Source organism: Cryptomeria japonica, chromosome 10, assembly GCF_030272615.1.
Source record: "Cryptomeria japonica chromosome 10, Sugi_1.0, whole genome shotgun sequence".
Taxonomy (NCBI): domain Eukaryota; kingdom Viridiplantae; phylum Streptophyta; class Pinopsida; order Cupressales; family Cupressaceae; genus Cryptomeria; species Cryptomeria japonica.
Window position 1 is genome coordinate 83,831,500 of NC_081414.1, and position 72,089 is coordinate 83,903,588.

The window sequence follows — 72,089 nt, forward strand, 5'->3', positions numbered from 1 at the left end:
TGATCGCGTTGATGATGAAGCTGTCTGGACACTTATTGATGGGCTAGCTAAAAATCAGAAGGAACACCCTGAGAATTATGGGCAGATCGAGCGTGAACTGGAGTGGGTTGATGTTACCCACTTCAAATCTCCACAAGGCTCGCCAAGTCAAGAAGAAAAATGGCTACACCGAACTGTTAGAGATCTTCAATCATCATCAAATGGGATTCCAGCAAAGACATATGTGATTCCCTTCAGAGTTTCACTTCTTGGTGAGGTGGTAAACTATAAAGGAAATCCTCCGGACGTGTATTTCATTCAGGTATATGGTGCTGAGCCCTACCCCATGAATTTCTTGCGGGATGAGCATATCCTTGCTCAATCTTATTATAGCTTAAAGCTTGCTGAGCGTCCAGATGCCAGAAGAGAGAATCTTCGCCTTAAACTTGAGAGTCGAATTGACGTAAATTCTAAACGACTTCTTGAAACTTTTGACAGTGAGCATCGCCGTCGACTTGAGAACAGCATTGGGTACTTGGAACGTAATCTAAAATTTCTGTACCCTTCACCTTAAAGAAGACAAGCTAATTATAATTATAGCTCATGTAGGACATTCTTGTTGCTAATCTTTTCTCTTCTTCTCATTAATCAGAAGGAAATGTTTATTAAGCTTTTCATTAAAGCGAGAAATGTGGTCTACAATTTTTAGAATGTTGAGGTATTCCGTGTTGCAAGAATTGTATGATTTGTAAGCCATGCATTGATTGTGCTAATGAAAGATAATTCTACCATGGGATATGCTTCTTTTCTTATTTGTGTACTCTCCAAAAGCTGTAAACCAGGAATTCTTCTGATCTGAATTGTTTTGTGCCACCTTCAGAGAATATGGTGTCTTTTTTCAATTAAGGGGAAGATCTTTAAAAAAACAAATTCGTGTCTTTTGAATTCATGGGAAAATGGTTTTGAAAAAACAAAACAACTGACCTACAGTAATTTAAGTATTCAATGGTCTGTCATAAATTGGACATGGTATGTAAAAAAGAGTTTTCAAGAAATGAATTTTTTAATATTTGTATGCAACATAATATTTATTGTTATTATTTTACTTTTTATTCTTTGTTACTGTAGTTCTGGTGACAATAACTCTTGCCTCCAACTGATTAACGAGTTTTACAAATGCTTTTACCAAAATTTCCTTGGTAATATGTATAATATTCATTTAAACTAAAAAAAATTGATTAGTACTTTAGGAATATTAATCAATTTCTTTTACCAATCAAAAGTAATTATCATTTTTATTTTCAATATAAACTTGATTTTTATACTAGCTTACATATATTTGATTTTAATCACATATATATATATAATATGCCGAGAGATATCTTTCTAGAGGCGCCTATTGGAATATTAATCAATTTCTTGTACCAATCAAAAGTAATTATCATTTTCATTTTCAATATAAACTTGATTTTTATACTAGCTTACATATATATATATATATATATATATATATATATATATATATATATATATATATATATATATATATATATATATATATATATATATATATATATATAATACGCCGAGAGATATCCTTATCGAGGCGCCTATTAAAGTTGAGGTACATGATAAAAATAGGTGCCTCTAGAAAGATATCTCTCGGCGTATTATATATAAATGTGATTAAAATCAAATATATGTAAGCTAGTAGCAGTCGCGGCGCAACATGGGAAACAATAAAAAAATTCAAAATAGAGCTATATAATATTATATTATTAATGTTTGTTGCAATAATATGTAATATTATTATTGCAATTATTATTATTATTATCCTCTATTTGTTTGTTCTAAAATAAATTATATTACAATATTATTATATTATTACGTAAAGACATGTGAAATTTTAAATATCTATTTAGACTATTTTATATAATATATATGTGTTGCAAGATCAAAGCAAATACTAAAATCTAAGATACATTAAACTTTATTTAATGATAATATAAAACTTTATTTAATTGCGAGTATTATGGTTATGGTTAGCATTAGGGTTAAGGTTAGTGTTATTGTTAGGGTTAAGGTTTACATCATTGTTCGGGTTAGATTTATGATTAGGGTTAGGGTTATGATAATGTTTAGGGTTTATATCATGGTTAGGGTTAGCATCAACGTTAGGGTTTGGTTTTGGTTTAAGATTATGGTTAGCATTAAGGTTTAGGATTATAGTTAGGATTATAGTTAGGGTTAGGGTTATGGTTACGGTTTAATATTAGAGTTAAATTTATGGTTAAGGTTAGGGTTTAGTATCAGGGTTACAATTATAACTGAGGGTATAGTTAGAATTAGGATTCGGTTTATGGTTATGTTTTGGATTAGGGTTAACGTTAGTATTATGGTCAGGGTTAAGGCTTATATCATGGTTAGGCTTAGGAATATGATAACAGTTAGGGTGTATATCATAGTTAGGGTTAGCATCAAGTTTTGGTTTTCGTATAGGATCATGGTTAGGGTTAGGGTTAGTATTGGGGTTAGTCTTAGTGATTACAATTAGGGTAACATTTAAAGATTATAATTAAAATTAGGATTAGGGTTAGGGTTAGGTCTAGAATTATAATTAGGATTAGGGTTAGGGTTAGGGTTAAGATTGCATTGTAACATAGTCTATGATGATAGCTATGAGAGTTAGGGTTTGGGTCAGGATTAGGGTTGTCAGGGTTAGGGTCTCGATTAGAGGGAGTTATAGTATTTTAAATAAAATAATAGTTTTAATTGGTTTTAGTTAACAATTAGAGTTATTATTGTAGGATAATGCTTGGGGTAAGGGTTCAGGTTCAATTAGAATCAGTATTAGGGTTAGGGATAGGGTTTAATTAGGATTAGGGTTAGCATTACAACTAAATTAAGGTTACAGTTAGTGTTATGACTCAGGAAGGGTTAGGATTTAAGGATAAAGCATGTTGTTAGGGTTATGGTTAGAATTAGGTTTTAGGGTTAAGACTAAGTATTATTGTTAGGGTTAGGGTTAGGGTTTAGTGTTATGGTTAGGGTTAGGGTTAGAATTAGGGTTAGGGTTAGGGTTATAATTATAATTAGCATTAGCGTTAAAGATTATAATTAAAATTAGAGTTAGGGTTAGGGTTAGAATTAAGGTTAGGATTGAATTAGGGTTAGGGTTAGGGTTATAATTATAATTAGTGTAAGGGTTATAATTAGGATTATAATTAGGGTTAGGTTTAGGGTTAGTATTAAGGTTAGTCTTAGTGATTATAATTAGGGTAAGGTTTAAAGATTATAAATAGTGATTATAATTTAAATTAGGGTTAGGGTTAGGGTTAGGGTTAGAATTAAGATTAGGATTAGGGTTAGGGTTAGGCTTAAGATTGCAATGAAAGATAGTATGTGACGATAGCTATAAGAGTTAGGGTTTGGGTTAGGATTAGGGTTGTTAGGGTTAGGGTTAGATATCAAGTTAGGTTTAGGGTCATTATCAGATTAGGGTTAGGGTTAGGGTCTAGATTAGAGGGTGTTATATTATTATAGATAAAATAATAGTTATAATTGGTTTGAGTAACAATTAGATCTATTATTGTAGGATAATGCTTGGTGTAAAGGTTCAGGTTCGATTAGAATCGGTATTAGGGTTAGGGATAGGGTTTAATTAGGATTAAGGTTAGTATTACAACTTAATTAATAGAGATTTGTTTGAAGGTTAGCATTATATTTCAATTAGGGTTATGGGTTATGTTAGCATAAAGATTGGGGATAATGTCAAGGTTGGATTTACAATTGAGGCTCCTTCAGGGTTATGGTTGACATTCAAAATAGGGTTTAAATAGTAATTATGGTTAAGGTTAATTTTAGGGTTAGGATTATGTTTAGGGTTAAGGATTATTGTTAAGGAACTTAAGTTTATGGTTAGGGTTTAGTGTCAGGGTTACAATTATGTTTAGGGTTTACATCAAAGTTAGGGTTAGAATTAGGGTTATGGTTCAATTACATTAAGGTTAGGGTTAAATTGGTATTAATGTTCTATTAGGATTAGGGTTTTGGCTAGGTTAAGGTTAGGAATAGATTATGATAAAATTTGAATTTGAATTAGGGTTACATTTAGTGCAGGATTGTTGTCAGGGTTAGGGTTTAGGATTATGGTTAGGTTAGAGTTAGGATTAGGGTTGGGGTTAGGATTATGATTAGGGTTATGGTTAAGTTTATTGTTTACATCATGTTTGGCATTAAGGTTAGGTTTAGGATGATGGTTAGGCTTAGGCTTAGGGTCATAGTTAGGATTATGGTTAGGGTTTACATCAAGCTAGGGTCAAGGTTAAGATTAGGGTTTGGATCAAGGTTAGGGTTAGGATTCAAGTTAGGGTCATTATTAATATCATGGTTTTAGTTAGGTTTAGACTTAGGGTAAGGGTGAGGATTAGGGTTAATGTTAGGGTTTAAGATTAAGGATAGGGTTAGAGTAATGGTTTGAGTTAGGGTTTAGGGTTAGGATTAGGATTATGGATAGGATTTACTCTTAGGATTAAGGATAGGTTTTGGGTTTTGGTTAGGATTAGGGTTAGGGTTTGGATTTGGGTTAGGGTTATGGTTAGGATTAGGTTTTATGGTTAAGACTAAGTATTATTGTTAGGGTTAGGGTTTAGGGTTGTGTTTAAGATTGTAGTTAGTTTTAGGGTTTAAATATAGCTCAAGTTATAGATCTGATAGAAGATCCACACTTGCATCTCTTAGGAGACAATAGATCGCTTTGCCATGGTTTTATCTTTCTTTGTTTTAAATTTTCTAACCATGCTTGTAATGATCTATTGAGTGTTTGTGTTGCAGCTACATGTATCACACTTCACAGGCATGACAATTCCTAGTCAGAATGAGGAGATAGAAAGACAAGTGCAATAACTTTTAGATAAGGGGTTGCTTAGGAATAGTTTGATCCCATGTGTTGTACCCACTGTGTTGGCATCAAAAAAAGATGGAACATGGAGGATGTGCACTAATTCTAGAGCCATGAACAAGATCACAATTAGGTATCGGTTTCCTATGCCTAGGATTGAAGACCTAAGGGACTATCTTGGAGGGTCATGCTATTTTTCAAAGATTGATTTGAATTCAGGTTATCATCAAATCATAATCAGACCTAGTGATGAGTGGAAGACAACCTTTAAAACCAATGAGGGCTTATATGATTGGATGGTGATGCCATTTGGCCTCACAAATGTACCTAGTACCTTTATGCACCTCATGAATGAGGTATTGGCAGAATTTATTGGAAAATTTTTTATTGTTTACCTTGATGACATCTTGGTGTTTAGCAAGTCCAAGGAGGAGCATTTGAAGCATTTGGATCAGGTTTTGAGGAAGCTTCATGAGGAGAAATTGGTAATCAATCTAGAGAAGTGTGAATTCATGAAAAATGAGTTGGTGTATCTAGTATTTGTAGTTTCTAATGGATGTTTAAAAATGGATCTTTCTAAGGTTGATTCTATTGTCAATTTTCCTACACCTAGGATAGTAGGTGATGTTAGGAGCTTTCATGGATTGGCTACTTTTTATAGAAAATTCATCAAGGGTTTTAGTCATGTTTGTACTCCTATACTTGACACCATAAAAGGAGGAATCAAATGCAGGTTTGAATGGACAAAGAAGGCATCCCAAAGCTTTGAGATTTTGAAGAGGAAGGTTGCAAAACTTCCCACCTTGAGACTCCCTAACTTTGATCAACTTTTTACAATTGAATGTGATGCAAGCAAGTAAGCAATAGGTGTAGTCCTTAGTCAAGAAGGACATCCGGTGCCATTCTTCTCAAAGAAGATGAATGAGGCTAAACAAAGGTATTCAACCTATGATTTGGATCTCTATGTCATGGTGCAAGAACTCAAAAAGTGGCACCATTACCTTCTTCCAAAGGAGTTTATTGTTTATACTGACAACCATGCATTAAGTTTTCCTAATGGGCAAGAGAAGTTGAACCAAAGGCACATCAAGTGGGTTGAACAACTCCAACCTTACACCTTTACCATCAAGCATAAGAAGGGTGTGAATAATAAGGTTGCAGATTCTTTGAGAAGGAGAACCCTCACTATCCGAGAAATTCAATTACAAAGCATTTTTGTTGATTCTCTTAAAGCCATGTACAAGGAGGATAATGATTTCAAGGATGCATATGATGTATGTACTAAGTTTTCTAGCTTTTTTCATGTTGATTTTTATGATTTTATGTTGCAGGATTGATTTCTCTTCAAGAGGCATCAACTATGCATTCCTCATTGCTTTGTCAAGGAGAATATCATTAGAGAGAAACACAATGGTAGTCTTGGAGGTCATTTTGGTTTGGACAAAACCTTAGAGAAGGTATCAAGGTTTTACTTTTGGCCTAAGATGCAAGCAAAGGTAAGAAGATTTGTGGCAAATTGTCCTATTTGTCAAAGGGAAAACGGTGTTTCAACTAATGTTGGATTGTATCAGCCTTTACTAATTCCTACTAGACCTTGGGAAAGCCTTAGTATGGATTTTGTACTTGCATTGCCCAAAACTCCTAGGGGGTTTGATAGTGTCTTTGTAATTGTTTATAGGTTATATAGACACATAAATATGTCCACTTAATTAAATAAATATTTAATATTTATTTGATTAATTGGCTATCAATAATTAGTTAATTAAATTAATATTTAATTAATTCGTCCTCAACCTCTTCTTCTATTAACTAAATAAATTATTCAATTTATTTAAATTAATTCATTAAACCATACTCCAACAATCAATTAAATGAATAAAACATATTTATTTAATTTAACCCCTTTACTCCTTTAAATAAATAAATAAATATTTATTTAAAATCCCTAAACTATCCCCCCACTTGCATTTTCCTACAAATGCAAGTTGCACCTATTTTGTTGAAATAAAGTAATTTTATTTTAATTAAAATCCTATTTTCTCTCACCCACCAAACCCACTTGCTCTTCTAATCCCCTTCTAGACTCTTCTAACCCAGAAATGTTGTTTTTTCTCTAGGTTTAATAATATTTGTGCATTCAGATATTTATATATTATTTATTGCATACATATTTAGATCATTTATCTCATTTATTTCTTAAATCGTATTAGATTAATCTTGCATTCATCTATCTTAATCCATGCTCATATAGATTAAATATCCTTCGTTTAGGTGTTGTCTAGTCATTGGATAGCTTAGCAATCTGAGAGCAATCTAAACTCGCATCTACTAGAAGGCAATGGGTCAATTTGTTATGGTTTTATTATTCATGTTTATATATGTCTAACCATGCATGTAATGACTTAATTGAAGTGTTGTGTATTCTAGATACAGATACAGGTCCACTTTTCACACACACATTTTTGGCGCCCACCGTGGGGCAGAAGACTAATTTTTTGGCCTCAAAATCATTTTTTTTATCCTGCAGGTTTCGTCCATACAATCTCTATGAAATATCATACAAGTAGTTTTACTGCATCGTACGACATTATATTGAAGCCTATTATTTGTCGTACGAATCAGCAAATGGTGTCGTACGATATTTTGTTCTGAATATTTGATTTTGTCTCCTGCTGTCCTATGCTTATTTCTAACTCGTACGACAAAATCCTTTTGTCATTTCATTCTATGAGAATTGTTGTACGATTCTGTTTTCTGTTCGATTAAAGCAAGTTTCACTTTTTCAGGGTTTTTCTTGAATTAAATTTTCATTACGGTAACGCTAACCCTGAATTGTCTTCTATCTGCCTGGTATTTTTACAGCCTAACCAGTTTCTTGCAGGACGCTTATCAAAGAATTTATCAATCAAACATACGCTTGTCAAAGAATAAAAACAACATGACTACTAATACATTGTTTTTACAAGTTGCCTAAAGAGAATCAATCAAACATTGTGTGTTCTTTAATTTTTTAGGCACCTAACTTGCTATCTGGTTAATGAACAAATCTATCTTTTGTGTTTTTAGAAAATTCTGAGAGTTAGGAGAGTATGCTCTTGTCTTTTTTTAGACAATCAGAAATCTAAACCCTTGAGGCATTTTCTTTGTTTGAGATTTGTACATCTTTAGCAAGCCTGACCTCCCGAGGGGTTGAAAAACTCTTAAAGTCGTTACGACCAGTGTGAGGGGAATGACCTAAGTGGGAATGGCTAAACGCCAAGTACTCCAACCCACTATAAAATAAACGTGATTTGATGAAAATCAAGTCAACGGTAGTGCTCGAGAATAGCTCTCCTCAGTACCTTCGGGTATATTGAATTTTGGTTTTCAAGGTTGGGAGACCTCTTAATTGAGTTTATACCTCGACATGCCGAACGGAACCCTTACTAGATCCAATTAAAATTAGAAGCTACCCGATTCACCTCTGAAAGGTTGATAATATTTGTGCAAGAGAGATAGTAACTCTCCCAAGACACTTGCAATATCATGCCGCCATTAGTGTTTGGAGTCGACTAATACGGCATTGAGAATCCATTGCATGAGACTCAGTGGTCATATTCTGATTAGCTATTGGGTGTGTACCTAAGTCAGCAAGCAAAGGTTTTGTTCTCTAAGCCAACCTCCATAGGGTTTGCATGTTGTGATTGGAGTTACTATTCATACTGCATGTCTTCTGTGTTTTCATCCCTCAAACAAACTAAAATACTGAAACTAGAGAAAAAAATCAAACAAACCAACAACTCAGTTATAAAACTCCATCTGTGTCAAAACTAGCCTATCCTGGTCAAAAGTCAGTCCACCCCAGAATTGGTCATACTTAGTTGTCATACTCAGCTATTGAAAAACTCAGAATTTTTGTCTATGTCCTATTAACAGTCATACAAGCCTAATCATTTGTCATCCTACACCATATCCTGTGTCATACGAGTCCTCCAATTTGTCATCCGAGCTCAATCCTTTGTCATATGAGACCCAGCATCCTGTCATTTAAAGATAAATCCTGTGTTGTACGAGACAAAACTGCACTGAATCCTTTGTCATTCTGGACCTGCCCATTTGTCGTACGGTACTAGGTAGAAACTCGTACAAAACATAACTATTATCATCCTGAAACTGTTATACTGTCGTACAATCTCGGAAATCCTGTTGTACGAGTCTCTGATTTTGCCAGTCCAAAACAGTCAAACCTGTCTAAAACAATATACAACGAGCCTAAAACTGGTCATCATTCCTCTAAGCATAAACAACCTTGATAGTGTACCTCTATCGTTGTGTTTTACGATTTTTTTTATCATCTCTCAGCTAGTTCAAACAACATCTTATCAAACCTAAGTTAACTTAGATGATGTCTTACACAGGATAGATCATTCTTGAAACCAGACCAGATCTTAGTAACTTCTCTCAATCACTATGTTAAACGAACTACTAGCTACAATTTGATCTTAACTTCTGTAACACATTTAGCTCTCAGTCCTATCGGTGACAAATGCTTGTTCAAACTAGAAACTCTCGCGGCAAAATAGAGAAAGGAAAAGAAACACCCTTTTCGTCAAATGACAATCCATTCTTTGTAGAAAACCCCTTTCACAATAAACCATCCTCGTCACAAATACCAGTTTACGATCTACCAATCTTTGGTCAGCCCCTATCTACCACCATGTCTGGAGAAAGACAAGAAAGAGAAGCTAGTAAACGAGACACTTAGGACAACTTTAGCAATCATGCCACTGATAGTGATTCCTCATCAACTGAATCTGAGCTTCCTAAGCCTCCTGAGGCTGAAATACATAAATGTCAGAATGATAAAGAATTTCAAAAAATGATGAAGGTCATCATGGCTAGGGAAAAAGAAGACTATTTCCTAGAATTAGCAAAGAAAGGCGCCAAACTCCCTACTAGTTATAATGTGGAGGCCCTCGTCACTAAAGAGGAAGAGATACCATGGGGAAAGATAAGAAAAATAATGCAAACATTAGAAATAGAGGTCACAAAACTAAAAAACAAAGATAAAAGACCAAAACAATATTCTCTAGACACAATATGCCCATTCCCATTTGACAAAAACCTTTACATGCCTCCATTTCCCTCAAGAGTAGAAATACCTAAGTTTGAGAAATATGACATGAATACGGACCCCCAAGATCATATCAGAGAATTTTGTGCTTTATGTATGGATTTCATGCATAACCAAACGTATCTCATGCACCTATTCTCGAGAAGTTTAGGAGGGCAAGCTATGGAATGATTCTCAAGTCTACCCATGGGAATAAAAACGTTCAAAGAATTAATCCAACTATTCCTACAACAATACTCCTACAACATTTGTCACCCGGTCAACATGATAGAACTTTGCAATACTAGACAAAAGACAGGAGAACCCTTTCTCACTTTTCTCCAACGATGGAGAAAGATGTTTTCTAGGTATTCGCGGACTATTCCAGACCTTGAGAAAATGGATATCTTTGTCAACAACTTAATCCCTGAATTGAAGTACAGTATCCAAATGCAAGTACATCCTTCATTCAACAAAATGGTAGATAACACCCTCAGAATGGAAGATGTGTTTATAAAAAGGGAGATATATCACTTTGAAAAGAAACATCTCAAGGTTCTAGCTCTAAAGAAAAGAGCAAGTACTGGAAATATGGAAAAGATAACAATAGAAACGTTGTTAGTGATGGAGTGGTAGATACTGTCCAAGAAAAAACAAAATCCACAATATTTAACTTGGCCAGTGGCACACAAGCACTCAAGGCAGCTGAAAGTACGGCAGAAAATCCTCCAAAGAAAACAAGAGAATGGTTTAAAGAAAAGCCTTGGCTTTCAAAACCAAAGCATGATTTTACTTCTCTAGATGAGTCATGAATCATCTTTTAAAACTTTATTGGCAAATAATCTGATAACATTGCCAGACAATTCTAGACCATATGACCCAGAAATTAGACCCAAACTATGGAGAGAAAATGAAAATTGTGACTACCATCAAAACAAGGGACATAACATAAACAACTGCATGAAACTCTGACATGAAATCCAAGATCTCATTGACACAGGCAAGATTGTTGTTGGAAATTACACAACTAAAGTTGATCATAAGGCTTTTAAAGATCCCTTGCTGACTTATGAACAAGGAGATTCCTCAAAATCCAAGGGAGGAGCTAGAGTCAATTATACCTACACTAACAATGATAACATGATCAACATGATTGAATCTTCTCAACCTGAATATTGCAATGTGATCATAGTCCAGGATCACCAAATTCAAGCACAAACTGCTAATGTCGTGACTCGCGCCCAAAGGAAGATTACTCTCCTAGGAGCTAGTTCCTCAACTTTCGATCAAACAACATCAAATCTACCAAATAGACAAATAGATACAATCATGGCCAAATCAAAACAATTGGCTTTATCATCTTCTCCTAGTTATAGTATTGTTGAACAATTAAAGAGAACCAATGCTCAAATCTCCATTTTGGAACTGCTTAAGATCTCTTCTGCTCATAGAGAGGTCCTGGACAAGGCTCTACTTACCACCAATGTCCCTAAAGATTTAGATGTAGATTGGCTTCAATCTATGGTGGGTCACCTAACTTCACCTCATTATCTCACTTTCTCTGAAGAAGATGATAACTCACTGAGTCACCCACATAACCAGCCATGATCCACAAACATCGAGTTAAACATGTTTTGATAGATGGAGGCGCTGAGTTGAATATTTGTACATACAATCTATTGACACAACTCAGATTTTCTGCAAACATTATTGATCCAACAAAGAAAATAACAATCAAGGCTTATCATGAAGAAGAAAGAACCTCTAAGGGTCTTGTGTGATTATCGATCAGGGTAGGACCTATAGAAAGATATGTCATTTTTCAAGTTCTGGATCTTCATCTTTCATACAACATCTAACTGGGTAGGCCATGGATTCATGAAATGAAAGCAGTACCATCTACGTATCATCGATGCCTAAAATTTCCTTATAATGGAGTTGAAGTCAGTATTATTGCTGATACAGGTTATACCTGCAATGCATTAACACAAAGTGCTGATTCTTTTGTTCCTCATAATAGAGCAGCCTCTACAGCTAAAAATTTGGAATCTTTTCTGAAAGATTTAGAAAAGAAATTGAAAATCACAAACACGAACATAGATGGGTACAAGATAGAGCCTATACTCTCACTAATGTCTCTTCCTCCATCACCAAGATAGTCGGGAAAACCATCAAAGGTTATGAAGCTACAAACTTCAACTCCAAAAGTCTCGTATGATGGTCTCTTTATACAGTCCTCTACTTCTCTCGCAGGTGAAATAGAAGAGGATGATGTTCTCAAATCTCTTTTTAAAGAAGATAGTGAAAATAAAGAAATACGACATTGTGAGATTTCCCCGACGCAATATGGTCTAGGCTATAAGATGCTTCAACGCATGGGATATTTAGGTATTGGTCCTCTAGGAAAACATCAAAAAGGTATTGTTGAACCTATTGAGTTACAAACTAAGTCTGCCAATGATAAAGCTGGACTGGGATATGATCCAAGAAAGTCATCAAATCAGAAGCACACATCCCACCATCAACTTAAGTGGAGGAAAAAGGTACTACCTTTAACAACACGGGAAATTAATACTCAACAAACTCAAGAAGAGTGTGATGATGAACAAAAAGAATTGCTTACCTAGAGAGAGGAAATAGATGGTAATCAAGTTCTAGTTATATTAGCTAGAATACCACAGGAAGTAGAAGTATCAGAGGATATGAGAGATGAAGTATAAAGAATCGGAGAATTGTTTGCACCGTTGAACATTCTGGTCACATATACTGGCAGACAACAAGTAGATGATTCAGAAACTTATTCAAATGAGTATGAATGGGGTCCTGACCATCTCTCGGATACCTCTACTACAGAAACCCCTGAAGAATCTAGTGATATCATAGATGATGCACAAGAGCTAATACACCTAAAAATGCAAAAGGAAATGGAAGAAATCAGACTAAAAAGACAACAAGACTATGAACGAGAGTTGGAGGAAGAAAGGACACAAGCAATTTCTTCACCTACTAACTCTCCCTCTAATGAGATAGGACAAATCAAGTACGAAACTACAAAAGAAGAATTAGAAGCTATAGAAACAGAACCAGTCATCAGTCTAGAAGAAGCTGAATGGAACAGACGATAGAGATTAAAAAAACCATCAAGGTTATGTCTGTAAGTGTGTCAAATACAAGTACTCAATGAACCAAATCATGAAGGAACTTGCAACATCAAAGATGTGGGTATTGATACTATATATACTTTTACTAAGACACTTGAAGATGAGTCAGAAACTTCATCCTATGACTCTGATGACTCGGACAGGAGCTCTATTTATAACAACAATTATTCAACAACACATTATGACTACTTTCTCTTGAATGTTGAGATGTTGTCCGCTGACCCTATTACTGTCACACCATGGTATATAGTCCAGTCTGAAGTAGGTGATGACACTAGAAGTAGGTCGGTTGGGTTAGGTCCAATAAATACTAACATGAATTTTGATAATCATGTCATGACTCTTCCTGGTCTTGAGACACCTACACAAGATAGCCTTCTCGAACTCAACTGGTCGGTCTGAAGCCATGATGATAGTACCATGAACTCCCTTGAGCCTATTTCAACATTATCCTTAATACAGCCTGAATTGATTGATTGTACTCTTTATAACCAACCCTTGAATGTACCTACTTTTTCCAATGACTATACGTTAGACTATTATCTCAATGCAGTTGAACCCATGAACTCTTCCACCAGTGAACAGAGTGAAAACAAGACTGAAACAGATATCAAGTATCTTAGTCGTAAAAATAAGAAAAATAAAAATAAAAGACCTGATGGTGAAAACCACATTGTGGCAGTATCAAAATCTAAAAAAGAGAAAATAAAGGACGTACCTAAAGGTGAAAACCTCTCTGAGGCACCTGAAGGTGAGATACTTGATATATTGCCAAGTCACTTCTAGGTTAGATCTTCCATATTGATCGAGCCAACTCAGACAGTGAACATTGGGAGTCCAGAAATGCCACATATCATTCATTTAGCCTAATCATTATCAACAGAAGAGTTAAAAGATTTCAGCAACCTTTTTGTAGAAAAGAAGATCAACTTTGCATGGACGTACTCAGATATGGCAGGACTAGATCCTAATCTCATCATGCATCATCTCTTTATTACACCAGGAGTTAAACCAGTCAAGAAAAAACTCCGTAAGATGCATCCTCATGTGGCACTACTAGTCAAGGCTGAACTAGAAAAAATGCTAAAAGTTGGATTTATCAGAGCTATAGACTACGCAGAATGGATGTCAAATATAGTACCTGTATCAAAGGCAGACAAATCTATTAGAGTTTGCATAGACTTCAGGGATCTCAATAAGGCATGTCTGAAAGACGATTTTCCATTGCCCAACATTGACATGATAGTAGATATGACCACTGGATATGAGATGTATTCATTAATGGATGGATTCTCTGGTTACAATCAGATCAAAATAGCACTTGAAGATCAAGAAAAGGCAGCTTTCACATGTACATGGGGAACCTTCTGCTGGAATGTTATGTCATTTGGGCTAAAGAACGCAAGAGCAACTTACCAAAGAGCGATAACCACTATCTTCCACGATATGATGCATAAAAATATGGAAGATTATGTTGATGACACCCTGGTAAAAACCATGAAGAGATCTACGCATATTCAAGAACTTAGCCTCATACTAGATAGAATGGAAAGATTCAATCTCCAGTTAAATCCTAAAAAGTGCGCGTTTGGGGTAACATCTGGAAAATTGCTTGGTTACATAATTTCAAAAAAAGGAATTGAGGTTGATCCTGAAAAGGTCCAAGCTATAATGGAAATGTCTCTGCCCAAGAATATTAGTCAAATGAGAAGTTTACAAGGTCGTCTTCAATCAATAAGGCATTTTATATCTCAGCTAGCAGACAAAGCTCAACCATTCACAAAGGTATTAAGGAAAGGAATTCAATACAACTGGGATAAAGATTGTGAACAACATTTAAAACAAATCAAATAATATCTTTCTAATCCACCCATATTAATGCCACGGATTTAAGGTAAGCCACTGATCCTATACATATCAACTACAAGTACTTCACTGGGGGCACTTCTGGCACAACAAGATGACAATAAAAAGGAATGAGCTATCTATTACATCAGCAGAACATTGGTGTCGTATGAAATGAACTACACTATCATAGAGAAAGAATGCTTAGCATTGGTCTTTACATCACAAAAATTAAGGAACTATATCTTAGCACACTCTATTAAGTTGGTAGCTAAGATTGATCCACTCAAATATCTTCTCAGTAAAGCAATGCTTACAGGGAGACTAGCCAAATGGGTTATGGTTCTTATGGAATTTGATATTGAATATGTGGAACATAAAGCCATTAAAGGACATGTTATTGCAAACCAACTTGTTGATGCTCCACTTGAAGACAGCCAACCTCTGCATATAGAATTTCTGGATGAATCAATCATGCACCTTACTGAACAATCAGGAAGATGTTCTTTGATGGGTCTTTCACTCAACATGGTTCTAATGCCAGAATACTTTTTATTACTCCCCAAAAATATTCAATTCCGAAAGCTTACAAGATTCTCTTCCCTTGCACAAACAACATTGCAGAATATGAAGCTTTGGTAAATAGGATCAAGCTGGCCACAGAGTGGAAGATTGTTGAATTACACATCTATGGAGATTCTCAACTCATTATCAACCAAATCAATGACCTATATCAAACAAGAGATGAGAAACTGATGCCTTATAAGAGAATGGTGGATGATCTCAAGAAATACTTTACCTTCATATCATTTCAGCAGATCCCCAAAACAACAAATAGAGCAACGGATGCAATGGCCACCTTGGCATCTATACCACAACTATAGGAATCTAATTTTCACATTGAATTCCTCGTGGAAGAGTTACATTATCCTACCTATGATTCCCCCGATTCCCAGATGGTCTTTTCTATTATTGGACATGACTCATCTCGTTATAGCCACATTTACTCTTACCTGCATGACCAAGTTGTCCCTGCTAATCTTTCCTGAAATGAAAAAAGGAACCTAATCTAAAATGCATCACGGTACGTCATCATTGCTAATGACCTATTCAGGCGAGGTTTAGATAATACTTTGCTTAGATGTCTAGAAACTAAGGAGTCCCAATGCTCATTATCTGAGGTTCATGAAGGTGTTTGTGGATCCCATTCGAACGGTCTAACTTTAGCACGAAAACTACTAAAGGTTGGCTACTACAGGCCAGACATGGAGAAAGAAGCTATAAAATTTGCTAAAACTTGTGAAAAGTGACAACTGCATGGGCACCTTATCCATGCTCCAGCAAGGGATCTCATACCCTTTGTGACACACTGGCCCTTTCAACAATGGGTGTTTGATCTAATTGGTCAAATATATCCTGCATCATCTAACGAACACAAATTTATTATCACTACCACTGAGTACTTCACTAAGTGAGTAGAAGTGGTTCTGCTCATCAAAGCAACCAACAAACAAGTAGCTCTATTTATTCTTAATTATATCATCTGCAAGTATGGTATACCTTCATCCATTATAACTAACAATGGAGGACAGTTCAAGAACAAAGATCTAATGAACTCTGTGAGAAATTCAAAATAAAACAACACTGGTCATCAGTACATTACCCTCAAGGTAATGGACAAGAAAAGGAATCTAACAAAACCTATTGACTATCTTACACAGAACAGTGAACAAATTTGGGAAGGATTGGCATCTTCAGCTCAATCCTACACTGTGGGCTTATAGAACAAGTATTAGAACACCTACTGGGGCTACACCTTTTTCTTTGGTGTATGGGTCCGAAGCAGTATTACCTATTGAGGTGGAAATACCATCTCTAAGAGTTTCTTTGCAAGGTATTGTTACTGATGAAGAATATAGAATATCTAGATTGCAAGAGCTTGAATTGTTGGATGAGCATCGGCAAGTGGCGTTTGATCATCTCAGAGTGTATCAAAAGATAATGTCTAGGGGATATAACAAGAAGGTTCGACAAAGAGAATTTCAGGTTGGTGACTTAGTTCTAAGAGAAAATCCTAAAAATCAACAGTTTCGAGACAACAAAGGGAAGTTTGAACCCAACTGGATGGGTCCCTATATCGTTATTACAGCTTTTGGCTCTGGTGCCTATTAACTCTCAACATCAGAAGGAGAACAGCTCCGCAAACCGATCAACACCATCCATCTGAAGAAATTCTTTACTTAAATATTCTTTGCTCCAGCAACCTATACAGCTAAAAAGTCCTGAAGAAATCCTAAAAATCAAAAAAAGTCCTGAAGAAATCCTAAAAATGAGAAAAAGTCCTGAAAAAAATCCTAAAAATCAAAAAAAGTCCTGAAAAAAAAAAAAAAATGCCTTGGTGAAAACCTGGTAAACAAGCACCTTGGTAAAAAAAAAATGAATCTCTACCAAGCAGGTGAAAACCTTGTAAACAAGTTCCTCTTGTACTCAGGCGCTCCATCTATCAACGCAATGTTGGCATTCTTGCTTTCTTGCATATTTGCTTTCGCTTGTACATATTTCAGTCACTTTTCTGACATCCTGGTTCATTGGAACCCTCATGGCTTGAAACCAATCAATGTCCTAGTCTTAGGTAATCGAAAAGAGCACATTACATGTCCTCAGCAGTATCAACCAAGTCAACCTTATGTCAGTGAAACCTGGTCATCTACTCCGAGTCAGTTACCTATCTCCTGCCTACTAAAGAGTTTTTATCACTAAGTTAACAAGCAAAACAACATAACAGAAAATAATCACTAAACAGTTTGATCTATGCATAAAAATTTTCTTTGTGTGTTGTCTTTTATATTGGTTTTCAATTATTATCCCTCTGAGTAACTCGAGGAAGTCTATCTGACTAAGAGGAGCAAGGATTGGGGGCATAATATTTTATTGTTTTCTGCTTGTAGGAATGATCCCAATGATCTGGAAACATCTAAATTAGCTGGGTATCTGTGATAAGAGCCTTCACATCAAGGTGAAATTGCCTCACATACCTCGACTCCACCTATTTGAATGCTACAAGGAGGTTCCCATCATTTCTTTGTCTATTTTGAGGAAAAAATTTTATTGTGCAATCCAGGTCCCTCTGAAATCTATCCAAGGATATGAACAAAAAAAGGGGTCATTGCGGACAAGATAATTAATATTTCACATGAAAAGAAAGGAACTCTAATATGACTGTTGTGGTTGTAAAACACTCAATGATGAAAATTAAGCTTTTCAAAATCCAGTGACTAGGTTTAGGTCGCATTTTGCATATCATTTTGCATTTCATTCTGCATCTTGTGAATTTATAGTGATTTTGGTATAATAACAATGCTCTCTTTATTTTTTGCATGAGCGCTGGAAGCTTTGTCATTTCTTAGCTAAGTGCTCTCTTTTCATTATTTCTCCAATTGAGTACTTGTGTTTTGAGATGTTAGCTACATACATAAGCATCTTATATAGATTCATACATTTCACTATCACTCATTTGCATTCATCTTATTGCATAGAAAAATGAAAAAATTTCATTACTCATTACTCATTCACATTCATTTATTTGCATATGAAAACAAGAAAAATAGACATCCATAATCATTTGCATTACATACATTCATACTAAATCGGAAATGCATACATGTAGAATAAAGCATATAGAAGCATCTCAAAAATCGAATCAACACAACTATAATGAAGTCAAATTGGATCTTGTATATATATTGTATAAAGTCTCAGAGTACAAAATGATGTCAAATGACATATACAAACTCCCATCGGAGCAAGAATCATATAGGCTACAAAAAATGGGTATGTCTACAAAAAAATCACTGCTACACAAAGAAATGTCTAATTGCCGCCCTCCCCCTCATCGCCCAGTGTAGGAGGAGGAGCCTGATGACCGAGATCCTGACGAGGTGCCTGCACTCCCTTAGACTGTGCCATATACTGCGAATAAGGCACAGCCTATTGTGCAACTAGAACTGCCACGCTATATGTCGCAACATAGTAGGCTTCCCTGCTAGTCTGATGTACAACCTTCTACTAAAGGGTTTCTTGCTCTTCTCTCATCACCGTGACCTAATGATCGCACTCTGCTCTCAGCTTACCCAGCTGACGATCTCAGTCCACTCTAATCTCTATAAGCTAATGATCCCGCTCAGCCCTCACCTCTACAAGTTGTCGGTCTCGCTCTACCAACTGAGTCTGAGCCACTATCAACTGTGACTGTAGCTCCACTAAACATGCCCTCATCGACCATCCAACATCCGTCCCCTTCTCTCTCACAGGCTCTCCATCCCCCATCTCCACCTCTGACTCCACCCTTCTCCTCTCGCAGCTAACGGACCTATCTCGGAGCTGCTCGCTCCTCCTCAGCTCTGCCCAATCTCACGCCTATACCCCCAAGAGATCCACCCTCACCCCTTTGTTGTCCCACATCAACTGGAACACTACTACTACTACCACTAGGATCACCACCTTTCTACCTCGGAGCCTCAGCTCCCTATCCCTGTCTCTGGCCCTGCCTTTGACCCTATCCCTATCCCTACATGGGGGCATCATCCTCAACCTCCTCAATGCGAGGAGCCTACTCAGTTGGATCCATCAAACGAGGGAATGGATGTCACTGGAAAAAATATCTATATTGGGGCAATACCCCTACATTTGCAATATCACCCAAGTAATCCCATCTCAATCTCTGTAGACCAATCAGCTCCTGCATGGCCAAGGCATAGGACAACCTCGGTGACCACCCATGCCTCTCCTTATCAGCATATCGGGCATATGTTGTAAACTTTTATGATACCCCCTAAGGTCGACCATACTGGCTCATCACCCATGATACTACAAACCTCTCCACTATCGTCTGCGATCTGCCAATAAGAGGGCGAGTAACAAAAAGGTCCCTGCGTACTAGCCTCCAGTCATCCCATGGCTCTAAGCCCCTTTAAGGCCTCCATACCATGGCTATCAGGTCATCCAACTATCACCGCCAAAAATCCGTCTTGCCCAAATGGGGTTGTGTAACATAACCAACATGCCTATATACAACCGACTGCCCAGGCTCTCTACTATCATCAACAATAGGCCGACAAACTAGGAGGTGCTCCCAAGCCCAAACCTATAAGATAAAAACACCAGCGGCCATGCTCTTGCCCTCCCTATAGACTATCTCATGCACTCATGATACATGTGGGCCAAAATTCAAGAACCCCAGCCAAGCCTCTGGGGGTCTCCATCAATTTCTCCAATATCCAGCCCCATCCACACTGAAATCCTTGGTAACCTCTATCTAGCATCAAAAAACAGCTGATAAAACCTGCTAGGATGCAAGCCAGAGGAAACTCATCACTGTACCGGCTCATCATGATGTCCCAACTGATGGAATGTGTCAGGATATCAGGACCCCTGAAGACCTGCCTCACTGCCTGTAATCCGGGAAGGTGTCCTAAATCATAGTCCACCTTATCCCCAACAAAAGGGATATGGAGGATCCTGTATACATCCTTGGGAGTGATAGTCATCTCCCCAACTATTAAGTGAAAGGTATTATGCTCAGAATGAAATCTCTCTAACAATTTTGTGAGCATACCATGATTCACACGAATATTGGGTAATCTCAACAAATGTGTCAAGCCCCACAAGTCAATATGAGCCTGCTCAACCTCTAATAGCTGTTGAACTAAATAATGGTAGGTGGATAAATACACCTAAAGAGCACATGAGGCAATCGAACCTACAAAATCAAACAATGGAGTATCAGAATACATTCCAAATATGTCAATTGCAAAAACAAAATTTCAAGTTTAGACCTTCAAAAATGCTCATTGTTTTCCAAATGACAAAACACAGAAGATCAGAAACTCGTACGAGTCATGATTGAGCTTCGTACGACAAAAGACTCCCAAATGAAAAAAGATTAGACCCTTGACGATAAAATGGTCTTTCAAGAAGGTTGTCGTACGACACAAGGGTAGCCCTAGAATGACAAATCTAACGGTCTGAAATGACAAAATAAAATTTAGCAGTTTGTCATACTAGACAGGATCCTATCTTGCACAACAAAACAAGAAAACCCAACTCAACATGCCAAAAAAGTTGAAAAATCAACAAAAAAACTCAAATTTGGAATGAATAACAGGCTTACAATAGATCACTTACTGGTGGCTCATAGTGTCGTGGTCGATTATGTCATCTTTGGTGCTTGAATCGATGCTCACGAATAGGGACCACCATTTTTCTCATAGAAGGCTTTTTGAATTTTCAAACTTTGGAGGGTTAAAATGAATTGAAAATGACACTTTTGTCCCATATATAGCCAAAAACCTAATTTTTCAACTTGCTCTGATGGTCATGAAAATTGTACCCTTAGCTAATTTGCCCGTTCTGATTCCATTTTCGGGATCAAAATCAAAATTCAAAATCATTTTTCTAGTCAATTTCATAAAGTATGGACCACTTAGCACTTTTCATCAAAGGCTCATTCTCTCTTCTTTAATTGTGCTCAATTTCTCATGAATCAACGCTGAATCTCAATTTAATTTCTACAAAACAACTTTGCGCTCAATTTCTTATCAATCAACGCAAAATTTTCAAAAATTCCTCTGAATCAATTTGTGCTCAAAACAACTTATCATCGCTAAAAATTACCTATAATCATTATGTACCCTCGCTATCTTTCTATTTCACTCCCGAGGGGGCATACTCGTGACCTTATGACCTCACATCTTCAATGTCGAGAAAATTTTCAAATCTTCATCAAAAGTCGACCAAAAAAATCTTTTTCAACTAAAGAAAATCAATCAAATCCTTATTGCTAAGGGATATCTCATCTTCATCGCTTTATAAGTTGAGATCTCTGGATCATCTGAATCAAATCAATCTCTAGGGGCATATCAGTTTCATCGCTTCATATCAAGCTGATATTTGTCTTCATCTGAATCAATCTCTTAACGTTAATCAGTTTCATTTCTTTTCATCAAGTTGATTATTCGTTTAAACTCAATCAAGGGTTTAAAGAGTTTCTTTGATCACGTTCAATCTAAGCAGGTGTTCAGTTTCATTGCTTTGAATCAAGTTGGACAATTTATCTTCGCTCATCGTATCTTGATCAATCAAGTTCAAGATCGATTTTATCTTCACTCATTGTGTCTAGATCAATCAAGTTCTAGATCAGTAAGATCCGCTTCTTGATCAATCAAGTTCAAGTTCGGTATCTTTTATTTTTTATCATTCCTAAGTTCAATAAAGTTCGGGATCAATATCGCTTTAATCAGACTCCATTCACCTTCGTCGCTTCAAATCAAGCTAAACACCTTGCTCTTCATCTAGTTCGTGATCAATCAAGTTCAGAACTGGTATCTCCTAGACATCAAATTTTATTTGAACCAACGTGTTGCTCACACATTAATTCAAAGAGGGGCAAATGTAATACCCTAAAAATTGTCATCTAAACCATGAGCCCCTAATCTCGACAACATCACCAAGGTCCTAACCAAAGGCAATTAAATAAATCTTGAGCACATAATTAATTCTTTAATCATCAAATGTCACATGGCAAAATTAATCAACCAATATTAATTAAATATTTATTTAATTAATTAAATCATTCCAAGTAAATCATTGTAAACAATTGTCTTATTTATTTTATTAAATATCCTAGCATATTTAATTAAATAAATCAATTTTCCATAAATCTTCAAAAAAGGAAACAAATCAAGAAAGAGGAATTGGAAATTATGAGTATCGTATACGATGAAAATGAATAACAATAATAACATTGAAAGACTAAATAAATTCAACCACAAAACCCTAGCCTAACAACAACAAAGATCCACCATAACATATGAAGATAACCTAAGGCAATGCAAATCAAATGAAATCACAAAGATTATACCATCACATGTCCAATAGGGTTTGAATCTCCATTCTTCCTATCTCCATTGATCTTGCTTAATATATTTGCTCTCAAATTTTATATGTGCACAAGAGCTCAACAAAGAATGGAAATGTGGTTGCAAGTAGGCTTGATTGCATATGCAAGTTTGAAAGCATAGTGTATTTGAGTAATCATCGGGGGTTTGATAATGAAGGAAGCATCTTCTTATATAGAAGACACTATAAGAAATGGAGGGATAAGATTGAGAGGTGTAAAAGATAAATGGTCGGCTATGATTAGAGGGTAGGTAGAGGAAATAAGAAAATAATAAGAGGGTAGGTAGTGTAGGAATTAAGAGATGAATAACATGTGTCATAGGTAGAAAAGGTTAATGAATTAATTAAATAAATAAAGATTTATTTAATTAATAGAGGAAGTGGGATCAATTAAATAAATAAGATATTTATTTAATTTAGGAAAATGATAGTTTAAATAAATAAAAGTATTTATTTAAATGAGAAATAAGGCTAGAAGAGGATAAATAAATTAATTAAATAAATAAATATTTATTTAATTAATAGAAGAATTAGGCTAAAGATAATTAAATAAATAAAGATATTTATTTAATTAGATTGGACAATTTTAGGTGTCTACAAGTACAAATCTTCGAAAAAAAGGAAATAAATCAAAAAAGGAATTAATTGACCAAGAAAGAATTAAAAATTGAGAAAAGAAATCAATTGGAGATAATCTTGAAAAAACAAATTATAAATTGATAAATAATCTTAGAGAAAGCAATTAAAACAATTAAATATTAAAATTGAATGAAATAAAGAATAAATTAGTTTTTTCTGATTTTAGTTCAATTTCCTTTAAAACTGAGAAAAGCATCCAGTCACATCAATTCACTTGGATTGTGCTTCCTCTTGGGAAATCTTGACCGCTCAGCATCATTTGATCTCAGCCTTTGGTTTCTTTCTGAATTTTCTATAAATTCCGGCTCTCATCTCTCATTCAAGGATCCTGGAGAATATATTGTTATTATGTTGTTTTTTCTCTAGGTTCAATAATATTTGTGCATTTTGATATTCATATATTAGTTATTGCATACATATTTAGATCATTTATCTCATTTATTGCTTAAATCATATTAGATTAATCTTGCATTCATCTAGCTTAATCCATGCTCATATAGATTAAAAATCCTTCGTTTAGGTGTTGTCTAGTCACTGGATAGCTTAGCAATCCGAGAGCAATCTAAACTCGCATCTACTAGAAGGCAATGGGTCAATCTTTTATGGTTTTATTATTCATGTTTATATATGTCTAACCATGCATGTAATGACTTAATTGAAGTGTTGTGTATTCTAGATACAGATATAGGTCCACTTTTCACACACACAGCATCAAACTTATAGTAATTTTGAGAGATAATTTAGAAGCATTTTCTTTGTTATTTTGGTTAAAATTTACATAGAATAATTAAGGTGCTTTCTCATACTAGCTTGTTTACACTTGCATAAGTAGTTATTTTCATTTTCATAATCTTGAATCTCCATAAGACATCCATAGTTAGTGCAAAAAGTTGAGGCCTACACTCATGTGAAACTTGGAGAGGAGAGGAACAAGGGAAGAGCAACTATGAGCATTGTGAGGAGCATCTTGGGGAGTTTTCTTTCCCTTTTCCATTTTCGCATGTTTCTCATTGTTTGTTTTATATCTCTCTTGATATGCATGTTTAGGATCATAGGTTCATTTGTGTTTTGTATTTGATTGATACTAACATACTAATGTGTTTGTGAACTTGTTTGTTCATTTCACCATCCATTCTAGCATGCATCATTTGGTGAACCCGACATGATGTAGTTGATGCAACTACATGATAATTCCATGCCTTCATGATAACATTCTAGTGGAGTGCAACTGGTTTGTCTTACTTGGACTTTGACGCTTGAAAAAACATGACAAAAATGCATAAAAAGAAACATTCAAGATTTACATATCATTGGTCTATAGTCGTCTGGCCACTGGTATCAACGGATCCACTCTAGTCGGTGACCTACTATAGACACAACCATGATGACTGTTGCTCACTCCTTCGCCAAAGGTCACTATCAAAGCTCCAAACTACCAAGGAGATAGGTGAAATGAGCTAGTTTTTACCCCTTCCCCTCCATATATACCCTCAAACCCTAACCCTAATTCACTCCGCTCACCACCGTGGTCCCTGTGAACTTCCAAAGCCTCTCATTTCTCCATTTTACCCCCATTTTCTTTCATTCTTTCACCATTATTTCTAAATTCTTCTCTTCTACGTCCCCTCCACTTCTTTCTCTTTTTCGAGAGATCACCTGAATTTTCAAAAAAAATCGGCCCATCTCTCGAGGGGGAATACCACGCACTAAATTAAAATTTATGAGGCATATTTCTTCACACCTATTTTGCTTTCTTTGAAACAAGGCAATAAACTGCACCGTCTCAAAGAGGGGCAAATGTAGACACATAAATTTGTCTAGTTAATTAAATGAATATTTAATATTTATTTGATTAATTAACCATCAATAATCAGTTAATTAATTTAATATTTAATTAATTCATCCTCAACCTCTTCTTCTATTAACTAAATAAATTCATTAAACCATACTCCAACAATCAATTAAATGAATAAAATTTATTTATTTAATTTTGAGGAGCATTGTGAGGAGCATCTTGGGGAGTTTTCAAGGAAGATGGCTCAAGTTGTGCCATGTAAATGCACAAATGATGCATCTCATATTGCAGGTTTGTTTTTCAAGGAAGTTGTAAGGATACATGGATTGCCTCTCGATATTGTCACCAATAGAGACTCCAAGTTGTTGGTCATTTTTGGAGGACTTTCTGGAAGATATTAGGTACCAATCTATCATTTTCTTCAGCATACCACCCTCAGGCTGATGGATAAACTAAGGTGGTTAATAAATCCTTTGGCAATCTCCTTAGATGCCTTACCAAGTAGCATGGACAAAGTTGGGACTTGGTGATTGGACAAGTTGAATATGCATACAATGATTCAGTCAATAGAAGTATAGGGAGGAGTCAATTTGAAGTTGTGTATGGTTTACATCCTAGAGGGATACTTGAACTTAGAGATCTTGGAGGCATGGACAAAAGGAGTGCCCAAGGAGAATACTTTTCTTTCACCATGAAGGAGATTCATGAACGAGTTAAGGCTTCACTTCAACAAAGTGTTGATAAGTATAAACTCAAAGCAGATGTTAAGAGGAGAGATGTTCAGTTCAAAGTAGGGGATTTGGTGATGGCCTACCTAAGAAAAGAAAGGTTGCCTAAGGGCCAACCCTCTAAACTACTCATGAATAAGATAGGTCCCCTCTGGGTGATACATAAATTTGGCAACAATGCATATGAATTTGAACTTCCAGCAGACTTGGGAATATCTCCCATCTTCAATGTATGTATTTGATAGCTTTCAAAGGATCCTTGACAGATGTAGCACCTGATTCATCTCTGGTGGAAGAGGATGTAGAGTGGGTGAACGATCTACCGCCTAGAAAGCCATTGGAATTGGAGTGCATTCTTGGCTCCAATGTGATCAAACAAACCAAGAAAGGTGTGTACAAAGACTATCTAGTCAAATGGAAGGGACTTCCTGAGTCTGAAGCTACTTGGATGACTGAAAGTGATATCCTCAAGCATGGAACCACAATTAACCGGTTAGCAACTCAAGGGACTTGAGTTTTCTTGTCCTAAGGAGTATGGCGTAGGGGCACTAGAACATGTGTGTACTTCATTTTTTGACATGTTTCTACATCATTTTGATTCATGGTTATGCTTAGGAATAGAATATGTAATGTGTGTGTTTGAAGGCCTATTGATTAGATCTAGATAGTGTAATAATCCCTAAGGCTCCAAGGTGTGTCAACTTGGTCAAAGACCTTGTATGGGCATTGTATATGTATTTTTTGGTGTTTAAGGGTCTGCAATGTGTGGTATGTTCATTCTTGACCTTTGGTGTGAAGGAAAGACCGAATTGTATAAAGTGGACAAAAGTTGCCAAAAGTTGCATTATTGTCTTAAGTAACTTTTCTTGCAAGATTTTGAAATAGGGTTATCCCAATAGTTAGTTGGTTGATTATATGCATTGGAGGTGGTTGGAGGATTTCCTTGGTGTGATGCAATCTTGGGGGAATGATGCCCATTGGTTAGAGATGTTTGTTGGTGTAAATAATTATTCATCATGGATATTATTACACTTACTTAAGTTTACTTAGGATAATGCATTTCATAGTAGTTTGGATATGAGACACTTGGGTGTTTGTGCCACATTGGGATAGTGTGTGTAGGAGAAATTCCACCTCTTATGGTGTTGATCTTGTTATTACACTATCATATCCACTTATTGTGGAGTGATAATTCCACCTTCGGTGGGTGATCCACCTCATGTGGAATATTATATTATTTCTCCTACCTACCCACACCTATTTCCTACCTACCCTTGTTTCTTATTGAGCCACATGTCATGTTTGTGTGCTAATACATATCCCTAGCCGTGCCTATATAAGCAGGCTCATCTACATTGTATGTAACAACAATTGTTGATCATTTTCTATTGATGAGAATACAGTTTATTCTTGTCCCATATTATGTCTCTATCTTGTACATTTCAATGACTTCTTGATCTTGGCAAAATCCAACAATGTTATTGAATGAAATTCTTGTCTTCAAAACAAACTATAATTGCAATTTCCTGCATTCTTCTCGAATTTCATGTTCTTGCATAATTTTGTATGAATGGTGGGCATCAAATAAATATTTGACAAGTTGTATTATAGTTTCACCTTCCATTTGGAGTTCGTTTGAGGCCTTGAATCCTTCACGTTTAGAAGGAACTGAATTTTCTTTCTCATTGACCTGAGAAAACCCTCAAAACCAGGGTTTGTATGCAAACAGAGGAACAACTCAACATTTCTCTATGGGATTGATCTGAAACCTTGGGTGATGTTGATTTTACATGTATACTAAATGTTCCTGGTGGTTTTGAAGATAGGAACTACCATTTGTCTTTCTTAAGATGATGCCCTAGGCTTGACATCGCTCATGTGGCAAGCTTGTGCAGCAGAAGAAGTGGGTGGAAACCTTGGACAATAGGTTGAATGATGGTCAAACTTGGCATGAGAAGGACCCTTGAAAAATTTTAGACCCTTTAAAAGTTTTAATCCTTCCTTTCTTTGTGACTGGTGAAGCTTTTGAGAGCCCAATTCCCAATATCAGCTAGAAGAGGCTAAATAGGATCAATAGGGTTTGACCATCTGTACTCAAAACCGAGATGCCAAATTGAGAAGTCCTTTAGGGCGTCAAAAAGGGTATCTGAATATGTAATTTATTTTGGGTATTGTTCAGAGAATTTGGAAATGACTGGGCAAAAACTCAAAGAGGAGGCCTAATTGCTTGTAGCCCTCACTAGACCTCTTGGGAGAAAATGTTGTTGGGGACTTATAGAACTTGACTAAGATGTCCAAAAAAATACAAATGCCTTGTCTAGCATGGGACTCCATCCACACAAGTCATATTTCACCATTTGAGTAAAGATCATGTTCCTTGGGGTTTAGAGTTGTTAGGTGTCCTTGGTTGAAGGGTTGAAACCTTAGGAGGAGGAGACTCCTTGCAAGTTATGAGTTGCCTTGGGTGGAGAGATCCTTTGGAAGGATCTAGGGAAATAAATTGTAACCTTGGGAAGGTTGCAGTCATTGGTCCATTGGAAGAGACCGAGTGAAGACCCTTTAGTAAGTAAAGCCAAGAAAGTTCTATAACAAAACTAAGCCCTCTGCATTAGGGGGTGAATCAGTTGTCACAAATTACATGAACCATTATCAATTTAAAATTTTAATACCAGAACCCAAATCATTAATACCAGAATAGCAGTTAAACCAATTAAGCATAAATAATAATCACGAAATAAAATTCATCCACATAACACCAAGATTTGTACGTGGAAAACCCAGTAAAGGGAAAAACCACGGTAGGAAGCCCACCCACAGTCAGATAATACTTTTGCATTAAGTATGTGAATTACAATTGAGGGGCATGCACTTGTAGGAAGGCCAACATCCTAGAGCCCACTTCTCATCACAAAAGGAGTCACACTGACTCCATAAAAATCCAGACTACAATCCAGAGAAGTGTTGAACTACAAATGATAGCATCTCCTATACCTGAGTACAATTCTGGTTAATCTCAATACCAAAGGACTAAATCCTCTTACATAAAACCAATTCAATCTCCAATGATCGACCAACTCCTCTGCCTAAATGATATTACATTATTCGTACATTCCATTCCTTGACCAAGACCTCTTACATATAACCATGATGATCTATAAGGAGATCTTACATCTATTTATACAAAACCCTCGACCAAGAACAATCAGGTCGGCCACCAGATAATAAAATGATTACATAATTACAAACCACATCGGCCTTAGACCAAACAAGTAATATCAACACATAAGACATCATGGAAATACATCAATAGGTCCTATCCTAGCTACAGATGCAAAAGTCTCTCTATAATCATTTCCTTCCTTCTAAGAACATCCTTTACAAACCAATCTAGCCTTATTCCTTATAACTTGATCATCCTCATTCAATTATTCCTAAAAACCCATTTATTTCCAATAATATTTGTATTTTTAGGCTGGGGAACCAAGGTCCATGTGTTATTTTTCTCAATCTGATCTAATTCTTCTTCCATAGCTTTCAACCAATATTCATCTTTACATGCTTCAATTACTGATACTGGTTCAACTTGTGAAATTAAACATACCTCATTAGTTCCTAGTCTTCTTCTTGTGATCACTCCATTTCTCTTATCCCCAATGATTTGATCTTGAGAATGATTCAATCTCACATACCTAGGAATCTTCTGACTTTATATTTCTCTTCCCTGTTCTTTAGTTACTGTAGAGTTCTCAAATATTTCTGGAGTAAATGGTTCAACTCTTTGTTCCAATAAAGGTGCTACCGGTTTAGATATAATCATTTCCACTACCAGTTCCTTCTCATAGAATCTGATTTGACTTTTGTTCAACTCATCTGCTTTGATATTAGCACTCTCCACAATTCTCTGCAATCTCTTGTTATAACATCTATATGCTTTGCTTTCATTAGAATAACTAAGAAATATGCCTTCATCACTATGAGATTTTGCCAAGATCAAGGGCACAATGAAAAGTATAAAACTAGAGACAAAAGAATGACAAGAACAAACTGTATTCTCATCACTATGAAAATGATCAACTCGATTAATCAATACAATGAATATGAGCCTGCTTATATAAGCAAGGCCATATGGATGTATGAGAACACAATCATGACATGTGGCTCAATGAGAAACAAGGGTAGGTAAGAAAGACTAGGGGTAGGTAGGAGAAATAATATAATATCCCACAAGAGGTGGATGACCCACCGAATGTGGAGTGTAATAGAAAAATAAGACCACAAAAGGTGGAATTTCTCCTACAAGCTCTATCCCTATGTGCACACTTCCCTAAGTGTCTCAAATCCAAACTACGAAGAGATGCATTATCCTAAGTTAACTTAAGTAAAGTGTAATAATATCCATAATGAATATTTATTTACACCAACACCCCCCCTTAAGTGCAACTTAGGGGAATGAAGACTCAAGTCCACAATGCAAGATGGGTCACGACTACTAGGCCATGATAGGTACCCATGTACAATATGTAAATGCAAGCAAAACTATGCAATGCAATCTCTCACAAATGAAGAAAGGGAGAAAACCTAGTGGGATAAAACTCCCCCCCAAAAGAGAGATGAATGTACAAAAAACTCTCAAAGAAGAAGGACAAAACCTCAAAGAGGAAAAAGTCCCCCCCATGAGAGAGGATGGAGAAGTCAGCTGACCCTCACTAAGGACATATCCCTCACCCCCAAGATAACTCACAACTACTGGAACTTACTCTTGGTGAAAGGTTTGGAGAATATGTCTGACACCTTCTCCATTGTAGGACAATATTGCAAATCAATGACCTAAACCCGAATCAGCTCTCGGATATAGTGCATATGAATCTCGATGTGCTTGGTCCACTAGTGTTGGACCATCGAGATTTCAATAGCACTCCAATTGTCACAATGGATAACTGTCGGCCGTGGAGTGGTGAACCCAAACTCTGTGAGAATTTGGTGAAGCCAAATGGTCTCAGTCATTGCGTTAACAGCTCCTCGATACTCAGCCTCAGTCAAAGAAAGAGAAATAGCATGCTACTTCTTGCTCTGCCAATAAATGGGGCTTCAACCAAGGTGAAAACTATAACCTGAAGTAGACTTATGATCATCAAGATTGCCAGCCCAATCGGAGTTTGTGTAACTAGCCAAGAGAAGTCTTGTGCCTGTTGCATAGTGAATCTCATAGTGATGTGTACCCTGGATGTAATGAAGGATGCATTTGGTGGCTTTCCAATGAAGCTCATGTGGTTCCTGCATGAAGCAGGAAACCATGCCAACTGCAAATGAAATATCAAGTCGTGTATGAGTCAAGTAGATGAGACTACCCACAAGCTAACGATACAATGTGGCATCAACTAGTAGAGAAGAACATTGATCCTCAAGTTTGACTCCTGAAAGAAAGGGAGTCAGTGCAAGCTTACAATCAGCCATATGAAAGCGTGCAAGTAGATCAAGAGTATACTTGGGTTGTGATAGTGTAATCCTAGAAGGTGACTGTGAAATCTCTATCCCGAGAAAGTAGTGCAAAAGACCCAAGTCAGTCATAGAAAATTTGTCATGCAAAGCAGATTTGACCCTGATAATGATGGATGTGGTACTCCATGTAATGATCAAATCATCAACATAGAGCACAAGTATCAAGTGAGAGTCATCCTGTCACAAAATATAGACATTCGGATCAGAATGACATCTGGTAAACCCTACTGAGAGAAGAAAGGAATCCATCTTGGCGTACCAAGCCCTAGGGGCTTGCTTAAGGCCATAGAGAGATTTTCTTAGTCTGCAAACCAAGGAAGTATCCTGGATGAAAACCTTTGGTTGCTCCATATAAATCTCCTCATCAAGATCCCCATGAAGAAAAGCACACTTCACATCCATCTAATGTACAACCCAACCATGAGTTGCAGCAATAGCAAGTGTCAAGTGAATGGAGTTCATCTTGGCTATGGGTGCAAAGGTCTAAGTATAGTCAACACCTACAACCTGAGAGAAACCTTTTGCAACAAGCTGAGCCTTATACTTATCCACACTACCATCTGCTGCAAACTTGGTCCAATAGATCCACTTACATTGAACCACCTTTCTCCCCTTAGGGAGATGGACTAAATCCCATGTGTTGTTTCTCATCAAGGAACTATACTCTTCCTCCATAGCTTGGTCCCACTCAGGAACCCCTGATGCTTCTCAAAAATTTTGTGGATCGGAAGTTGTAGCAATGAATGCATGTGGAAGATCCCAATGTTGTGATCGAGTCCTCTGTATATCTGAAGGATCCCTAATAAGAGAACCCGGAGACTCAAGTGTCTGGTGAGCCCAACGAGGTCTAGGTGGAGGTGGAGACCGAGGCTCCTCAACTGCAAGTGGACCCTATGGAGGTGTAACCCTACGAGTCAAAGTTGAAGGAGTCTCGTCATTTGAATCACTAGCATCACTATCCACAATGGAGGAAGGTGGAGGAGGTAGAGAGGCTAAGCTAGGAGAGCTTTCCTCAAAGTGAACACTCCTCTCAATGAAAACCTCATGTGTCTCAGGGTCCATCAATATATATTCCTTAATACCCTCAGGATATCCAACAAATATGCAAGGCTGACTCTAAGGTTCCAATGCCTTGCATTTCTGCGGAGGTATGCGAGCCCATGCTGGACACCCAAAGACTCTGAAATGTCTCACAATTGGTTTCCTACCAGCCCAAGCCTCAAAAGGAGTAATACCTTGCAAAGCTTTGTGAGGAACCCAATTCTAGATGTGTGTGGCACAACTGATAGCCTCTGCCCAAAAGGCGGGATCAAGAGAACATGCATGTATCATACAGCTAGCCATTTCTTTGAGAGTTCTATTCTTGTGTTCTGCAACTCCATTCTGTTGTGGAGTGTATGTAACAGAATGTTGAAGATCAATCCCCTCAAATGTACAAAAATCCTCAAGTCTCTTGTTCACGTATTCCCTTCCATTATCTGTACGAAGAATCTTGACCACTTTCCCAGATTGCTTCTCCACATGAGTCTTGACCACTTTCTTGGAATGCACCAAAATTAGAAAATAACCACACCACTGCGAAGAGCATGAAAAATTAGCCCAAATAAATAAAAAATGCACCTGAAAAGGAGCAAAATTGAGCAAGTTATGAGCCTCCAAAGTTGGCCCAAAAAACCAAACAGCTCAACGGAGAGGGGTTTGAGAATTTCCAAAAAATGCTAACTGGGCGTTGACTGGGCAAAAAAATGTTGACTGTGTAAAAACTGCCAAATGGCGCCTGACTAGATGCTGACGTGGTAGGAAGGTTGTCTTCTATTGGCGGTCACCGGAAAATGAGCAGTCGACAGCCGGAAAACTTGTCGGCGGCGATGGGAGGTCTGCCAGAGGGCTGGCGAGAGGCGTCGGTGGCGGCAGCCAGTGTGGTGGGAGGTACTGATGGCGACAGTCAGCATGGCGGGAGGCGCTGGAAGGGAGTAGCAGTAGCGGAGTAGAGGCAGGTTTTGGGCTATGGGCTGTGGTGGAGCCGGAAGGGAGCAGCGGCAGGGAGCAGTGACGGGATGCGAGCGGTGGCGAAGCTGAAAGGGAGCAGCGGCAGGGAGCAGTGGCAGGTTGCAGGTGGCGGCGGAGCTGAAAGCAGCGCAAAGGGATCGATAGTGAAGCAGAGGCGTCGGGGTCGCAAAGTGGTGGGGGATGTCGGAGGACAGGGCAGCCGGGGCAGCCGGGGCCAGAGTTGTCGGTGGCCGGTGGTCTCGGGGTTGCCGGAGCTGGTGGCTTCAGGGCTGCCGAAGTCGGTGGTCTTCGGGGCTCCGGTGGACCAACTGGTGGTGGGACCTACAAAGAAGTACAGTTGTGCAGGGGGGGTCTATGGACCCCAAAAATAAAAATAAAAATTTTTCTTGTTTTTTTGAAAAACTAGAAACCCTTTTCGGTGTTTTCCAAAATAAAAATTGTTTTTTTTTTTTCAAAAAAAAAATTTCAAAGGATTTTTTTTTTTTTTTATAAATCGGAAAATTTCGTACCGTACCACCCAAATTGGGCAAAAAATTCCTCCACTCCAAAAGTCGATTTTCGCCAAAAATGGTCGAGTTTATACTCAATTTTTATGGAAACGGCCTCCTGGACACAATGGTGAGGTCGAAAATGCTCTAAGATGCCTCCAAAAAATGCTTCTTCCTCAGATCCAAAAATAGAAGCCTTCCAAAATGTCTCCAAAAAGCAATCAATGAAGCCCCAATGGCTCTGATACCATGTGAGATTTTGTCAAGATCAAGGGCATAATGAAAAGTATAAAAATAGAGACAAAAGAATGACGAGAACAAAGTGTATTCTCATCAATATGAAAATGATCAACTCAATTAACCAATACAATGAATATGAGCCTACTTATATAAGCAAGGCCATATGGATGTACGAGCACACAATCATGACATGTGGCTCAATGAGAAACAAGGGTAGGTAAGAAATACTAGGGGTAGGTAGGAGAAATAATATAATATTCCACAAGAGGTGGATGACCCACTGAATGTGGAGTGTAATAGCAAAATAAGACCACAAAAGATGGAATTTCTCCTACAAGCTCTATCCCTATGTCCACACTTCCCTAAGTGTCTCAAATCCAAACTACGAAGAGATGTATTATCCTAAGTTAACTTAAGTAAAGTGTAATAATATCCACAATGAATATTTATTTACACCAACAATCACATCTAGGATCCAATTTACCAATAGTATTATCTCTCTTGATATAACATTTACTACCAAAAATTTAGAAATACTTAACTGTAGGTGTATCACCAAACCATAATTCATAAGGTGTCTTACCAATTTCTCCTTTGATATGTACTATGTTGAATGTATAAACCATTATACTCATTGCTTTTCTCCAGTAGATGTGAGGTAGACTAGCTTCCATCATCATTGTTCTAGCAACATCCAAGATAGTTTTGTTCTTCCTTTCCACAACTCCATTCAGTTGAGGTGTCCAAGGAGCAAAAAATTATCTTTTTATACCATGCTTGTCACAAAAGTTATTAAACTCACTGGATGTGAATTCTCCACCATGATCTGATCTCAAACATTTAATCTTCAATCCAGTCTCAATTTCCACTTCAGCCTTAAAGATTTTAAACTTTTCAAATGCTTCAGATTTTTCTCTCAAAAAAGTAACCCGCATCATTCTAAAATAATCATCAATGATTAGCATGAAATATCTATCACCATGAAAACTTTTTACTCTAGTAGGGCCACACAAATCAGTATGAATAAGATCAAGAACATCATTTGATTTATCTTGTATACTCTTAAAAGAGGCTCTGACCTGTTTACCCATTTGAAATTCTTTACATATCAGAATATAGGGCTTCATAATCTTAGGTATCCCTAATTGCCTTAGTTGAACTGATCTTCATAATGCAATCAAAATTTACATGACATAGTCATTTATGTCATAGCCAACTTTCATCAATTTTTGTAAATAAACAATTCTTGTCACCAGAGTTCAACTAAAATATATTACCTTTTGTCTGTGTACCAGTTGCAATCTCCAAGCCATATCTGTTAATAATTTTGCATTTCCCATCCTTGAACTGTAATTGAAATCCCTTGTCTACCAATTATCCTACACTCAAAAGAATATGTCTCAAACCTTCAACATAATAAACATTGTCAGTATTGTTTTTACTATCCAATGATATAGTTTCTTTTCCATTGATCATACATGCCTTGTCATCTCCCACTCTAACTAGACCACCATCAAATTCTTGCAAAGACAAAAACTTCCCTTTATCTCCAGTCATGTGATGTGAACAACCACTGTCAGTTACCCATTCATCCTTGTCTTCAATTTTAGTAGCAAGTGCCTTCTCCTCAAGTACATTCTCTTCAAGTGTTGGATCATCTTCCTTGATAGCTAGGAACACCCATTCCTTCTCATGGTCGGATCCACTAGCAGAGTCTTCTGTTGGTTCATCATACGAATCAGTAACACCTTCCTCATCTGCTGTGTATCATTATTTATCTCAGTTTTTCTTGTATTTATACTTGTTTTGATATCTAAGGTTAGGCTTAAATGGTCTTTTAACTCTTTCTTCAAATCTTGAATTCCTTTCAGGACATCTAGATGCAAAATGACCAATCTTATTACATGAAAAACATTTAAAAGGTATTTTTCCTTCATACTTACTTCCTACCAGTCCTTTAGATACTCTTCTAGAAAATAGTGCTTCAAGTTGCTCAAACTCATAATCTTCTCTCTTCATATTTTCTAATTCCTTTGCATATAAAACTTTTTAGTCTTGCTTACCGGTTGTAGGTGTATCTATGCATAAAAAGCAGGTTTAGTCTTCACAACTCTAGAAGGTCCAAATTCCTCAAGCTCAAAAGCAGATAGTTTTCCAACCAGAGTATCTATGTTCACACATGTATTAGCCATTATTATCAATTCATTAATAGCATTAGCCTTCATTTTTTAAGCTGATGGTAGGGCTCTCAAGACTTTAGAAATAAATTTCATCTTCGCTCGGAGTTTCACCACAACATTGAATTCCCATAACTATCTCATTTACCCTTTCCATGAGTGCAGTAATCTTTTCATCTTCTTCCATCTTCAGGTTTTTATATCTCACCTGATAAGGTTTAGCAATCTTCACTGTAGGGTCACCTTCATTAATAGTCTCCAACTTATCCCATATAGCCTTTCCAGATGACTTGTCGGTTAATCCCATTATTTATTGATCAGAAAGTGCACACAAGAGGGCATCTCTTGCTCTACAATCATTCTCAAGCTCCTTGCCCAGGTTTTCCGTAGGAGGATTTCCAGATCTTGGATTATAGGGTGTGACACCATTCTATGTGATCTCCAAAATATCCTTCCCAAGACATCTCAGATGAGTCTCCATCTGAATCTTCCATACTGTGTAATTTGTTCCATCAAGCCTTGAAATATCCCTTCGAAAGATAGCTCCCGAAGAACTGGATGAACTTGAACTTGTTAGGATAACCGATGGACAACTGAGAGGGAGGGTGAATCAATTGTCAATAGATTATATTAATTAATCCACTTTATAACCTTTAATCAGAGCACATAAACATTAAATACCACAATAGTAGAAACAGATACCGGTAGAAATAAATACTGTTAAACAATACAACTTAACAATAAAATAGATAATCAACACAATGCAACCTTACCACATAACAACATGATTTGTACATGGAAAACCCAGTAAAGGTAAAAACCATGATGGGATGCCTACCCATAGTCAAATGATACTTCTGCAGAAAGTATGTGATACAATGAGGGGCATAACACCATGATTTGTATGTGGAAAACCCAGTAAAGGGAAAAACCATGGTGAGAAGCCTACCCACAATCAGATGATACTTTTGTAAAAAGTATGTGATACAATGAAGGGCCTGCACATGTAGGAAGGAACACTGCCTATAGCGTATTTCTCATTACAAAAGAGTCTCATTGATTACAAAGAGGTTATAACCACCTCAAGATAATTAGACAACAATCCAGTAGAATGAACTGCCAGAGATAGCATCTACCATGCCTGATTATAGTCCTGATTAAGCTCAATATTGGAGGCCTTTGACCTCTTACATAAACCCAATTAGATCTTCAATGATCGACCAAATCCTCTGCCTGAATGATATTACATTATTGGCACATTACATTCCCATTCCTTATCCGTTACCACACCATGATCTACAATGAGATTTGACATCAATTTATACAAACCCTAAGGCCTAAACCAATTAGGTTGGCCACCTAAAAGATATTACAATAAGATCATTACATACATCCATATTACAATGATATTCCATGTTGGTATAGACCAAAACAACATTAACCAATTGATAAATTATCTCGATAACGTGTAGAGAACATGTTATCATGATACCAGTCAATAACCTAGGTAGGCACTGGACCTACTCTGGGTCCACCACGCCAAATCGATGTCTCCAACCAGTCGAGGCACGATCAAGGATCACCTTCTACATTCTGAATTACATCTAGAAGCTGCACCAACACCACTTATGCATCCTGTCAAAGATCCACGATAAAAGTTATGTCGGTAAAACCTTAAACCCTTACCAGTATAGGCGTACTAGAGTGTATGATAGCATCTGATCACCAAGTCAATACCAACTGACCAAATTATATTCGAGGAACAAGTAACACATAAAACCAAACATACTCCATTGATCCAAACATGTCGGAAGTGTCCAACGGATAGTCCCTTCTGTTGGTAACACTAGATCTTTTGTTGGTAACCAAATCTTGTCTGTTGGTAACCAAAACCTATCTGTCGGTAACCAACCATAACAGCTAGTGTTGACATCAATGACAAAAAATTAATGCAACACATAATCAATTCCTCCATAATGCCAACAACCTCCCCCTTTGGCATTGATGGCAACACTAGATGTGAAAAAAAAAAAATCCAAGTGCCAAGAAGTGCCAAACATTTCTCATGAAAAATTGACTCCCCTTGAGGAGTGCATCCAATCTGAATCTCTCTCCCATAAAAATTATTTTTCACATATAACTCTCTCTCTTTGACATCAATGCCAAAGATATGACATAGATATCAAAATTTTGTGAATCTCAAAGCTGACTACTCCCCCTGAGTAGTAGCAACACTGCATCAATTTGAAGCAAAGGATAAAGTTGTTGATCCATATCGAAATGATGCACTACACAATCACCTAAGTTTCTTTCGGAGGGTATATATATGTATGTATATATGTATATACATACATACATACATACATACATACATACATATATGTATATATATATATGTATGTATATATATATACATATATATATATATGCAAATATATATGCACATTATAAATTTTACTTTATTTTTAATTTATAGTTTATTATATAACTATTAATATATATGCATATTCTATAATAGTTTAAATTATAAACTACTTTATAGTGGATAATAATAGGGGTTTTCTCCTTCAAAGTGCCATCTATAATAGTGCATAATACTATTAATTTTTAAGTTAGTGTACAATATTAATTATATACTTGTTTACAGTAGAATCCATGGGGCGGAGTGTGCAAAGATCTTGATTCATATCGAAGCCATGATTTAGAGATTTGTCAAATACTTTGACATTGTCTCATATGCCTCGCTCAATTTGGGATGATTGAGGCCCTTTCAAATTTGGTTGATCTTCGACACTATCTCATATGCCCCACATGATTAAGGATGATTGAGGACCCTTCAAATTAGGTTGATGACTGCCAATGGTCCTCCCACTCTTTTATTTAGGGATTTTTCAGAAGTCAAAAAGAAAACTAAGGGAAAAAATAACAAACTATTTCAAAGTTGGTTCCACATTGACTCTAATTTCATCTTCGATCGACCCTATTTATGAGAAATGCAATAATTTCACAACAAAAATTTGGTGTTTTGCGAGTTTTTAAAATGATTTTTTTCACTTATTTTGTCATTTTTTGGGTTAAATTAACATGTTTTTAACATGATTTAAATGCAAAAAAATATTGAAAATTGGGTCAATGATTTTTTTGAGGAATAAATCAGCTGATTAATTATATATAATCATGATTTTTAGCAGACTATTGCTTCATTGATTTTGATATTTGCTAAGAAACTTCATTATAATATGTCCTTGTCCATGTTTGCATACCCATAATTTTTGGTGACTACATTTATATATAATAGTGTAGTCTCCTTATTCATTTACTTGCTTACCAATATTCGCATGTCTCCTGGCAACTATAATTATTTGTTGTTGCTATTTCTCTGATCATTAATGATATAAATACTTGATCTTGTTTATTTCTTCATAGTAAAAAAGGAACATGTTTCAACATTTGTTGGTTATGATAGAATTATTCTAAAACAATTAGGTAATGAGTAGCACCAACATATGAAACTCAGTTTATGTCTTGTGGAAAGCAATGGCAAAAAAAAAAAAAAAATTAATTGTTTTCTCTTACACTGAATTGCTACAAAGTGGATTTACACAAGAGTGTACAAGGCATAAACTATTGTATAAATCTTGTGAACATTAGTAAACAATTAAAAAAAAAATGCAAACATATATTAAATCTTACAAAAAAATTAAAGGGACATTCAATCCTTGTGTTGTATTCAATCGACCTTATTAGACATGGCATCTATTACTTCTTTAAACCAATTTTCATGGATTTCTTTTATTTGTGACCTTGTATGCTCTTCTCTTACATTCTTAGATAACATTGACAATCATAAATGGCTTGATTCTACCAAGGTCAATTGTGTATGCTCTTTCCTCATATTGCAATGAAACCTTGGAAATTAAAAGTGATTGGGCCTTCTCATTTTTTATTTTTAAGGTTCCAATATATTTTTTTTCCATCACCAACTATTGACTAAAGTGCATGTTATAATAAGTTATATAAATGGCTATGATGGGCCACTATTATTGCCTAAGTGGTTGTGCATTTTAAACACATTATAAAGTAAGGTGGCTATGATGAGCCACTATTCTCACCTAAGTGGTTGTGCATTTTAAATACACTATAAAGTAAGGTTATTACATTCTACCAATAGACAGACCTCAAGAAGCACCCATTTTTTTATAGGTCTCACATATAGCAAGCTATAATAAGGACTTTACTAGCCCAAGATGGAAAAATCTATAAAAAAAAAAAAATTAGGTAGAGTCACATAGTTGTGCCAAAAAACAAATATTCTCGAAGATCAACCACTCATACCTTTTGCATATATTTGTGAGCCACTACTTAGTTACACTCCCACTTGAATAATATAAGGTGCTAATAATGTCTATATTTCCTAATTTATTTAAAATATGTGTAAGAAACTCTCTGTATAATAATGAGCATGAGTTCGTAATGAGAAACTTTTGTAATGCAAAACGAAAGAATGGACAAACTTATTTTTCATTCTTTTAAATATGGAATTACTTATCTAGAAGGTTTTCTTGGCATATTCCCTTAAAAAAATTGGTTTGTATCTTTATTACACACTGTTAGAGTTATATTGTATTAGCTAATAATTATTTATTTAATTATTAGTCTATTATACTCTATGCTTAAGCTAAACTGGGGAATCTTATAATTCTTTAGGGTTTTTCTCCTTTAGGGTTTCAAGTATCCTCTTATAAGAATTCTCTCTTTGTATTTTAATAACAATTGTAATTATTGAATTGAATTCTTGTTGCACAATTAATATGACTCCTCTTTTCTAGATCTCTGAATTCTAGCCTCAGCTTTTTTGCTTCTCTCTTTCTGTGACAGGCTTGCATGCATGTGATCTTTGGGAGTTGTAGAGTTGATTTTTCCTCAACTCCAATATGGTATCAGAGCTCTAGATCTACATGTCCCTGTTCTTTTCATGAGATATTTTGGGCCTTGTTCTTCAAATATGTGTATTCCGGGGTTTGTGCAGTTGTTTTTTTTTTCATTTTGGGGGGTAGCTTATTTTTTGGTACATTTTGGTGCCAAAAGGACCCCATAGTTGGATTCAGAAGGCTAATTCCATGAATTTTGATATATAATTTTCCTATTTTTGGTGACAAGGGCATCTGAGCCATGAATTTTTCATTGGCACACTTTACGAGGCACAAAATCTGTATGGTTGTACCTGCAAATGCGTCAGATTTTTTTTATTATTATTATTTTACCCTCTTTATGCCCTACAAGGGGTGTTTTATTTTCTTTTGGCCGTAACTTGCTCATACGTGTAAGGAAGTTAAGTAGCGGAAACAACTTCCTATACTAACCTTGAGAGGAGGGTAATGCAAAACTTTTTCAGATCATTACAACAGTTACAGAAAATAGAAATAGATATAATAGCATTCATACCACAACACAATGATTTACATGGGGAAAACCCTTTCGGGAGAAAAACCCCACCCTCCAAAAGCAGCTCAATATTTTATTCAGCAATCAAAAACAGATTACAAAATACTTGCAGAGCAAGCTCTTCGCAGGAGTACCACTAATCAGAGATTCAGAGGCAACTCAATAGCCATAGGACTCTTACACACAACCTCTATCTCACACACCTCATAAATAGGAGATACAATACAAGAAACCATCAAACGGTATTACAAAACCATGGGCTAAAACCACCCAATAAGGTGTAGCCGACCTTATCTCCCTTCTAGATGCCCTATGACATGTTAAAGCACACATCAACACGTGTCGCTCCCTTTTACAGCTCATTTATGTATCCGATACAAATTATTTTTCCTATTTCAGGAGTACAAACTTCCAGAGGCCATAACTTGAGAACTGGGTGTCCGATTGACGAACCGTTTGAAGCGCCGGAAAGCTCGCGAAGTGCTCTATCACCTCGTAACCCGCTTCACCGGTTACCCTAACTTTTTAGGGCATTTTGGAGCCTCTAAAGTCCCCAAAATTAAGTTTAAACATTTTATTGCACCCCTCCAAGATGAAAACTTTAATATCTTCAAAACTAGCTGTGACCTTGCGACGCAACTTTACCGGAATGCTTATCTAGCCAACCAGAAGCTTCAGGGAGAGTTTCGCACCATTTCGTGCTCAAATGAAAACTTACTATAAATAGTAACCTCACATAAATGCAAGGTTGAGACACCATTTTTCCCAACAAATCTCCCACTTGTCGAACACCTTGCATGAGCGGAAGGGAATGTCAACACAATGAATCAATTGCTAGGGGCCATAAGGCCCATAGACTCTGAACACCATCTGAACTTCTCTGTGCTCACAGCCTTAGTTAAAGCATCTACAACATTCATCAAAGTTTCCACCTTAACCAGCTTCACCCTACCATCTTCGACCATATCTCTAACAAAATGATACTGAACATCAATATGTTTGGTCCGGGCATGAAATGTCGGGTTCTTAGCTAGGCTAATTGCACTCTGACTGTCACAATAAATTGTCACTGTACCTTGTTTTATTCCAATATCTGAACACAGTCTCTTAAGCCAAATGGCCTCTTTACAAGCATGAGTAGCTGCCATATACTCTGCTTCAGTAGTGGATAGAGCAACCACAGCCTGTCGCTTACTCATCCAACTAATTGCACCACCAAACAAAGTAAACACATAAGCACTGGTGGATCTTCTACTATCAATATCACCTGCCCAATCTGAATCCACATAACCATGGATATCAAGGGAAGTCATGTCTCCAACTGAATTACCATGATAACACAAAGAATACTCTGAAGTACCCTTCAAATATCTGAAGACTCTTTTGACTGCATCCCAATGAACTCTACCAGGATTAGACATATATCTAGAAAGTACTCCCACTACTTGGGCAATGTCTGGTCTAGTACAGACCATAGCATACATCAAGCTTCCAACCGCACTTTGGTAAGGCACTCTGCTCATGTCTTCCATCTCCAATGGGGATGTAGGACAATCTGAAATAGATAGTTTCATTCCAACTGTAAAAGGAACACTCAATGGTCTACAATTCTGCATGTTGAACCTCTGTAACACTGAATTCACATACTTACTCTGGCCTAGCCATAGCTTTCTATTCACCCTATCTCTTCTAATTTCCATCCCAAGGATGTGCTTTGCTGCACCAAGATCTTTCATTTCAAATTTAGCAGCGAGCTGAGACTTCAGTTCTGAAATCATACCTTTCCCTTTACCAATGAATAACATATCATCAACATACAATGCAATGAATAAGAAATGATCACCATAAGATTTATAATAAACACAGTGATCTAATTTAGAACGTTCAAATCCCAAACTCAACACATATGTATCAAATTTCTGGTACCACATCCTAGGACTTTGTTTGAGGCCATACAAAGATTTCTTCAATTTACAGACCAAATTTCTTTTGCCTTTCACCACATAGTGCTCTGGCTGTGTCATATAAATATCTTCCTCCAAATCACCATGAAGGAAAGCAGTTTTCACATCCATTTGCTCAACCTCTAAATCATAAACAGTAGCAATAGAAAGCAAAAATCTAATGGACGTCATTTTTGCAACAGGAGAAAATATCTCACCGTAATCAACACCCTCAACCTGAGAGTAGCCTTTTGCAACCAACCTTGCTTTATACTTCTCAATGCTTCCATCTGAACCAATCTTTTTCTTGAACACCCATTTACAACCAACAGGTTTTCGTCCTTCAGGCAATGGTACAAGATCCCATGTATCATTCTTTTTCAAAGCTGCCATTTCTTCCTCCATAGCAATCTTCCAGGATTCTGCATCATTCATACCTAATGCCTCTTCTACAGATTTTGGTTCATCCACACTAGTATTCAGAGCAAAAATACATCTCCAATCATCAGGTGAATACCTTTCAGGTGGTTGTCTATGTCTTGTAGACCTTCGAACAAGCTGAGTTGGAGGTTCTTCCTCCTCTTCTGAAGATTCAGAGCTAGACGAGCTCTCCTCAAATTCTTGCCTATCTAGGGGTCTCGATTCAACTCTTTCAGGTGTAGAAGGAAGTTGAATCACATCTTCTTTTTTAGTCTGTTCTGGCTGCAATGTAACAGAAGGAGACTTAATTTCTCTAAAAATAACACTTCTATTGTGAATTACCTTTTGTGCAACAGGGTCCCAAAGCTTGTATCCTTTCACACCATAACTATACCCGATGAAGATACATTTCACAGCCTTGTTCTCCAACTTTGTTCGCTTCTCCTTTGGCACATGTGCATATGCCTCGCAACCAAAAACTTTAAGATGTCTCAATGAAGGCTTGTGACCTGACCATGCTTCCATAGGCGTTTTATCAACAAGAGCTGATGTAGGAGACCTGTTAATCAGGTAGCAAGCAGTGGCAACAGCTTCAGCCCAAAACTTTTGTTCGAGACCAGCACCACTCAACATACTCCTAGCCTTCTCCATCAGTGTCCTGTTCATTCTTTCTGCAACTCCATTCTGCTGTGGAGAATACGGAGTTGTCTTCTGCCTGTTAATTCCACAGTCTTTACAGAATCTATCAAAATCATTAGAGCAAAACTCACCGCCATTATCAGTTCTCAAACATTTTATTTTCTTTCCAGTCTGCAACTCAACCATTGCTTTAAATTCTTTAAAACGACTAAAAACTTCAGATTTACTCTTTAGAAAATATACCCATGTCCTTCTACTAAAATCATCAATAAATGAAACATAATATGTGGATTTTCCAATCGAAGAGACATCTACTGGACCAAACACATCAGAATGGATAAGGTCCAAAACACCACAAGTTTTATGAGAACTCGAGTAAAACTGAATGTGGTTTTGTTTTCCATAAATGCAATGCTCACAGAAATCAAAGTCAAGATTACAATCATTCAAACCTTCAACAAGATTTTTATTTTTCAAGGTCCTTAGACCCTTTTCTCCAATGTGGCCAAGTCTCTGGTGCCATAACATAGTCTTCTCTGCAGGTAACTTTGCTTCAGACGAAAGTGCACCCTTAGGTACCCAAAAACCATTTCCATCTGCTGAAGGTGAAACCTTCAAATCTTCCAGTGAGGTATCCACAGATTTACTTTTTACAGAAGTGCTATTACACTGAACAGTGTATGCTTCAAGCTTATACAAAGTGCCAAACCTGACACCTCTAGCAACTACCATAGCACCCTTAATCATCTTACATCCTGTTTCAGAAAAGACTACCTGCACACCTGCATCTATCAGTTTGCTCACAGATAACAGGTTTCGTTTTAATCCAGGGATATGCAGCACACCATTAATCCTTTTTATTCTACCATCAGAAAACCTGATTCTAACTTTACCTCGACCAACAATGTCTAGTTGTGAATCATCACTCAAGTACACCTTACCTCCATTAAATCCTTCATATTCAGAAAACCAATCTTTATTGGAAGTCATATGAAAAGATGCACCTGAGTCAATTAGCCAGGCATCATTACCTGCATGAGTCGCCAAAGCCGCAATAAATGCATCGCCATCTTCCTTGTCGGACTCAGAATCAGAATCGAACTTTTTCTTTTTCTTCTTCTTTTCTTCTTTGCAGTCCTTACGGATGTGACCCGGTTTACCGCAATTCCAGCAAATGACTTTGGACTTTCCAGGAGATTTCGATCTCCCTTTGGATTTGGACTTGCCGCGCTTCTCATTCTTCTTGCCTTTCTCCTTAGGTCTTCCACGAACGGTTAGGGCTTCCTTTGAACTGATGGATACCTTCCTTCGCATCTCTTCACCGAGTAGGGCACCCACCACGTCTTCAAATTTCAAAACAACAGAAGTACTACCGATAGCCATAACAAGAGAATCCCACGAATCAGGCAAAGAACAAAGCAAGATCTGACATTTCTCCTCCTCATCCATCTTAACACCGACGGATACTAATTGAGCCACAATCATATTGAATGCTTCTAGGTGGTCTGCAATTCGTCCACCCTCTTCCATCTTCAAGGAATACAATTTCTTTCTTAAGAAAATTTGATTTAATAAAGATTTCACTTGATACATCTCACCAAGCTTAGTCCGTAGCTTCTTTGCAGAGTTTTCTTCATGGACATTGATTAGAACAGAGTCTGCAAGGCACAGTCTGATTAGACCCTTGGCTTTTTGGTCCATAACATCATACTGAGCTGCCGTAGTAGGATCTGAGGGCCTTTGGACATTCGCATCAACAGCATCCCAAAGATCTCGATCTATTAGCAGATCTTCCATCTTCAGCTTCCACATCTCAAAATTACTTCCATTAAATTTCTCCACCTCTATTCTCCCTGACAAACTCGCCATCTAAATATTCCTGCAACAAGATCAAAAAGTGTCTTCTGCACAAGCTCCCACTCAAATCTGGATTAGTTCAAAAAACCCAACTGCCCACAATTGAAACCAAAGGTGATCAGGCTTTGATACCACTTGTAAGGAAGTTAAGTAGCGGAAACAACTTCCTATACTAACCTTGAGAGGAGGGTAATGCAAAACTTTTTCAAATCATTACAACAGTTACAGAAAATAGAAATAGATATAATAGCATTCATACCACAACACAATGATTTACGTGGGAAAAACCCTTTCGGGAGAAAAACCCCACCCTCCAAAAGCAGCTCAATATTTTATTCAGCAATCAAAAACAGATTACAAAATACTTGCAGAGCAAGCTCTTCGCAGGAGTACCACTAATCAAAGATTCAGAGGCAACTCAATAGCCATAGGACTCTTACACACAACCTCTATCTCACACACCTCATAAATAGGAGATACAATACAAGAAACCATCAAACGGTATTACAAAACCATGGGCTAAAACCACCCAATAAGGTGTAGCCGACCTTATCTCCCTTCTAGATGCCCTATGACATGTTAAAGCACACATCAACACGTGTCGCTCCCTTTTACAGCTCATTTATGTATCCGATACAAATTATTTTTCCTATTTCAGGAGTACAAACTTCCAGAGGCCATAACTTGAGAACCGGGTGTCCGATTGACGAACCGTTTGAAGCGCCGGAAAGCTCGCGAAGTGCTCTATCACCTCATAACTCGCTTCGCCGGTTACGGAAACTTTTCAGGGCGTTTAGGAGCCTCTAAAGTCCCCAAAATTAAGTTTAAACATTTTATTGCACCCCTCCAAGATGAAAACTTTAATATCTTCAAAACTAGCTGTGACCTTGCGACGCAACTTTACCGGAATGCTTATCTAGCCAACCAGAAGCTTCAGGGAGAGTTTCGCACCATTTCGTGCTCAAATGAAAACTTACTATAAATAGTAACCTCACATAAATGCAAGGTTGAGACACCATTTTTCCCAACAATACGAAGGCACTTTTTCAAAAACCTTATATCATCGAAAAGCTCTTTCTGAGCTCTATCTAGATTTGAAGGTTTGAACTTTCGATTTTGTTTTTTTTATGCTATTTTTTTTCTGTCAAAGCTAGACGTTCTTTTTTGCACTCCAAGAGATATAACTTGAGCATCCGAACTTTGTTTTTAGAAAACTTTATATTGTTGGAAAGATTGTTCTATGTACTTTATAGTCATATGAGTTTTTGTTTCTAGATTATGCTCCAGGTATATTTTATTCAGTTTTTTTCTTTTCAACACTCTAGTGAATATCTTGGATGTTTTAGGTCCTGGGATCTCTTTCTTTGAGTAGAATGTCTCCTCTTTGTCTTTTTATTTCTAGTCTTTGTCTTTTTATTTCTAGTCTTCTATCTCTTCTTATCATTGTAGCATTTTATTTATGCAAACGCACTGAGATAAAGTGCCACCATGCATTGTATACTTGGGATCTTGCACATTTTGTGTCTTATTGTACATGCACTACTTATAAAGTGTCATGGGGGGGTTGATGTTTGCCTTTTTTTGGCCATCTACCTTTGTCAAGTGAGTGTTCCTTCCATGACATTAGCCTCATGATGTGTGTCAAGTGAGTGTTCCTTCCATGACACTATGTACTTTCTTTTCATCTTTGATGTTCCTGGTTCTTCGTCATGTAGTTCTTGTTGGCCGTTATTTTCAGTGTACCTATGTCTCTCCCTTTTCAGCATTATGGGGAGGTTTGTCTTGTTGGTTCTAATGTTTCCTTGGTTCAATTTATTAGCTCTTCAGGCTTTAGTATTTCATTCCATTTGTATCTTCAAGTTCAGTTGGTTGCCTTTGTTTGCCATCTAATTCGAGTGGTTTCATTTGAGGGCACTCATGCATATTATAGTCTTCTCTACCTGGTCATGTTCTATTTCAGTGGAGGTTCTTCAGATCAGCAGTTACTCTTCGACAGTATTTGAAGCTATTTCATGCTTCAGTGGTGTTCTTCATTCTCTTCTTTTTTATTCCTATCTTCTGGAACACTCTTGTTTGGAGGGTTTTTAGTCCTTCACTTGAGCTTTCATCTCTTCTTGGAGAGGAGTTTTGTTCCCATAGGGTTTTCTCCTTTTTCTCCACTTTACAAAGATTTTATTGTACTTGGGTACCTCATCACACCTAGTTGTCAAGACCCATTGTTTCTTTCCTGCATTCTTTACATGCTTTTTTAGTCCTTTTTTTTTTTTAGCTACTCCCTAAGTTTATCTTAAGGGGGGTGTTAGAGTTATCTTGTATTAGCTAATAATTATTTATTTAATTATTAGTCTATTATACTCTATGCTTAATCTAAACTTGGGAATCTTATAATTCTTTAGGGTTTTTCTCCTTTAGGATTTCGACTATCCTCTTATAAGGATTCTCTCTTTGTATTTTAATAACAATTGTAATTATTGAATTGCATTCTTGTTGCACAATTAATATGACTCACAATTAATGTTTTAATAATAAGGATTCTCTCTTTGTATTTTAATTACAATTAATAAGTATTCTCTCTTTGTATTTTAATAATAATTGTAATTATTGAATTGCATTCTTCTGGATCTCTGAATTCTGGCCTCCTTAGCTTTTTTGCTTCTCTCTTTCTGTGACGGGTTTGCATGCAAGTGATCTTTGGGTGTTGTAGAGTTGATTTTTCTTCAACTCCAATACACACCTTAATTAAGAAATGACTTCTGACTTGCAATTTCACATCGTTGCTTTAGATGAATCATAGAAAAATAAGTCCAAATTACCAATTCCCTCATTAATGAAGGACTGGTAAAAAAATTCTTTAAACAATACTAGTACCAAAAATAATATAAAAAACCTAAGTTCTTTAGAAAATGCAAGAACATGGTTGGAAATAGAGTGATTGAATTAAAACACATCCATTTAGTTCAAAATAATTTCAACATTATCATCCCTCTATGTCAACTCAAGCAAGAAATTAAAAAGAAACATATACCCCTTCCAAATAACCTATGAATGTTGCATTTCATAAATAAGTAACTACTAGGATGATTGAAAATCAAAACCTTTAATGAAAATAAACCAAAGCCTATATGGCACAAATGAATATTATTAAGTTCATAAATCAATGGATTCTCAAATAAGCAATGCATGTGAATAACATTTATTTTTAGTATTTAATGATGACATTGAAATTGAAGGTAGTGCATCCAATCACACAACAAAAAATTGGTGATATATCAAGATGCCTTTCTAAAGAATGATGTACCTCATTCATAACAAAATCAAGGTCAAAATGCCTATATTAATATCTATTACAAAAAATACTCTTAGTTTTATATTGTAGTTTTTTGTTATATTGAACATATAGACAATTGCATCACACTAATCTAAACCAAAACTCAAGATTGTGACATCATAACTAGACATGGTAAACTAATTATTGAAAAGCCTCATTCCTCTTTTAACCTTATTAATACGCAGAACAAAACCATAACCCAAATATCCACTCTAAAATTTCCCAATCTACATCTACTATTCATTAGAATATCTTATATAAATTCCTTCAAGAATAAAGAGTTCCCAATGATATTTATTAATCCTAATTTCAAGCTCTCATTGAATACTTGTTTTCAACCCATCATTTTTTGAGGAAAATGTCATGCCTATTACATATGTCTATCTCATAATCTCACTTTGTATTTCAAGATCTTCCTTACCAAGAACAAAGTAAAAAGAGTACTTGAGATGATGGATATATTAATGACTTCCCTAAATAAGGATATACAATCTAGAGTAAAAATATTTTAGAGAAATTCAATATTCTTAAGGATAACCCACTCATACATTTGAGACATATTTGTGAACCATTATTTAGTTATGCTCTCACTTGAATAATATAAGGGTTCTTGTATAGTTGTATTTCCTAATTTATTTAAAATAATTTTAAGAAATTTTTTTGTATTTAATATTGAGCTCATGAGATTACAATGATAAAATTTTGTAGTACCAAATTAAGGAATGGGAAATTATGTTTTTTATTCTTTTAAAGATGGAAAAACTATAATATTGAGCTCATGAGATTACAATGATAAAATTTTGTAGTACCAAATAAAGGAATGGGAAATTATGTTTTTTATTCTTTTAAAGATAGAAAAAATGTATCTAATATGTTTCCTTAGCTTATCTCTTAAAAAAAAATAGTTAGTGTCTTTACTAGGTCAACCATATCAAGAAATGGCTTTTTACTTATAATTTTACTACATCATTATTTTAGATGAAATTTAAAAAATAACTCTAAATTATAAATTTGTTCATTAATGATGAACTAGTAAAACATTTCTCTAAAGAATATTAATATTAAGGACAATCTAAAAGGCCTAGGTTCTATAGAAAAATAAGAACATGACTGAAAATGGATCTACTATCAAAACACATTTAAATTTATTTCAAAATAAGTATAGCGTTATTATCTAGGCGCTAGGTCAGCCCAAGCAAAAAACTAAAAAAATACAATATATCCCGTCTCAATATTGTTAGGTAGTCTTGACTAGTTTTGTGAAGTTTAGTGTGGATTAAAGTCAGTTCGAGTCCATTCGGAACAATCCTAAAAGCCTTGTGAATTATTGCAAGGAGGTGTAAGAATAGTATGGACTTGTTTTAGTGTGTTAGAGTCTTGTTTGGGGATCTTAGGTTGGATTGGAGATTATTAAGATCCTTTCCATCATCTCCTTTGTGCATAAGTGTCACATAGTGACTAGAGGTGTTGTTTGACACTTCATCTTTATACCTTTTTGGAGATTTCATATTTATTGAGTGTTGTTAGGGTATTTTGACTACACCAACATGTCCTTTGTGTTTAGGGGACTGTGTTGTATAACCAATCCACTCACTTGCTTGGACACCAACATGTATAAAGAACTACAGTGCAGAAACTTACTAAATAGAGAACTAAAACACAAAAAGCATATGAATGCATAGGTTTATAAATAGGGAATGTTTAGAGGACCAAAGCACACCATGCTAGTGTCCTTTTGGTGTGCAAGTGTCCAAGTGTCCTGACAAACAAATTTATACAAACAAATTGGTAAACTCATCTAAACATGAGATCATAGAAACAAAAAGAAACATTAATGTTGATTAATATTAGCTCGCTTGATCCTTTAGACTATTCAATCTGTTACACATTATTAAAATAATTCAGTTAATTTCATAATCTTTACATATCAAATATTGGTGTTCCCACATTAAAAGAGAAAATAAAGACAAGATTGATTGATAGTTAAAGGAACGAGTTTTGTAGCTCAAGTTGCGAATACAATTGTATTGTTTTTTACCAATATTGATCTTGGTCAAAGCCTTAAAATACCTACAAATCAGATCTGAGAATGCAAATTGAAAAATTATGGTATGAGAAGTTGGGCTCACCAAAATGTAATGGTTCGAATTTTTGAATCAGAGTATCAATGGTAAAACCACAAACAATCCCAAATTGAGCCAAAAGAATGGGAAAGAGGGGTGAACCTAATAGATCTAGCCTCAATCCCACTAAAGAAGGGTTGTGAATTCTTATTATATTCATCTGGATTAGGGTTTGACTTCCTCTTTCCAAGGATTAATTGAATTGATTGAAGTTAGGGAAAAATGAGTGATAATTGAATTATTTTGACAGAAACAATAAGCTGCAAATGTACCGCAGAGACACTGACTTGGTGTAATGTTGGTTAAAATTAGGGTTTCCACCACTAAGGTAATAAAAACACTAATTTTGCTTAGCGACCAATTACATTAGGGAAAGATAGAATTTGATAGATCTAGATTTTGATCAGATTTTAGGGGTCTTTGATGTACCTCTTCCTTCACTTGAGTTGAATTGATTTGAATTTGTTGCAGATGTTAAAAATTGAAGCAATTATGCATAAATAATCAGCTATAGTCCTCAAACAGAGCCACAAACCTAGATCTGAGAAATATGTGAATGTTAAGATCTATTCCCAAAAGGTTGACTTGAATTATTGGGACTAGAATGCCAGTTGCTCTAGTCCTCTGAACTTTTAATTGTCCAAAAGGGAACCTATTCATCTCTACAAATAATGTTGATCCTTAAAATTGTATCTTTGTACCTATTTCTTGCACAGAGAAAGAAAGGGGAAATTGTTGGGAATAGGGGTTTTCCTAAGTCAAACCCCGATTTAGGAATTAAACTTGAATGAAATAATAAAAAATTTAAATAATAGTTTGAAAGATATACCTCATATCTATAGTTGTTGTTGATGATGCCTTGCTTCTTGAATGTAGTCAATATGTTGTATGAAATGGCATGAAGATGTCAAAACCCTAATCACACACACACATGCTTGCATATGAATGATGTAATTTTTCTCCATAATGGTTATATGAAGAATATACAACCTTGAGGATCTCCAAAAATGCTTGATGATGAATGCTTCACAGATGCAAGGATGCTAAGAATTGATTGCTTGGATTCTTAGGATTGAAATGAATTGAAAAATGTATTTATATAGGGGTATCTAGGTCATTTACCAATTAGGCCAACCTCTGATGGTCATGTGGAGCCATGGAATTGAATTCTTACAAGAGAGATAGGACCCCTCCCCTATTTTAAAATAGGGAGCAACTAAGAGGGATTGGGGTGCCGACTGCTCTAGTCTAGGACCAAGTTGTGTGCACCCTATTCTTTCTCAGATTGGGACCACAATTAAGCCCTAGGAAGAAGGACACCCCTCCAGGAAGCCCATTAGTGGGTGTGCATGGCATCAGAACTAGAGATGGAGCATAAATGAAACCTATAACTTGTTAATGATGATAGGACACACTAAAATAGGGGCATATACATGAGGTGTAAATTGGTTCGTGACAATTTATGATGCTACATTTAGCCCCTAGTTTAATGGGAGTATGTGCCTATGCAAATACTCATGGTAAAGTAGATGAAAGAGATGAAGGAGATGAGAAATTAAGAGCATGTTCACAACCTGAGATAAGACATCACTAATTTTGAGAAACCAAGCCCCAATCTTAGGATCTTAACTCACTCAATCGCATCTAAGGGTGCACAAAACAAGGCAAAAATAAAAAGGGAAACAAAGACAAAAGGTAAAGAAGACACACAACGCGGAAGGGAAGCTTGTCCTCCAGATGGTGATAGTTGAACTCGACGTTATCCGATCAGCCCTCGGAAAGAAACCAGAAACTGGCCCTACAATGGCAATAGGAAAAAAATAGGACCAGAATGAAAGCATGCTCAACACACCCCCAGAACAGTTATAGCTTACCTAAACTGAACCCGCTAGCCTAACTTTCTTTCTGGTGGGTCCTCACCCCCACACCTCCAGGGCCAACAATGTTTCAGCTATCCGGGCCAACAACTATAACGAGTTGAGGATGGTAACCTACAAAAGCTAAAAACTAAAAGCAAGACCTCAATATCAAAATATCTCAATTTCTAATATCATTCTTGAAAATTTTCATCTCAAGAACACTGGTGATCACATAAAAAGAGAAAGAGCATGCATCATCCATGAACTACAAATAGAAAAGTTATGAGCTCATGAGAAGAAAGAGAGAAACATGGATACACATTCTAAATGTGTTAAATTCTAGGTGATTCATGTTGGGGAGGAGAGTAGGAATAGTCTAGCTATGTTTTGTTGTTTCCACTCACCCTCGTACATGTGTGCAAGTGATGTTTGGTTTTAGGCATTAAGAATCCCATATAAAAGTTTGTTTCTTTAGTTTTGAGCATGCAACAACCAGTGTAAGACATGAAATACAAATGAAAAGGCATGTCTAGTATCGGGAACATCGTGTCTAGTATGAAAAGGTGTGTCTTTCCCTACCACAAATTGATTCATCTATGATGTCTTAAGACTCCTCTATCAAATGAATGTCTTTGATATCCTTCTGAATAATGATGAGCCTACAATCCTCTTCCATACTATCTAAAATCATTTTTGGAAACATGACTTCTCCCCACAAATCTCCTCCCTACCTTGCTTTATTCTGACCACCCTACTCTCCTCCACTCCATGTTTGAGTTAGAAATAAAATTAATAATTGTAGACTACATTATTATTGTTATTATATTATTATATCATTATATGTTATATTATTACATATATTTTTCTTTAAATGATTGAAATAATTACAAAGTTAACTAATTGTATGACGAAGATAGACAAAATTGATTGATTAGTTAAAGTCAAAGTGAGTGATAGTTGAGAAGTAGAAGTGAACATAAACTAATATAAAATTAAAAATAAAAAAATTGATTTTTCATTTTTCATGCTTCTAGTTTTTGTTCTGCCTTAACATAATTAATAAAGAAATATTAATTCATAAAAAATTATTAAAGCACAATCCTATTTAAAAATTAAAATAACATGTTCTTCAAAATATTTATAAGCTATCAATTGAATTTATTTTATTATCTAAAAAAATTACTTTAAATTATATTTTCTATTTCATGTTTTAAATGAATAAGAAAATATGTAAAATAAATATAGTATACCTATCATTAGATAAATATCCACTTAAAAAATAATTATGAATTTTTATTTTTTAAAGGTTGGGGGAGGGGACAAAAGGGTTGAGCCTGTAATATAATATATTGATAATAAAGTATAGAGTTTACAAAAAATTACAAAGAGGATATTTACCAAAAAAAAAATGAAGAAAGAGGGGAAAGATCGCCCTCAGATAAGGATTTCCTTAGCCTAGAGAGAACCAGTTGGAGCCAACATATTTGAACCATCATACCAAGAGGCCATTCCAACCTTCTAACATTACATGAACTCAAATATATAATAAACCCAGTCAAAAAAATATCTGTATACCAAAACAAATATGTTATGTGGCAAAGAAATCCATGAACTCCACTCGTTTAGAGAGCCTGAGCATAAAAGGAAGAGTGACCAAATCCCTAGGTCTTCCATTTTGAGATGCAACCATCCAAACAAAGGAAAAAAATTTAAGAAAGTATTGGACATACTTGGAAAGGAGACCCCAAAATAGATCATGAAATATCATACAAAGGCACAAAAAACTAGAAATGTCTGCAAAAAAACATACATATCTTTTGAGCATTTGAAGATATTGGTTGATCTTGCAAGAAAAAAACACAAAGCTTTTGTAATCCAAAATTGAGCTACAATGAATCAGTAAAACACTTATTAATGCTAGAAACCAGTAGTAGACTCCTCTGAAGAAGTAACATATGTCGAGAGTGGAAAGGAATAGGGATGCCCATGTGGGTCTAGCAGATTATGTGTGAAAAGTTCCCATAATGCTCCAAACTTAAGCACGACCCATGTGAATAAGGGCTCCCCAATGTGTGCTCTATATGCATAAAACCAGGAATAAAACAACTCTAGGGAATTATACTTCATGCCATTGATGAAAGAGTGCAAAAGCAACCTAGAGACAAAGTCTTGAAGCACGTCCACTCTGTTCAAAAACTCCCCAACCACGGATCTCCCATAGAAAAATTATAGTTGAGCAACTGAGCATTCACCTCCTCCAAAGAATATAGGGTCGGATGCACGAATGAGCCAATGAGAAGTTTTATGAAAATCCACTGAGAAGGACAAGTCCATTATCATTGTAGCAAATCTTGAAACAGCTAAAGATGGGGGAGCGAATTGATTCTGTAGAAGCTAATCATCCCCAATCACCACCCTCAAGGCACTTTCCACATTTGCACATGGCACCGCGGAATTCAAATGGAAGGAAAATGGATTTAAATTCCCTTGCAGTCATAACACAACAAAGTTACCCTACAACAAAACTCTAAACACCATGAAGAAATGAAGAAAAGAATGATAAGCACAAAGATTAAGGAACAAACCAAACATAATGAAAATGAAAAGAAGCCGCTGGGGGAGAAAGCACTTGGCCACACATGCGATGAGTAGGGAATAATTAGGAGCATTGAGCACTACTCGGAGCACCAAGTCTCCACAAACCATAGTTGATGGGAACAAAAAACACAATCACAACAAGAGGAATTAAGGATTCACACATGGTGAAGAAAGTCACTCGTGCGAGAAGTGTGATGAGTGCACACTTGGGAAAATGCCAAACAACAAGGAATTCTTTGAAGCTACACTGATGGACATGGGAAATGTGTCAAATTTGATGACACGGGACCCATACACACTACCACAAAGCCATTAAAATCCTTTCCATGATCACACAATATTCAAGCTAGCTACAATGGTCGCATCCGCTTGCTAGGAGGAAGAATGAAAGTACCCAAGAAAATCAATCATCAAATTTGAGAATACTCCATGGGACCATAAAAGTTTGATGGAGAAAAAAATTAAAGTTAGTTACCCAAAATTAGAACAATTCAAAAAACTATAGGTTGCATTCAAGTGGCATATTTAACACCTTTGTCATCCTAAATGACTTCCGCACCTGCATAATTATTCCAAAATATGAAGGAAAACCTAAGCCATCATATTTGGAATTGTCATCAGATTTGAAGTACTACATTCTGCAATCAAAATATATCATAGATTAGTAAAAAGCAAATCAGAGTCATATCCGATTTTTGTAACTAATTCCATATCCGGTAGTATATCAGAGTGGGATAGAGTTTTCTCTCCTTGTGATAGCCTACAACCTTGGTTTGCCAAATGATCTGCTACAATATTCTCTTCTCTATAGAAATGGTTGATTGTGTAATCTTCTAACTATTGAAGATGCATTTTGACCTCTTGTAGTATATAGTGAATTTTCCAATTCATGACTTTTGAATTTCTGCAAGATAAGATTTTGTTCATAGAGTCCAATTCTATCAATAATTTCTTCAGTTTGAGAGAATTTGCTAGTCCGACACCATGAAGTAGGGCTTGAGTTTCCGTGAAATTGTTGGCGTCATTGGGGATCCTTGCCATACCACCTTTAATAATTATCACCTTGTGGTCTCTGATTACATATCCAATTCCAAAAATCCCTGGATTTCCTTTAGATTCTTCATCAAAATTAAGTTTACAAAAATCTTGGGTAGGAGCTTTTCATCGAATCTCTTTTCTATTGATGGGATTTACATTGTTAACCATCAGATTTCCCTTCAAAGGAAGAGTCAAGTTATTCCATTCATCCAGTACACTATTATCCCATGAAGAGAATGGGGAGTTCAAATCTTTATGTTTTGAGACATGAGCCTTTACTACTTCATATATAGATGATTTTGTTTTAGGAATAACCTGTTTGAGATCATTAGTGTCATTTTTAAAAATTCTCCTATTTCTCTCCCATCATATGTTCCACACTAAAATGACTAAGGAAATGTTCCAAATGCATGCAAAAAAGGAATCAACAAAAAGAGAAGGCCAAGAATCAAATATTAATTTTAACTCTGATTGGAGAGGTGTTGAGCATATTAGCTTAGGTTGAAGCCATTCCCGGCATTGACTTGCAAAAGGGCAGTTCACAAGTAGATGATCAGTGCACTCAGTTTTTTCTTTGCAAAAAACACAGTTAAATGGTTGGGCTACGCCTAGAGAGACCAACCTCTCACTAGTCAATATTCTTCCCCTTCGGGCAAGCCACATAAAAGAAATTGCTTTCTGAAGTACCTCACCTACCCAACAAAATATGAATCTTCTCAAGGGTGAAGTGTTCTCCTTATGATCAACATATTTGTATCCTTGTTTTACTGTGTATGAGCTTGATTTGGACGGTAACCAAAAGAGTCTGTCTTCTACATTTTTAAAATAGATCTCCCTCTCATTTACTTCTACGAAAAGTATATGTTGTTGATTAAGGGATGCAGGAAAACTGATTAAGTCTTTCCAAATTTCCTTGTGTACCCCATCTTCTTGTAGGATTACAAAATAGTCTTTAACTTTGTTTCCTCGTTCCCTTTGTAACACTTTTTTGATATCCTCAAGACCATCTATACTATCTAGGGGAGAAACCATTCCAAGAGTCTTCCCAGAAGCACATGCTTTGTTGCCATCATAAACTAAGGTAGGTTGGGAAGGAACAACTGCTTGCAAGTTAGCATGAAATTCCACATTTGGGATCCCTTTGGAGGATCCAATATTGTGAAAATTCTTTCCGGTTCCTCCGAATTTAGATATTTCTCTTTCAGTATGGATTCCCATAAAGAATTATTGTTCTTGTAAAAATTTTGGACTAATTTGGTCCCCCAAAGCTTGGTTTCTCATGTCAATATTGTGGATCCATATTCCTTGAAAATACTTTGTAGTACACACTTTCTCCTAAGCTAGTAAATTAAAAAAAAATTGTGGGTTCTTATTACCTTTCCATAGGAAATTTTTAAGGATAGATTCAATTTCCACCTTGACCATTTTTTGCATTGGAAGAACTGTCATGATGGAATTGGGAATTACTACCAAGACTACTCGAATCAAAAGGATCCTCCTTGCCAGTGAGAGCCAAGAAATTTTCTAGGATTCAATTCTATTTTGGATAGAAGAAATAATGTTCAATGAGAAACTTCTTTTATTGTATGATGCAAATAAAGGAATACTGAGGTATTTGCAAGGAACAGATTCTTGTTTGAATCCAAGAGCAATTGATAATCTCGTTGACAAACAGGGTTAACAGTTTAAATAGAAGAATTTGGACTTTGAAGCATTTAACTTTTGTCTAGACACATGACAATACAGATTTAACACATTCTTGATAACTTTTGTTTCTCTCATGGAAGGTTCCCCAAACAAAAGCATGTCATCTGCAAACAAGATGTGGGTAACAACAATATTTGAATGGGTGATGGCAATACCCTTCCAAAATCCTAATGAATGTTAAGTTGAGATCATTCTACTTAGAGCTCCAGCCATGATGATGAATAGAAAAGGGGATAGAGGATCACCCTGTCTAACCCTCGGGAGGAAGAAAAGAAAACTACAAGACTACCATTTATTAGTACTAAAAAATTTGCTCCTGATATGCAAGAAAGAATCCACTTGCACCATTTTGTACTAAAACCAAATTTGGTAAAAACTTAGTGTAGAAATTCCCAGATGACCTTATCAAACACTTTCATCATATCCAATTTAACCACCATGGCTTCCTTTCTTACTAAATAAATTATTTCATGTGTCACCAATGCATCTTCTGAGGTTTCCTTACCATGGAAAAAACCCCCTTGTTGCTAAGAAACGATATGTGGAATCAACCTTGCCAATCTTATAGAAATTGATTTGGTAATGATTTTATAAATGGTGTTACACAAAGTGATGGTTCTAAAGTCTACAAAAGACAAAGGAGTAGTCACTTTGGGGATTAAAGCAATTTGTGTGCTATTGAACTATTTGAGCATGTTACTATGTTTCCTAGACTCTTCCACTACTCTCTAAATATCTTCTCCCAAAAAATTCTAGCACTTTTGGAAAAATAGGGCAATATATCCATCGATGCCTATAGCCTTATTTGGATGCATAGAAAAAACCCACTTGCCTAATTTCTTCTATGGTCAAAAGATTCATGAGATCCTCATTGTCTTAATTACTTACTAATTGTGCAATGTGTTGAATGGCTTGAGAAAATTTGTTTTTCAAATCATCATCTCTGATAGAGGAATATGCAAATAAGGTAGAGAAGAAATGTATACCTACTTCATGAATATCCTCTCTTGCAGAAATAACATTTCTGAAAGGGTCTTTGATATGTGTGATAAGATTGTTTTCTCTCCTTATCTCAATTGAAGCATGGAAAAAATTTGTATTTTGATCCCCTTCCTGCAACCATAATCCTCGAGACTTTTGCCCTCTTCCTTAAGGAGAATTTCTTTGAGCTGAGTATTTAATTGTTTCTAAACCTAGAAAGATTCATTAGTGATTCACTTTTGAATGATATCTTCATTTAGTTTTGTAATTTTGTTTTCCACATTCTACTTTTTGTCGAAAAATATTCTTGAAAACTGTGAGATTCCAGACTTTAATCTTTGATTTTAGCCATTGTATCTTTCTACAAAATCAATACATTCTGGATTCATGAAAAAAACATGAGGTAATCCACCATTCTTTGAACAATGGAAGGAATGTGACATCCCAAAACCACATTTACTTTGCTTTGAATGAACCTATTTTTTTCGGGCCCAAGGAACAAGAGTAGTAATCGGAATTGCAAAGTGGTCTGATCCAATTAAAGGAAAAATTTGTGCTGGAGGGGAACCATAAATTGAGAGCCAAGTTGGATTTACCAAAGACCTATCCAATCTCTTAGCTATATTTAAAAAACCCTTTCTCCTATTAGACCAAGTAACATTTTGATTAGTAGGGATGCAATCTTTGAGAGAATTATTATTGACAAAGTCATTCAAATCCAACATAGTTTTAAGAGGGGAGACAATACCACCCAATTTATCTTTTAGAAATAAGATTGCATTGAAATTCCCAACAATTATTACTGGCTTATCAGGATAGTTTGCAAGCATTGATGAAATTGAGTCCCATAAGTATTTCTTCCCCATAGTTGAGTTCAGACCATACACAGAGAACAATTGAAAGGAAGCATTTGAGGATGTGACTTCAACTTGAATAAAGTTAGTTTGGGTAAGACGAGATTTAATTTGAATATTTCTTTTCTTTCCATAAGATTGCAAGGTCTCCCGATTCACCTATTAACTGAGATTCAATGAATTTCCATTTTTTCAATTCTTATAAGGTTGATCTTGAACTAAATCTAAGTATTTTGTCTCTTGAAGAAAGACAATGTTTTCCCCATAGTTATAAATTTGAGACTTAATGAGGCATCTCATGTTAGGACATTCGATCCCCTCACATTCCATGAGACAATCTTCATATTCAGCTCGGAGGGCCAGTCACTCTCCTAGGGTGTAGTTTGTCATCCAAAGTGGATCGAATTCCTACCTACATCTCTTCTTTCAATTTTTTTGCCATTCTTTTCTTTTTTGGTGATCTCCCTACCTTACCCTTAGGCTTTTTAAGCACTACCAATTTCTTGGACCAAGTTTGATATATAGAGGCCTTGTAGATTTTTAAATCTAATGTAAGAAAACCTTCAAAAGGGAGGAATGGTAGGAGAAAGAGATGGATTAGGCTGACTTGATTGCTTAAAAACCACAAGGTGCAATTGGGGCTCCCTAGATTCCCTAATGGAGTGAGAGATAGTCCAAATGTGTTTAGGGATGATGACTCTCAAAAATACTTGGTTAGAGAGAGAAAAACACAAGCCACTTAAAGATCTATCTGAACTTAGGGTGATATTAAGAGTCATACCGCACATATCCTCCAAACTCAATTGGGGAGAATGAGTCTAAAATTTAGATATAGGAATTAGAGTTTGAGATTTGTCACTATCTACTCACGAGAGGGGTTCCATGAAAGAAGAATCCCACAACCTCTATGCTTCCTCATCAATCACTTGAGCTAATGCTTTGATCATTGTGTCTTAATAATGCTATCCAATTCCCCCAACATAAATGTAGATTTGAAATCCATCAAGAATTCCTTATTAACTTCCAAAATTGAAGGATAATAAGAAGTTGACAAAGACGAAGAATGAGTGATCCTTTTAGTTTGATAATGGGGAAAGAATCCACACACCCAGATCATTTGCAGGATATTACAAAACCACTGAACATTGAAGCCACTACCATGAGGAGGGCTTTTATTTACATTACAAGGATCTTCTACCTGGGGGGAATGCCTAAAGGCCTTATCAATTGAATCTGAAGAAACCATATACAATCAAGTATCCGTAGAGTGATCCTCACAAACCTTAACTTCATCCTGTGTATTGCCCAAACACTGGGATGAGAAATGGCCCAACTAAGTTGAATACATGCAAACCGTGAGGGAATAATCCTTTACTATTTCTTGTACCCAAGATCCAAACCTTGAAGTAATACAACCGTTTTCAAAGAGATTTGGATAGGTTGACTAGAAGGCAAGCTCTAATAGAAAACTCAATGTGCTCAAACCGGATTAGATCATGTTTGATAATGTAGCATCTTAAAATTGTACCCTTGTACAATTTTGACTGCATTGGGTCCCTACATTAGCATTTGTGCCCCTTGGCCTATTTGGAACCTGATTATGTTCATGCCCCTCATGAATTGCATCATTTTTTGGTTTTTCCTATGCACTTGTCATCTTATCTTAGCCCTAAGTAGGGGTTGGACTAGGGAACCATGCTGGAGTCCCCCCTAATTTGGGCCCCCTTTTAACCCTTGGTCCTCTTTCATATTTGGGCATGATTCCTCTCTCTATGTTTGCTCATGTCGGGAAATCAACAATTTATTCGACGGGCAAGTATAAAAGTTTTTCCTCTCTCGCTTAACATTTAACACATCTATCAATCATCTATCAAGCATCCAAGAATCATATGAGATCAAGCAATAAGGCATTCAAGAACAATTGAACATTAATCAATCCTCCTTCAATCCTTGGCACAACAATAAAGCCAAGATTCAAGCATTGAAGTAGACATCTTTCATCCCATTTTGTTGAAGACTTCATCAAGCCCTAATTTTGTGTGGAGACAAACAAAACTTTACAAGGAGGTATATCACTTGATTTTCGGTCATTATTCAACATCTCCCTCAAAAGGAGAATCTCCATTTCAAGAATTTTTATTATCTTTATCTCAATTCCATGGTTAATTCAACAACTGGGGTTTGACCTAAGGCAAGCCCCTATTCCCAACCTATTTCCCCCTTTTTTGTGCAAGAAACAGGTACGGAGTTGTACTCTTCGAAATAGGCATTATTTGCAATGACAAATCAACCCTGTTTGGTGTGCGAAAAATTAAGAGGAATAGGGTGATGGGCACACCGATCTTGAAATTTTTGGAGCTTTCTCAAGGATCGAATCTGAATCTACATATACTGTTCAGATCTAGGTGCATGCGAAAAATCTACATCTGTAGCTTACTATTTCCATATTTTTACCTTCACGTTTATGCACTATCCCTAATTTCAGCATTTCAACTTACAAAGAGGGCCAATAATTCACACACTCCCCTAAATCCAATCAGAATTTAGTCTTTATCATTCATCCAATCAGAATTTAGTCTTTCTCATTCTTGATTTGGGATTGGATCTATTTGATTCATCCCTCTTTTGAATGTAATGGCAAATTAGCAGGTTTCATACATCTAATGGTGGAAAACCTAATTTTTCATCATTACAGATAAAAATACCCAACAAATTAGCAAAAGTTTCGATCAGTTCAATATCTATGAATTCTAATGGCAAGGAAGGAAACGAGACCCAAATGGGGATATATTTCAGCTTTGTTAATCTCGGGTTAAAATTTGGAACCCAAGGCAATGTTGATAAGCCCTCTCCTTCAAGGAACCAGTGTTTTTGGCTATGAACTCTATCTCTAGCAAGTTTTGAAGAGAAAATGTCAATAAAAAACTTTCCCCTTTGTCTATATAAAAGACTTTGAAAAGACCATTTTCTCGGATCTGAAATTTTGAAGAACTTGTTAGAAAACTTACCAATAAGAGCTTTGTCCCTTAAAAGAGAAATCTGGTCATTCAAAGCATAATCTAGCAAGGTAATCTTGTAGGAGCCTTCCTTATCTCCTCTACGCCCATTTGCAAGAACCAGTTGGGGATTCAAAACAGGAAATGTTGATGTTTTCTTTTGAACCCAAGTCTTGAGTGGGTCGCATTCCCATTATGTTGTGCTTTGAGATATTTCTTGAATTAAACCAAACCTCAAGAGGAGAAGAGTTGTTTGGTTTTGAGGGGGGGCCTAGTGGAATATTATTTGCGAATGTGAGAATGCCCTTATTGCCTATCTTGAGAAAATTTCTCGGTCATGAAATACCTCTGAAGACTGTAGGGGGATGTTATTTGGGAATGTGAGTAGACCCTTACCCCCATTTCTATGATTTTTTTTCCAGCCATGTAGAGCCTCTGAAATCTACAGGGGATGTTATTAGGGTAACTTAGACAAGTTTCATCCTTTGGGTCGTTCAAAAGTCCTGCTTACTTCCCCCGTTGTTGAAGTTTTAACCCCTTCTTCTGGTCAAACGGAGCTCTATCATCTTCACAAATGTCGAAAACCTCTTGTTTGTCTCTATTCAAATGCCTAGGCCACTCAGTGGGCAGCCTATTGGGCTTCGAAAAACCGTGACGTCAAGCCTACAATGGTACAAAAGGGGAGACCGATTAGGGTTTGGATGGGAGAGGAAACACCTGATGAAGCCATGATGTCCAGAAAATGGAGGGCTCACGCACTTTTTTTCTGAAAGACTGTTGGACTGCTAATGTCTCTGCCATTTGTGACCCTGTCCAGGCTTCTAAGAGAAGCCCACTGGTTTGAGCGCGCTAGTTGCAGAGCACAACATTTTCTTGTTAATTTTAGTTTATTGGTTTACTATACTCCACCATTAGTTCCATTTTTCTATGAATGGAAATGTTTAGTTTTGATTAAAAAAGTAATTATGTTCAATTAATTAATTGCTTCTAATTATTATTTTAAGGAATTCATTTCAAGATAATTACAAAATTATTGATTATTGAAATAAAAATGAAAATTAAATAATATTAAAAAATTAAATAATAATAAATTGATTTTTAATTTTTCATTCATTTTATTACCCAAATAAGCCCTAAGAGAGTTTTTTGGGGAGTAATGAAGCCAAAAACAGAAGAGATTAATAGGAAAAATAAAGTGACTAAGGATAGACACCTCACTATTTTAGACATTGATCCACCCCTATGATGGAGAGAATAGAAGGAGGAACTTATGGATCCAAACATTAATAAATTGATTTTAGAAAGGTTCATGAAATAAAAATAAATCAATTTTTCATTTTTTATGCATTTATAAAAGCATAATACTATTAACTCATAAAAAATACAGTCTTATTAAAAAATAATAATAATAAATTGATTTTTCATTTTTCATTCATTTAAATATCTAAATATATCAAATTAAATTCTTCTAATTTTTGTTGACGCCTTCTACATTATTAATAATAAAACAAATATTACTCAATAATAAAAATTATAAAAAGATAGTTCTATTAAAAAATTAAAATAATTCTTCAAAATATTTTTAAAAAAACTATCACTCATTAAACAAATTATTTGACCAGGCCAAAATAAAAATATAAATGCAAGTGCAACCTTATTTAACTAGCATATATATCTTCAAGAAATCTATATAAAGAACGTGATAGATATCTTTTACAAACATATATTTCAATTTAATAGTATTTCTTAAAAAAATTAAATTTTTATATTTGTTTTTTGTTTTTCTAAATTATTATTATATACAATCATTAATTTTGTTTTTTTTCATATATATCAAATTAGAAATTAATATGAAGGTTTTGATATATTCAATTATAGATAGGGAATTAGGGTTTAGTTAGGATTATGTTTAAATTATAGAAATAAAATATTATTGTTATCATAAAAATTTAGAAAAATATAAAACAATAAGATAATATTATATTATTGTATTCTTATTATTTTAATCACTATATTAATAATATAAATAGAATAGAATAGAATATACACTTTATTATATAGATATATTCTTATTATTATTTATATTTTTATAATATTATATTATATCATATTTATATAATTATTTATTTTTAATTATATTCAATAAATAAAAATTCCTTAAAATAATCAAAATAATTTTTTTTAAATATTATATTAAATAAAAATAAAAATAAATATTCTTACAAATAATCAAAATAATATTGAAAAAAATTATAATATTTAAATTTATATTAAATCATAAGATTTAAAAAATAAATAAAAAATTCAAATCCACATCTAGAAAAAAACACTCATTTCCAATATATATAAATAGAGAGCTTATAACTTTAAAAAATATTTAGGGCCTCTTCTAGTGCTGCTCTTCTTATCTTATTATTTATCTTTGGTGTGTATTTTTAATTAAAAAAATATCTTAATTTTGTATTAATAGTATTAATACTAATTTGTGCACTTAAAAAATAGGGAAAGTAAATTGTGGAGCCACCAGACATTTTTGTTAATAAATAGTCGTTGCTTATTTCCAACCCCTCTTTTTTTAAGCTTAAGCTCTATTTTTAAACAAAGACATCTTAATTTTGTATTAATAGTATTAATGCTAATTCGTGCACTTAAAATTTGAAAATAAAAAATAGAAATAAAATCTTAAAACAAGAGGGAGAGCAAATTGTGGCATGGGAACACTCTATTTTTAAACAAAGACATCTTAATTTTGTATTAATAGTATTAATGCTAATTTGTGCACTTAAATTTTGAAAATAAAAAATAGAAATAAAATCTTAAAACAAGAGGGAGAGCAAATTGTGGCATGGGAACACTAAATTGCTTAAATAGAGTTAAGCAACAGCATGGGAACAGGCCTGGTTATATGGCCATTTTTGCACTTTTAGACCGTATATTACAACCAATAAAATTAGTGGACAGTATATATTGATAGGCTATTTTTTCCAAAAACTGTATATATGACACTTAAAATTATTTATTTTTTAATATTTTTTATAAGATTGTCTTAAATATCAATATAGAAACTTCTAACAATTGAAATGACAAGATATAATCATTTCTAATTTTTGTTTTTTAAATTTTTACATTTTTTTTGCATGGAATTATTATTTCAATTACGTGAAGCTAAAAGAATTTATATTAAACTATTCACAAATTAAAAAAAAATTGACACATTTTTTTAAAACGTAAAACGAAAGGCATTAGAATGACTAAACCGTCATAAAAAATTCACATGACAGACAGGGGTGGCCGTCAAATTCCAGACCTGCATGGGAACATGAGGTAACCGTTCATGTTATTGACATCCTCAAAAAATCACAGCAAACATCTAAATTTATTTCTATTAAAAAATAGTTTTGAAGAAAAATAAATTACTTTTTATTGATTTTATTATATACATAATTTTAGAGCCTAAATTTTTTCATAGTTAATTATATTTAACGGCTGCCATTTCGAGATTTTGACGAGATTTGCGGTCAAGTTTTTAAGGTAGGATGTTTTTTCCATTATTAATTATATTTAACGGCTGCGATTTCAAGATTTTGACGAGATTTCAGTAAATGCATGACGGATGCTAATCGGTGCTTTTCTTAACTTATCTAGTTGTTAACTAAGTCCTTTACTATTATTTGCATGAATGGGCAGCCGAGAGTTCTTTATATGTAGGTTGCTGTTTTTGAGAATGAATAAGATACAGTCCATTATTTTTGAGTGACAGAGAAAATCTCAATTAAAAGTAAGCACAGTTTTGATCTTGAGCAGAAAGATAAAGGAGAAGGAGAAGCAGCATGATCTTAGTGACACTATTTTTGAATGACCTTTCATGCAAATTCAAATTCGCACAACTGAAATGGATGCTGCAGCTGTTGGTGGGGCTGCTTCTCAGGAATTATGCAAAGGTGGATTGACAGATCCAGAACAGGTAGACACTTGCTCTTGGGCATACGACAATAGATTAAAATTCTGAAAGCCAGCTGTTTTTTGTTGTTTCTTAGTCTGTACAAGATTCATAAGTGACTGTTGGCTAATAGATACATTAATATGGATTTTTCTTTATAATTTATTGTTTACGTGTGCCAATATGTGATTTAACCAAGTGTCAAACTTCAGTTACTTTGGATTTTCAAGATTGTCTCAGATTTTCGTTGTAATAAAAGCTTATGACCTGTAAAACAAGCTTATTTTTATTTACCATTCTTCTCATTGAAATGAACTTGTCTAACTTCATGGAGGAAACTTTCATTAATTTCCTTATGAATGCTTTTACATATTGTCCTATTTAAGTTTGACAACAAAATTCACAACGAACCTCTGAATAGCCAGTTTTTGTTAGTCTATCACACATAATGCTTGATGCTGTGTTTTTCGATCTTATAAATGTAGGAATCCAATAATCACACGTAATCTTCTTAAACTAGATTCTTTAAAACTTCTATGCAATCATTCTCATTGTGCTAATATGCAGGAGATTCTTAGTAGATTCTTTGTTTTTCTTTTTCTTGTTTCAATTAGTAGAGAGGTTCACCTCAGTCAACCTTGGGGTTCTGTACCCCTTATGGTAATTGAAACCCATCTTTATCACTGAAGAGACCATAATGCAATCAAGCTTGCAATCCTCCCAAGGCACCTACCTACTTACTTATACCCATTAAAATCAAGTATATATATGATAGCATTTAACAAAAATGGGGTTACTTGAGCATCATCTGCTAATCTAGTTGTTCACTGTAGTTCATATAAAGATATAGAGAAGAAGCACCTTCTTCATGATGGCTGTATTTGTCTCATTACGGTTCATAACGCATATTTTGGGAGTGGCTTCTCTTTGAAGGCCATTCCTGCCTTATGGTGTGTTACAAATTATCTTCTTATATCTATTTTAAAATTACCTGTGCCTAAGGCTAACACACCGCCTACAAGGAGTAACTAAGTTCTGATCTAATTGAATATTATGTCAAGCGCATTAGATTGGTGCAAAGAAATGCATGATGGCTCTCCAAACTTTAAATGTTCAGAATTTTTGCAGAAGTTTTAACTTCCAATGGTAATTCCTTTTTAAATGTTTTCAGAATGTTCTTCTTAAAGAGCCAAGATTTCTGCCTTTCCAGAATAACAGTATTTGTAAGCAATCTCTGTCATATGTTATTTAATTTAGTACAAATTGGAGAAATTACCCAACTTTTTCAACAGATATTCGTTCAATTAAGTTCTCACCTCTTCTAGTTTCATACTACCTAGATGAAACCTTCTCCAGATCAGTTGCCTCTGAACTAATTGCTTTGACAAGAGTACCTAATTGATCGATGATAGGTGCATTCTCATCAACAACAATATCAAGAATGAGATCAGATAAGATTAACAACAATATCAAGAATGAGATCAGATAAGATTATCTTTGCAATATTAAGAATTCTTGCCTTCTTTTTCTTTGCTTTAAGTTTGGCCTTTTCAGCTTGAATTCTCAATTTTTTTAAACTTTTATTAGTTGTTTGGGGTCATCTTCTTGATATCAATTATTGAGTCTTCCCCTTCGTCCTCCTCTGTTTCTTCTTCTTCTTCTTCAGCTTCTACCTTAGAGATGGCTGAGATGGGAAGTTTAGCTTTCTTTTTCTTAGTTTCCTTTTCTAAAACTAACTTCCTCTTTACCGAAGGAGTGCCCACCACTTGTTTCTGACCACCTTCAAGTTGACCGGATGAAGAATCTTCTATCTTCTTATCTTGTTCCAGTTCATTGGTCTCTCCTGGACTAATACCAGTTGTTCCTATTTCCTTCAACTCTTCGTTCTTCTTATCTGCTTCCTTCTTTTCTCATTCCTTCTCCTCTGTTCCATTAATAGATGGTATTGATGAGTCTATCATCTTGGGGTTTTCTTCCTCTGCATTTTTTTTTTGGAAAATGAGGTTCATTGCCAGTAGAGTATGTTGTGGGAATATTTATTGTCACCGGATTCCTTTGAGGTTTTTCCTCATAAGGGATGTCCTCAATTGTAACTTCATCATCTTCGGGATGCTTGGTTTGATCAGTTCCCTTTGTCGATGTGTCATCAATATCAATAGTTTCAACAGTTGATTTTTGCTCAACTGGTGGCTCTGCATTCTTTGTCAGATTAGGAAAATATGACACAACATCACCTATGATATCTTCCACTGAAAATTCATCAAACCCATCAGTGGTGTCCTTGTCTTTTCCTTTTCTCTTTTCTTGAGTAGTTGTATCTTGTCCTTGAATCACTTATTTTCCTATTTTCTCCTCAACTTCCTTTTACTGGCTCAAAATTGTTTTCCACATGTCAACGCCCTCATCATGCACACTTTGAATGTCTCCTATGGCCACTCTCCTTGTTCTGTTCCTTATTTTGAAGCGTTGTATACATGCTTCAGCCACTAAAGTTGCTTGATTATAATCTAAATCATGTTGCACTTCCATGAGTGCCTTTATTTTGTCTTTCTTTTCAATTGCCAAGGCAGTTTTGAGATTTTGTAAATTTGATGGAATTAATCCATGTAGTTCACTAGGGGTTATGCAGAAATTATGTAGGTTCCAGATGAGTGCATCTTCATTTTTTATTTTGTCTTCCTCGTTGCAAAGGGGATACTTTCTCCTAACACCAACTAAACCTCCATATTCTTTGATCCCATGGACCAATTCATCAATAGTTGGAGCTACATTCCTACCAATTCTTCTGACCTCTTTAATTACCACATCAGATTGAGTGTCAGAGTTATCATCCTCTTTTTCATCTTTCTTGGGCTTCTTCTTAGCCTTTGTGTCAATTGACCTTTCACTCTTTTTCTTTCTTGCATATGTGACTCCTATCGGTCCACTTCTACCTTGGGAGGATGTAGGAGCATCTGAGTCCTTTTCTTTCATATATGTTGTCGGATGCAGCACCCTTGGATCTTGTCTTGGACATTTTCTTCTTTTCATTTGTTTGCTCTTCATTTTTGATTGATTTTGCCCCTATTTGCTCACTAGCTTGTCAATTACTAGATAGAGTCAGAGATTTTTTTAAGTGTGGGTTCTTCCTATTAAATAAGATTTTTAGTAAAGATTTTGTTGATATTTTAAGTTTTTTAATTGCAACTCGAAATACAATGGCCTTTCTTGATATTGGTCTTCCTTGATATTACTTACATTCTTTTTTGGAAAAGCAATTGTGCTTCATAAAAACTTGGTTCTGCTAAACCAATTTTCCTTTGTTTAGGGAGCCCATTTTGAGTGACAAAAAATATGTTTTTAGAGGAAACAAACTTAGTTCTCAACTTAAAATTTTGTTCACTGGTGAAAAATCAATTGTTGCATTAAGATGCAATATTGCCAAATGTATTTCCATAGTTGCTAATTAAGAATTCACATGTTTTAGGAAAAACCTTGGCAGAACACCTTGAATAATCATGCATATTCAAGATCATGCTAATTTGTAAATAAGGGTGTATACTTCACATCACTGCTAATCAACAGTAGATTGCCCTAGCACATTAAGATCTTGTGCAACAACTAAGATCATCTTGCAGTACAACACCTTGATAGAAAGAGGCAATGAATCCATACAACAAAATTGCATGGAAAAAGTGATTCCACTTGTTATTAGCTTCAAATTTATGTCTTGAGTTTTAACTTCAATTCTCTTTGGTTTTAACTTTACAGATCGAGTGATGAACTATCTGACCCTGTATATGTCTTGAGTCCTTGACTTTAGTCTTATAATGTCATACATTTCTCTTGAAGCTAAGGAATTAGCTAGGTTTC